Source organism: Oenanthe melanoleuca, chromosome 6 (genome assembly GCF_029582105.1).
Source record: "Oenanthe melanoleuca isolate GR-GAL-2019-014 chromosome 6, OMel1.0, whole genome shotgun sequence".
NCBI lineage: Eukaryota > Metazoa > Chordata > Aves > Passeriformes > Muscicapidae > Oenanthe > Oenanthe melanoleuca.
Genome location: NC_079340.1, coordinates 33,352,908 through 33,424,996, shown reverse-complemented (window position 1 = coordinate 33,424,996; position 72,089 = coordinate 33,352,908).

The following is a 72,089-nucleotide window of genomic DNA, read 5'->3' as shown; positions in this document are numbered from 1 at the left end:
AATTTTTCTTCATAGGCTCTCCAATTACAGAGTTTCTAGTTCTGTTCCTGTTGGCTTGGGAGATTTGTTACTTGAGCTGAGACCTTTTCCTTCCATGAAAACCGACTGGCACTGTGCCAGGGGGTTATGGAAGTGGGGCCTTCCACAGAAATAGGAATTCGCTGCAGGGAATGGCATTTGCTGGTCACTGGGTAACAGATTTTCCCAGTGACTTGGCTGTTGGGATGCCTGTTTTTCCCAGGAAATGTAAAACGTCACCATTTGTGCTCTCAGACAGGATCCAGTGAGAGTTTCAAAGTGTCTGGTCACATTTCAATGGGGCTAAGCTATAATTCACCAGTCTAAAATACATTAATCAAACTTCTGCACTCTGTTTCCTAACAGGGACTCACATATTTATTTTCTGTGCCAGCAGTGCTGTATTTCACAGGAATTCTAATATTGCAGCAGTGGTTAAAGAATCCTCATTTGTATGGATTTGAGCTGCACTTGGCTGAAAGGTGCTGTAAGAAGTGAGGGGCTGCATGGTTACACAATATTAACTAAAATTTTGGACTAATTTTTGCTGTGTTCCATGATGAGCAGATCTTGGCATGTCCATGAAACTGAGTTCCAGATGATCCTCTCACATGAGCCCCATTTTGGTGTCCAGGGCACCTGAACATCCAAGACAGGATTCGATTCTGTGTAAACAGGTGGTGAATCCATTATTATTTGGAATATCCTTTGGCAGTTTGTTTAAACACTTGAATTTAGAACACAGTGAAGTAATCCCTGAACTTGGAGGGTTTCTTGGTGGTGGGTTGAGGACCTCACCTGCAGCATCAGGGGTGGACAGGAGCAGGGGGATGCAGCAGCTGTCCTGGAATCAGGATGGGGATGGATTCCTGAGGATGGTGGCTAATTGCCTTGCCCCTCAAACAGCTGATTAGGGATTGATGAATTCATTCAAACAACACAAGCAACCTGGGCTGGTGGAAGATGTCCCTGCTCATCACAGAGGGGTTGGGCTGCATGACTTTAAAGGTCCCTTCCTACCCAAATCTTTTTTGATTTCCTGATAATTTGCGCTGATGCATTCCTTAAAATGAAAGAGAACTTATGAACATTTGTCTTGAGACACGTGAAATGTTTGACCCAGCCCCACTCTGGCCATGTAGGGTCTCAGGGCTGCCTTCCCCAAAGCTTTTGTGCTGTCTCTGTACCAGAGCCATGAAGGGAACTGGGTCAGTCTTTTGTTTTTGGAGGGAGAACTGAGCTTAGCAGCGCCTTTGGCATATCAATAAAGCCAGCAACAATAAAAAGGAACAGTGTTCATTATACTGCTGTGTGGGGAGTTTCTTTAAGAGTTGGGCCCTAAATGGTTTTTAATCCCAGGATGCACTGATTGTGATAATGTGGAGAGGCAAAGCAAGCATCAGTTATAAAATCATTGCAAATATGAGCGGAATAAAAAACGGTCAAAAGGATCTTGTTACAATTTCTGCTTATTCCACAAGGGTTTAAGGAAAGTAAAATAGGCAATGATTTTGTTTGGGACTTGTTTATGAAAGATTACTTTTTGTATAGGTAAGTCAAAAGGTTAAGGAAGTAAACAGAATTTAAATACAGTCAGTTTTAGTAATTTTTTCTGTTGTTTGCCTTAACTGCTTCCTAACATCATAAAAAAGCCTGCAGCACTCAGGTGGAAAGGAAAAAAAACCTCAAGCCAAGAAGAAAAACCCACACCAAGCCGGCTTAGAGAAGTAAAAGCTGTAAAATGTAAGATATGGCACACCTATAAACTATAATTTTGCTTTTCAGCCAGCAAAAGTGCTGTAGATCTAAAATTACAATAAATCTCCAAATGTCCAGCATTGATTACTTCAAGCTTGTGGCTTTAATGGACAACAGAGCAGCACATTATGATGCCATGATTAAGGAATTGTGGAAAAGAGGGAGAGTGATTTTGGACTTTATTTTGGCACCTAGCAGAGCTCAACGTTACCACAATTATTGGTTTTCTGAAATATGTCCCTATGCATTATTCTGATCAGATTACTTGCATTGCACAATCCTCTGGTGAATAACAGGACAATAGCACAAAATAAATCTCTCTCTGAAATTTAATCTCCATGTCTGTAGACTGGCAAGAAGAACATCCACATCCCTCTGATAAGAAGTTGTATATTTTCCTGAATGGTGGTATATTTTTGTTTTATAATTGTCCTTAATGTCAATTCTCCAGCAAGAAAGCAGTGATGTCAAAGATCTCAGAGGAAAGAAGGGTTGAAATATGGGTAAAGTGTTCCCAGAAGCTCAGCATGAAGAAACCCTAATTTTCATAGCAAACTACAGGGGCGGGTGAATTTGGTGGCTTACAGAAATCATTAACCTTTCCCCTATTATTGGCTCTCAGTGTAATTTGTTTGATAATCTTCTTCCTCAGTGAATAGCAGTCCAGCTTATCAGCTAATAAAATATCCTCTTGTGCTGCTGCAAGGTTTGGCACAGGGTGGGTATGATACAGATGGCAGCAGAGCAGAATTACCTGCTCTTTTTGAGGTCCACCTCTACTCCAGGGATTGGGAAGGAGCTGGTATTTATGGACTGGAGGGTGAGCCTGTGTTTATTATTGCTCCTCCTCTGAGCTCTGTGGACAAGCTGGAGAATAATTGTTATTTTAAGAAAGCAGAAAATATGCTGAGTTTTAAGGACTTGCACAGAGTAACAAAAAAAGTGCAGATGTTCCCTAATCCTTGAGGCACTGATCAAAGAGCCTCCAACCCACCCTGGGAGCAGCACATTTAGACAGGTCCATGCTGGGTTGTGTCTCTAAATCTGAGTTTCCAGAGGCTGGTGTCCCCCAAACACAGGTGGGAGTTTTAGGATGGGTTGGAAGTGGCACCTGGAAGCTGTGTGGGGTTTTTGGGAAGGGCTGAGCTCGGTGCCAGGCTGGGACATGGCTCCTCTTGGCTGTGCCTGTGCCCCCCAGGCAGCCCCAGCTCAGTCCCCTGCAGGGACAGGACAGTGCCAGGGGAGCTGCCCAGCCCTGGTGGCACCCGGGGCACTGTGTCATCCTCCACTTCTGCACGAGCCAGGGCTCAATTCACGGCTGAAAATTGGGTTTGGGACATTCCAGTGTCCCTGCCTTGCTTCCACAGGAGCCCCATGGCTGCCAGTGCTGCTCCAAGGGCTCCAGGCTGGCTGAGCTCTGCCTGTTGCCAGTTTGGGTGAAGATGTGCTGGCAAGGGGAGGGTGGAAGTTCCCCCACAATGCTGCCCCAGCCCTGCTCTGCTCCTGCTCTGCCATCCATGCCTGCACTGCTGCCACTTAAATCCAACTGGAAGAAAAGTTGGCTTTTTTTTTTTTTTTGGTGCTGTGTGCCTACTTCACCCAGAAATTGTGGAGATTGTTGCATTTGTGTGGTTCAGGACTCAGGAATGGAATATGAGTGATTAAGCTGAGATCTATGAAGTGGAACACAGTGCTGTGCTGGTTTGCACTGGTGAAGACCTGACCTTTCCATACTCTGTCCATGCAGAGTAGCCCCTTTTCCCACATATTTCTCATTGCTCCAAAATTATTTTTTCTCATCTGTCTTTGCTCTATTTTGCTTCCTACAATTGCATTTCCATCAGTTTTCACATTTCACTGCTCAGTAGAGTCCTGTAAAATATCTGTTTGGAATAGTTTTGCTTACACTTCCTTAAAATTTGCAATTAAAAACCTTAATAGTATTTTTTCAAATCTTGTTTATCAAAATTAATCATTAATTTTCACAGACTCTACACACAGCTGATTAGTAGTTTTTTTCTTCCCTTCTTCCCTCACCTCCCTTCCCTTCTCTCTCTTCTACTGCAGTGATTTAGGCTCTTTCCAGCCTTTCTTGTGGCAGCACAGGCAGTGGTGCTGCAGGGCTGTGCCTGTCCCTTGCTGTGTTTGCACGGTGCCACCTCTCCAGATGCACTGGTACCTCACACAAAATGAGTCACCACTGTCATTGCTCATTCTAGTGTGAATTAGGTGTATTCCAGACTGGGAAACTCAATCTGAGCTGTTTCCCTGGTGTCATTTTTTAGGTACAGCCTGTGAAGTGGCAGTGATGAAGCACAGGGGTGATGGTTCAATTTTAGCTCTTCCAGGAGTGCTCTGGTGCCATCCAGAGAAACCATCTCTTTATTCTCAGATTCTTCCAGCATAGGAAAATCCCAAAAAATGACATTTTTCCATGTGCACTGCCAGCAGCCTGGCATTTTTGTGGATGAAATGCTAAATCCTGCTCCTTTGGAAGATCAGGGTGGTTTTGGGCATGGAGTGCCGGGACAAGGGGGATGGCTTCAAGGGTTAGTGGGGTACTGAGGGGAAATTCTTCCCTCTGAAGGTGTGGTGCCACATCAGGGCAGGCTGGACAGGGCTGGGAGCAGCCTGGTCCTGTGGAATGGGGAGGAGTGAAATGGGATGGGTTTTAAAGTCCTTCCAACCCAAACCATCCTGTAATTCCATGATCCTGTGAAACCAAGGGGTGATGGTTTCCTTTGGGCCAGGTCAGGATGTTCAAACTCTTGGTGGGGCTGGGCAAGTGTCAGTGACCCCTGGATTTGTCCAGGACCCACATTCATGTTCTGTGTTCCAACATTTCATCATTTCCTGCTGCCTGCATGTGTGAAATCATCCAGGTGCCTCCCTGTCCTTGGAGAGGGGGAGCTCTGCCTCAGTTATCCCACAGAAGAACATTTACCCTGCAGAATAACATTTGTCTGCTGCCAACACAGGTTGGTTATCAAATATTTGTTTGAATTAAAAAAAAAAAAAAGCAAACTGAGGACTTTTGTAGCAGGAAAGTGCAACTTTGCTGTGTTAGGAAAGGTGATGCTTCAGGTGGTTGTAAATCATCCTTTCATCTCAAGGATTGAGTTTTAAGTGCTAAATTTCCAGGAAAAAAGACAAGTTATAAATAAATAAAAATATATTCAAATACAGATGGTTTGGCTGCTGCTTGTCTGGTTGTTTTAGGGTATTGCCTTGTCTATGGCACTGAAAAATCCTAAATAGATAGTATTTGTAATTATGTATTTGTTTATCATAGATGTGAATTTTCAATGAAGGAAGGTAATATATATTCCTTAAAATTATTTTAATATTTTATAATAATTGTTTACTGAACATTAAGGAAGAAACTGAAATTCAAAAACAGAGGGACAATGTCTAGAAAAAATATCAGTGTTGATTTCAGTACTTTGCAACACTCAACATTAATAACAGCTGGACTTGTGTGTCTATTTCACTGGCAAATACTCAAATCACAGAGAGCTAGGCTTAGTTCTGTCATAATTTCTGGTTAAATATGTTTTATAGCACTTAAATTGTTCAAGGTTCTTTACTAATCTAATTTTCCAAAATACCCAAAGTGGCCTGAAACTTAGAAATTCCCAGCAAACGTTTCAGTAGAAATATTTTATAAGTTCCCAAAATTAAATATACAACGCTGATGCTTAAAAAATAAATCAGCTCTGGGAAATTAAGTGGGTGTTTTCAAGATATTAATTTCCAAAGTCTTAGAAAGATTGTGTACTTTACTTAAGAATGAGATGATTCAATGGCAAAGAACACCTGGATTTTAGGCAAACAGCCTTGAGCAGAGCAAAAGTGAAGAAATGCCATTTAAATGCAGGCAATAGGATTGGTACATTGGGATGGGAAGAAGACCTTCAGAACTGGCATAAAAAGAAGGAAAAAATTTGATAATTTAAGAGCAGATCAGAAGTAGAAATTGTTTTATTTCTTGTTTTTGTTATGCAACATGCTGCAATAAGAGCATGTGGAATTTCTGTGCAGAAACAGCTGCAGAGAGGGAAAGAAGGAGAAGAAGCCAACAGGAAAGGGCTTTAGAGGCTGGACAGCAGGAAGGATTTCTCATGGCAAGGACTGCCAGAGCTGCCCAGGGAGGGTGGAGTGCCCACCCTGGGGGTGTCCCAGGAAGGATGGAGGTGGCACTGAGTGCTCTGGGCTGGGGACAAGGGGGTGATCAGGCACAGATGATCTTGGAGGTCTTTTCCAACCTCAGTGATTCTGGGATTCCTTCCTGCCTGACTCCTCTGGCATTTGAGGATCCATCCTTGTGACTCTGCCTCCTCCTCTAGGCTTTGTCTGCATCCATAAATTCACCAAGGCCAGCTGGGACAGGCTTCTTCAGGCTGCCTGGGGATGCATGTCCTTGTTATTGCTTCCGAGAGGGCTGGGGCGTCCATGCAGGCAGGAAGGGGACTCTGGCAGGAGCAGGAGGGACAGGAGAGCCCCCGTGGCCCTGGAGCTCCAAGGAGCTGCCTGGGGATGGCAGGTGCTGGCACACACTCCTCTGGAGCCAGAGGGGAGCCTGGAGATGAGGCTGCCTTGGCCACAGCCCAGCTGGAGCCCTGGGGATGGCTGAGTTCAGCAGCTGGGGATCAAACCTGCCGACGTGGAGCTGCTCTTGTGCCAAAACGCTTCACCTCAGCCCAGGATGGCTCGGAGCCCAGGTGGCTGTGTGTGACATGAGCACAGTGCCCGTGGAGCTGGTGCTGGCAGTGGCTCCCAGCCCTGCAAGGTCAGGCTGTCACCTGCATTCCTCCTCTGACCTTGTTTCTGTAAATCTCGGTGAAAATCTGAAATAAAGCCACCACACAAAGGGAAAGTCCCTCATAATTTGCTCATATTTTATTCTCTATTCAACCTCCAAGCAGAGAAAAATGAGGGGGGTGGTTTATCAAGAGTGAAGCATCAAACCAATGGCAAACCTTGCCCACGTTTGGGCTGCCCATTGAGTGCTCCGTTCCCTTGGCTGTGCTGATTTCTCCAGCCTTGCCTTGCCAGCCCATCACTCCCGTGCTCTGCTTTTGCCAAGGCAGGATACAAACCTCTATTTAAGAGAACCTGGGGTGCAAAACGAGCTCTTTCCATGTTTACCTTTGGCAGCTCGTTCCTGCCTTGTCCCTGAGTCCAGTTACTCATCCAGCCCATCAGAAGTGAGCAGGGCTCGTTCCTTGACTGCCCACCCAACATCCCTTTGTGCTGCCAAAGGTCCAAAATATTCCAGCAGGGTTTGGGTTTGGTTTTAGCTTTTTTTTTTTTCCTGTAAACACATCCGAAAAGGGGGGAAAAAAAAGGAAAATAAAAAGAACAATGCGGCACGGCTGCGTCCAGGCAGACAGTTTAACCCTCGGGTCAGCGTGTTTGTATTTCACTTATTGGATTGTTAATAGATTTTCTTCATTTGTGCGAGACATTGTGAATGATGTGCTGAGGCCTCTCCATTCCTTCACCGTGGTCCACCTGTAAGAAGATAGCGTTAAAAGCTGCTGGAGTTTCTACCTCTTGACAACATCCCAGCTGTGGGCTCGCAATAGCAATCCTCCCGTGGCAGTTTTAATTATCGGCCCCGGCGATACCATCAGTAAGTGTGTAATTACGTGTCACTTTCCTGGCTGTTGGGTATGAAAAGTGGAACCAGTGAGATGATGATCGTTGAAGCTGTAGACTCATATTTAAACAATTCAAAATGTGTAACTGGCAGTGTCATTAAACAGAGAGAGTCTGACCCCAGCTGTCAGTTACTTTTCCTTATGCAGATTTTTTTTCATGCTGTCTGTCAAAAGAGCTCCATGGGCTGAGATGGGACGGGAGAGGCAGCGGAATGCAGGAGAGCTGCTCTCCTCCTCTCCTGCCAAGGTGGTCTCTTACCCTAAATAAATATTGCTGGAGGGATTGTAAATAAACGTGGGACAGCGCAGGAAATGATACAGACTTTGGTGATGAATAAACAAAGGGAGACTATCAAACACAAAGTCCACCGTTCAAAAAATATGAATAAAATGGGACTCATTAGCCTGAACTTAAAGAACAAGGCTTATGGTAATTTGGGGGATTCATTACTGAAGGATAAAAATGGAATAATTTTCATTTCTTCTTTTCCTCCAAAAGTTTTTTGAAGCCGTGGCATATAAAGAAATGACCTGAAGGTTATTATTATTATTATTATTTAAATCCATATATGTACACACATATATATTTATATATATGAGAGTGACAAGCATGCACATGCATACATATCCTACCTATCTGCATGAGTAATAAAAAATTTTTGAATATTGCCCTCAAAAATAATAATTATAGTGTGTTTTCCTTTCACTTTCACTTCAAAGTCATCAATGTTTAAAGTGTGCAAAGTACCAGAAACTTGTCTCCTGGCCAATATATGCTAAACAGATGGAAAAAAATAAATATATGTGCATAGAAGTTGGCAAGTAAAGAATATTTTTCTCAGTGAATTGAGTCAGAAATTTCTAAAATGACAACTCTGCTGTCTGAAGACAAGCACAAGTGGTTTGACTGGGAATTTAGGGCTGGCATGCCAAGAGTTAATCTTGGAAAGACAGGGAAATAAATGGAACAGTATTTAAAAAAATAAAAATAAAAATAGTAAAAAAAAAAAAAAGATTGGAGGTTAAACAAACACTAATGTGTGAAGACAGAGAAAAATGTTCCTTTATTTTTAAAATGTTTACACTTCTCAGAATAAACTCATACAACACCTTAATTTAAAGCTGTGGAGTTCACATGGACTCCAGCAGCAGCAGTGGAACAAGAGAGGCAGGCTGGATGTTTAGCCTTTGAAAGAACACAGCACCAACACTTGCTTTTGCAGATTTTAAGGGGAAATAGATTCATTTTGTTAGAGTGTGTGTGTGTTTCTGTACATATCTGTGTATAAAAGCTTTGCATATATTTCTTGTTTCAAAGACAATGCCACAGAGCAGCACATACAGGAGTGCTGGCTATATTAATTGCAGCAGTACTTTCATACTTGAAAGTAATAAATAGGCACATATTAAATCCTCTAAGGATTAATTTGTATTTTATCAGCTGTGAAAAGGGCAATTTTTTACATATCCAGACTTAAGAGGTAGCCCTATTAGACCTTCATTGGAAAACAAATTCTGCATATATTTTGTACCAGGGCTTTTTATTTTCTTTCTTTTACTCCCTTCCCCTCTTCCCCCCTGGCTTTTTAAAAGCCTTCCTGGTAGTGAGTGGTTATGTAATGCCAGGCTGGGGAGGGAATGGGTTGTGCTGGTGTGGACAGACAAATCTGCCCCAACAAATTTGATAAATTTGGGTGAGTGGCCAACAGAAACCTCCACGTCCAGTGCCTCACTTTTCCTTGGCATTTAAAATATCCAGTGCTTCAGGTCATCCAGCTTTTGACCCATCCATATTTAAAACCTCACGAGCCTCTTCCAATCTCTATTTCCAATTTTTTGCTGCTGCCCCTAACGAGGAGGTGCCGGGAGCCCCCCCGGCAGGAGCCGGTTTTTGCATGCCAAACAACCACTCCTCTTTGTCTTTCATGGAGCCCTCTGTAGGGTGGAGCATTTTCAAGTTCTGTGTCTGTCCTACTTGCATGTTAGCTGCAGGCAATGTGCATCACAGGGAGGAGGCAGTCCCTTGGGGAGCCCCCACTTTTCTGCATTTAGTTGCTTGCTTTGAAAGCAAAGGATGCTAAAAAAATTAGCTCTTCTCCGAGTGTGGGATGACTCGTGCACAACAAACAGACTCAGAGTTGAAGGCTCCTGTGTTACTTTTTTTATTTTTTTTTTTTTGTGTGTGTATGTGTTTGAAGGCAAGTTAGGATTTTTAAAGGGGCACTGCACATTTTATTTATTCCCTAAGTCTTGGGGTGCTTCCAGCATATGTGGGGTGTGTGAGTCTCTGGAGCTTCCCTTGGTGGGGGTGAGAAGGGACTTGGGGGAAATCAGCAAAGCTGATTCTTTGCAGAATTAGAATCCTTAGAGAATCATTAAGGTTGGAATCGATCTCCAAGATCATCAAGTCCAGCCTCAGTTTTCTGTATCCTGAGCTCTGCCCTTTGAGCTGGGCTTTCCCCAGGCTTTCCCACCTGAGCTTTGTCAGGGCAGTTCAATTCAGCTGGGGAGCACTTGCTGCTTCCCAGTCTGGAAAGTGGGAGCCCAATGTCCTTAGGCTGCACCTCACTTCAAGGCATCTCTAGTCCAAAATTTTCACTATCCCCTTCTTTTATAAGGAGGAGCAATTAAAATGTTGACTCACAAGTGATTTTCTCTATGGAAGTTTTCCTAAGCAGGATAAGCTGGATGAAAGATCACCAAACATTTTTGTTCATTTGCTTTTCACAATGCCCTGCACATTTACATTCTTCTTTTATGAAATTGATGGCAGTTTGGGGTAAAAAAAAAATTGATTTCTAGGGGCTCTTGAAATAAATCTGCTGTTATCATCTGTGCTGGTTTTGCCTGGGTGCTCCAGGTTTATTTGAATAGTAAAGTGGTTGTAGACAAAGCCATGGCCACAGGAATGGGGACCCCAGAAATTGTTTGAGCACTGAGAGAGCTGAAGGGCTGCCCAGTGAAATCTCTGGGGTCCAGTTGTGACTTTTGGTTCTCTTCTCACTGTCAAACCACCCAAACTCAAAACTCACTGGTGGGACCCACTAAATAAGACAACAGCATCATTGTGACCCCCTTTACTGTTAACTGTGAACCCAAAATTCAGAGCAGTATCTTGCTAATCATAGCAGGCACTCCAGGATATTCTGCTTTTCTATTTTAAAGCAGAATCCAAGCCTGGTTATGGGAAAATATCTATTTTTGCCTTATGAGACCAGCACAACCACTTCTGTTTCGGTATCAAAATAATAAAACCAAGCTTTACTACAAAGATAGTAATTTTGGATATAGGGGAATAAAATCCAGTGGAGTGTGGGGCCAGGGGAGTATTTCCCATGGATGATTTCAATAAGGAAGTGGAGCTGCACTGAGGCAAGTTCTGCTGTGGAAGAGCAGCTGCTGCCTCCTGACTTCAGCACCACAGGAGGTTTAAGTTGGATAATTGGAAAATTCCTTCGTGGAAAGGGTTGCCCAGCCCTGGCACAGGCTGCCCAGTAGAGACACCATCCCTGGAGGGGTTTAAAAGCCTTGCAGATGTGGAAATTTGGGATATGGGTGGGAGGTGGCCTTGGGTTTCTGGAGAACGTTTGGACCTGATGGTGTTAGAGGGGCTTCTCCAGCCTCAGCTATTCTGTGATTCTCTGTTCTTTCTTCACAAACTTATTTTCTTTCTATTTAATTGGATTAAATTTGTGAGTGCTTTAAGACAAAATGTGCAACTTTTTGGCTTTATCAAAGAACAATATTCAGGTAGCCAGGACTGAGAGCTGTGCTGGGTAATTTCCAGCATCCCAGAGCTCCCTCAGTGTCTGCTCCTCAACAGGAGTTTTCCCTTTCTGCCTTTGCCTCCCTTCCCAAAGCCATGGCTTATTTCTCCCCCTGCTTTTACTCTGAGCAGAGTGAACCTGGATGACTCATGTTGCAAAGAACAGAAAAAAAAAATCTTCACTTAATATCAGAAACTATCTTGAAATTATGAAGCAGGAGATGTACTTTGCTTATCACAGTGGAAACCTATTAGACAAGTACCCTTGGTGCATGGAAAATATATGCTTTTAACAGTTTTAATCCTTTATCAATTATTCATATGGGAAGGTTTTCCTGTATTTGTTCAGGATGTTGGATGGAATAGCAAGCACGACTTTATTTGTCTAACAGTTTTGTTCCAACTGTATCCGATAAGATATTTAACACCCCCAAACATATTTAATTTAAGAAATAAAGAGCCATTCTTTCTGTGGGGTTTTCCACATCATTCTTCTTTATTACACCAGGTTTTGCTCATCATACCATGCTCCTCCTCAGAGGACAGAGACAAATAACCGTTCCCCACAAGGACAATGTGTGTGTTGAATGCATTTTAAATGCTGCACTTTGTTATGATTGCAACCAACATTTTAAATATGCTGCAATCAAATTCCAAAATGACACGAGAAAAATGACATCAGAGAATAAATCTATTTGGCTGTGCAGGCAACAGGAATGTTGGGGCTGGATCATGCTTAGCTTGAAAGTTAAAGATTGAGTAGAATGTTTATTTTATTTGCTTAAGAGAGGCAAGGCTAATTCATCCCTGTTGTGGAAATCAATGGATTGCAGTATAAATATACTCCTCAAATATATTTGTCATATTACATGAGTTAAATAGCATTACCTAAATATAGTTTAGCTTTTAAATATCACATGAGATTACTGATTTGCTTTTACATTGTGCTGGGTTTGTTTAAGCTATTCCAGGGTCTCACCCATGGCATGCATAGTAATTCTGCCTATGGAATTCTAGGCTGGAAGAGGGAAATCAAAGTCAAATGAGCTTCCTGGTGGAAGCTGGGAAGTTGTACAACTGGCAAGGCCTGGGATAGCTGATGTAGGAACATTTTGTTTCTCCTGAATGGGGTTCCAGCTAGGCTGGAAAGTCCCTGGAGTGGTCATTTACTGTATCATGGGCTCTTTCCTTGTGTTTCTTGCAGGTTTAGAGGCACATGAACCACTGGATGAAAGATCTTGGAGGCAAAAAAGTCCCATGCAGCTTCTTGCTAGGAATGGTTCAGGTTTTGAGAAGGAAACATTTTTATCCTGGTAGGATCATCTATCCCTGGAGTCTACTAAATACTTCAGGAGTTTCTGGGCTGAGCCATGCAGTTTTCTGGCTGTGTTTTAAGGTATTGGCTCCTGTTAATATTGGTATGAATATTCCTTATCTGCCTTCCTGAAAAATTCCCCATAAAGAAAATAAATGATGTCTTACATACAAAGTTTTAAAGTGACTGTGGTTGAGGTGATGGATTTAGCTTGGCTTATGTGAAAAACAAAACAAAAAGGTAGGAAATAAAGTGGTATTTAAAAATGGGATTTGCTTGCCTTCAAAATTGTAGCTGTAGTTTTCTCCAAAGGATTGGAGCTGAGCAGGTGTTGCCTAGGTAGGAAAATTTCACTTAAAGGTCTCTGAACTGTCCCAAACTGAAGTCCATTCTCATCCATAACGTAATTTAGCCCTTGACAGATATATAGAGCTCTTGGAGCTTTCTGTTCTTCACAAAGTCTCCTGAGCTTCAAGTCTCACTGACCAGATGGGTTGTAATTTGGCCTCTGACATGGCACAGTCCTGCTGGAGGGTGAAAATTACCTGAACTGGCCAACGCCGAGGTCACACTCTCGTCTCCTTAAAGTCATTTTCTTTTCTCAGGCTCCTGCCTCCCATTTCCCAGCACACAGAGCTCTCTTTTCTGCATTTTGAGCAGTGCACAGGAGCGAGACGTGGAATATTTATCCCCTGGAAGTCAGATATTATCCTTAAATGTCTGAAGCCTCTGCCTCACGTCAGTCACAGGATTGATTCAGCCTTAGTGATATCTGACTCCACGAGCAGGAAGCTGAGATTGCCCCGTGTAGGGTAGATTGGAACACTTTGTACTCTGTCAGGTGTCAGAAACTGCATAGAAATGTGCTTAATTAATGAGAGCCTTGAGTGCTTTTCCAGGCTGAGGGTTTGTGGCACAGCAAAAGGGACAGGTGACATTACAGAGGGGATCAGCTGCAGGCTGCCCAGCCAGGAGGGGGACGAGACCCTCCACAGGCAGGAGCAGCATCACAGTCACAGCTCCTGGTGCTCAGGAGGGGCTTCACCCACCCCCATTTCTGCTGGAGGGACAGCACAGCACGTCAGGGAGGGGATTGTCCCCTCCTGCTCCTCCCTGGTGCCCCTGGAGCGTGCAGCCAGCTCGGGGCTGAGCAGCACAGGAGGGATGTGGAGCTGCTGGGAAGAGTCCAGAGGAGGCAGAGGAGATGCTGCAGGGCTGGAGCCCCTCTGGAGCCAGGCTGGGAGAGCTGGGGGTGCTCACTGGGGAGGAGAAGGATCCAGGAGAGCTCAGAGCCCTTCCAGAGCCTAAAGGGGCTCCAGGAGAGCTGGAGAGGGACTGGGGACAAGGGATGGAGGGACAGGACACAGGGAATGGCTCCCACTGCCAGGGAACAGGGATGGATGGGATTTGGGGAGGAATTCCTGGCTGGGATGGAATTCCCAGATTTGCTGTGGCTGCCCCTGGATCCCTGGCAGTGCCCAAGGGCATTGGGGCTGGAGCACCTGGGACAGTGGGAGGTGTCCCTGCCATGGCAGGGGTGGCACTGGGGGGATTTGGGATCCCTTCCAACCCAAACCACTCTAGAATTCAGTGATTCTATACACAAACATCCATGCCTATTTTCCATGCCTTTTTTCCCCCTTTAAATAAAAACAGAATAAAGATATTTTAGAAGAATCCCAACCACCTGTCATGTTCCATTAAACTGTTCCTTCCTCAGGCCCTTATGCCTGAGCAGGTGGTGTGAATAAACTGTACTTAGAATGAAGTGAGGGACATTTTTCTCTTGTAAATAACAAAAGCCACAGATATTTTTGTGTTAACATTTTCCCCTCCTCCTCTCTCTGGATTGGACTGAGCTCTCCTTGCTGCTTGGACATCTATCCCAGCTCCAAAACAAAAGGAAGGGAAAAGATATAAGGAGTGCATCTAATTCTGGGATTTACTGCCTTTCCTTCAGTTAGCTGAGAACGAGGGCTTGCTCCTGACTGTTTTTGTCTCCAGGAGAAGTTTTCTTTGCTGGGTCACCCGTGCAGCCCTGGCACGGTGTCCCTGTGGTGTGGTTGTACCAACAACCTCCAGGTCAGCAGCATGTCTTGCAATGAACAGAATTTACCCTTTCACCTTCACATCCCCCTCCACTCTTGTATACAGCTTTTTTTTTTTTCCCCACAGCAGAAATCTTATTTTTTTTTCTGCAGGTGCAAAAAGGAGCCTTTCATTTTCCCCATCTTAGGGAAAAAGTTAGAAAAAAATCCTCTTTCCTTACTGAAAGGCAATATTTTGCTTTTAGCACTACTTTATGTGCTGCGTTTTTTAGCTCCTCTAATCTTAAATTCAGTACATGAATGGATGGATAATTTCCTCCCTGTCAGTTTTTTCATGCCTCTGAATTATTTACTACCCCCACAACTTGTAGCTGCGAGTCCACTTATTCCTCATTGAGCCGTGGCCGTGCAAGGAGCTCCTGTTCTCCTGCTGTCCTGGGGGAAACATCCTCAGAGGGGTGCCCAAGCAGGACCCCCCACCACCCCCCAGAACCCAGTCCTTAAGCAGCACAGCCTGGATCCAGCTAATTTGTCTTCATCATTCATATCTCCCAAATCCTGAATCATTTTGGTTGCCCTCCACTGCACCTTTTCAATCTCTGCAATGTCCTGCCTGTAATATAGTGACCAGAATTGCACACAATATTTCAAATATACTCCCACTAATGTCTTATATAAAGTAGTGCCTGAATAACTTGTGCTGATTTATAATCCTTACAAATATATATATTTGTTTAGCTGCTGTTGTTGGGGTTTTTTTATTGCTGCCAAACATTGAACATATGTCTGGTGGTCTGAAGGCCTGTTAAAGACAACGAATGAATCACATTTTCTACATGACAAAAGAAAACACCTTTATTTTTTATCATTGTCGAGCTTGAGTGGTGATATAAGATAAATTGAAACAACAAAAGGAAAAGAGAGTTTAGAAAAGTCAAGTAATAAGATATCGGGTTATAAATGAAGTCTTCCAGTGCCTGAAGTTAAAAAGGATCCACAGGCACTTCACACTTCTTAAAAAACAAATAAATCGCCCAACAGGGTGGTGCTAACGTGGTCCTGCTTAGAGAACAGAAGCCTCTCCCACCCCTTGGGTGTGGAGAATCTGACAGAACATAAATGGGAATTTTTCACTGGCTTTAGCTGTGGGAATATGCAGTGCCACGTGTGGTGCTAATGCACAGAGCTGCCCAGTTTGGGGTGTGGGTGATGCTCCATTCCTGATGGTGTCAGGAGTTACGGTTTCTACATGTAAATGAATTTCCAGCAGTTGCTTTGGATCTGCTGGGTAAGGTCCTGGCCTTGGTTTTGGAGATGTATGATTAATATTCTGAAGTAAAGCACTTTGATATTGTTATTTACAGTGAAAGAGAATTGTGTGCACGAGAAGAAAGCAATACATTGCCAGAAGATCTTATTTTAAAATCTACTAAAACATCTCCCATTCCCAAACAAGCCAAACCAAGGATTATAATTTTGTATAAGACCTGAAAAAAACACTTGAAAAAACCGAATACAAGTGTGGGCAAGGTGAAATGACCCTGGGAGGATGCTGGGAATGGCAGGCCACTGAAGACCAACAAGAATTTCCTCTTTAATTGATGCAGCAAGGCTTGGATTCTGTTTTTTTCCAGTTTGAGAAGAAGTTTTTGATGGCTTCCACCGGATCCAGTCTCCCCTCTGCAGTGCAGGTGACCTGCATTAATGGCCTCCTTTTCCCAAGACATCACGCTGCTGTTAATGTATTGTGCCAGGTTCTAGCCTGGCTGGTGGCCATTACTGCCAATAAATAATGGCTCTTGTTCCATCGACTCCTGTGAAGGTCTGGGGACATGAAATTCATGTGTGCTACCAATGTAGATCGAATGTAACCTTGACATTAATCAGACAGGTGGAATTTAAGGCTTCCCCAGTTTTTCCAGTGCTGCTCTCCTAACAAATTGTGGAGTCCTTCTGCAGTTTTCTGGCCAGCTAGTATTTATATAAAAAAAACCAAACACACCTTCTTTTCCCCCTTATTGCTTGGGGTCTATATCTATTTTTATTTTTAATCACATTTCCTTTCTAATACGATCATTCCCATGTTTACAAACACCTCTGCCTTCCCAGCGCCCTCTCTCATCCTGAACGGGCTCCCGTTTTCCAAGAGCAAACAACAAATGGAGCAGACCTTTGAAGAAACCCACCCCTGATTAATAGTTAATGATGGCTCGGGAGCAGGAACAAAGCCCGTGCGGTGCGAACACGGATTATCCCTTTACAAGCGCGGCCGAGCGGTTTGTCGGCGCGCCGATGCCCGGGAGCAGCCTGCTGCGCCCACCTGCCGGGACCAAGGCTGGGTCTGGGGGGTCCCCAGCTGCCCCCCTCTGCCAGAGAACAGCCAGCTGGTTGATGCAGGAGCAGCCCCTGCCGACCAGAGCCTGGCAACCATCGCCTCTTGCCAAGGCCTCATCCCTCCGTCCTCCGCTGGCTCTGCCGCTGTGGAGCTTGGCCAAGGTTGATGCCCGGCACGAGGCTCTGGTAATTTGGGTTACACAACCATTGGCTGCTGAGTCAGAACACTCTGAGACCATCTTCAGCTGGTGCTGGTGGGGCTCAAAGCCGAGGCAGCGCTCTGAAGGTGAAATTCTTTGCATCTCTCAACCCTCTTCCAAAGCCCTCCTTCCCCGCGCGGAATATTTCAAGTTTAGGGCTTCAAATATTTCTATTAATAAATTACTATGCATCATGTCAAATTAGCATTGCCATTACTAAAAGATTAATAGCGACAATGCGTTGTGGCACTCCATTGCTTCAGGGTAATTTTCTTTTGTTCATGCTTTGGCATAATATCGTAGAGCAGAGCAGAACTACGGAGCATAAATTCAGGCACAGCCCCTCAGCAGAAGAGGCAATCCTAATCACAGCAGAGGGCTGGCAATTAGCTCCCAACCTTCTGGGAGCATCCTGGGATGAGAGCTGCCCGACACCCTCACACCTCTCACACGACAAGACAGATCCCGACGTTTACGTGGTTTTATTTATATTTTTATTTACTAAGTGCTCGGGAGGAATAAGCAAGGACGATTTGCATCCTGAGCCTTTTTATTTGAGCCCTTGAGTAATTGGCGGGTTAGCAGTGGTGTGTGCACTTAAGTGTACATCACGCCGGCAGCAATCTTCCCTTCCATAAATTCTCCACCCTAACTGGAGTTTACAGGGGGAGAAATCACTCTGGTGCTCGGGTCCCTTTCCATGGTGCTTGTAAAAAAGGAGTAACTTTTTTTTTTTTTTTTCCCTCTCAGCCTCCTCGGGCAGGGCCACGACAACAAAGCAATTGGACAAGGTGGCTGTGGTTGGAAATAAAGGGTGGGAGGTGTGGTGTGGCACTGGAGGATGCACACAAGGATTTCATACCTGCACTTTAATGATGGGCAGGGAGGGGAAAAGCATCTAAATCTCATTTTGAGACGCTGCTTTTTTATTTTTTACTGGTTTAACAAATGGCTTTCATGAGTGAAATTATTGCGTTATCATCTCTTTGGCTTCATGCTGGATACATCCAGGAAAATATCTTCATGATGCCTCTGTTTCTTGCTTAAATATCAAGTATTGGTATTTTTAATGTTTTTGTAAACATTATATATTTTAATACTTGAGAAAATGTATCTCATAAATAAGCTTTATTATCTGTCAAAAAGGATGAAAATATAACTTTACATTTCTGTTTTAAAGTAATTTTAGTGCCTATTAGCTATAAAGTAACAGTTATATATAATTTAGAGTATGTAGTCACTCGAAACAACTTGACATTTTCACACAAACACAGAACCTTAATAATAGTCTTGGGATTTCATTGGAAGTATACACCACTACAGGATATTAAAATAACTTATGGTGCACTGTAATTCTTGTTTTGTATTTGTCCAAGTAGTTTTGAAGCATGCTATAAAGCAGAAAAATAAAAACCTAAGCTCCAAAGTCAGCTAAGCTGCATTCTTAAAGTTATAGCAGTCTTTTCATATTAAGTATGATTAAACCAGCTGACATTTCTCGTTGTCATCTTTCTCTTCTCCCTTCCTATTAATATGCTGTGCTTAAAATGTAAATGCTGTGCACACGGCATTTTTTATTTAAAGCCCTTGCAATTGTTTGCTTAAAATAATGATGCTGATTGTATGCATTCAGGGATGGGAATGAGAGCCTGAAAACAGTAATTTACTTGTTGATCTCAGGGTAAACTCCAGATTTGTGCAATGGAATACTTTCAGCTGAATGCTGAACTCAGTGATGCTTCTCCCTATTGTTCTGCATCCAAGTAAAAATCAGAACCATGAGGACAACACTGGAAGTTCACCAGTCTGACCAGTTTCTTCTTGAAATGAAGTGGAAATTAAAAAAAAAATAAAATAAAACATCCATAGATTTTATTTTTAAAATAACCCGGCAGAACTCATTGTGATTAAAATTTGCCCAATTTCCAACTTGTTCTTTTAATTGTAATTGGAGTGGCCTGTGGGTAGGGATTAGGTGAGTGTACAGATGTGCACAAAAATTAATATGGACTTGGAGGAATGGCCTCATCGCCATAAAAGGGCCGACCAAATGTTCACAGATGGAATTTGAGTGGACCCTTATTGAATAAGCTCGTAGGGCCCACTTGGGTCATTTCTGCATCAATCTTTTTTGGTCTGTTTGGAAAAGGCACAGTTCAGGCCTTTTCCACAATAATTATTCTCATGCTTGATCCATTAATTTTTTAATTTGCTTTAGGGTTGACTTGTGGCAGAACAACCACTATAACAGGAAAAAATATTAAAATGCCGTCTGGAGAAGGTTGTGTGTGGCTATGTTGATTTTTAAATCTTCCTTAGTATTATATGGTCAAACAAAATAATTACACGTCAGTATTATATCCACATGGAATGCAAAAATCTTGCATATAATTAAAGGTCTTGCTCTGTCAAAAAGCTTTCAAAACCTGGCAATAATTGGGGAGTTTAAAATAAAGAAAGAATTTGGTGGTACTAAAGGAAATAACTTTAAAATATTACAGGTTTTTTTCTTCCTTTCCCTTCTTTCCTGTACCAGTGTTTATTTTCAAGGCCAGGCTGGATGGGGCTTGGAGCAAACTCAGACAGTGGAAGGTGTCCCTGCCCATGGCAGGGGTGAAACTGGAGGAATTTTTTTGCCCCTTCCAACCCAAACCATTCCATGAGTCTCTGATCTCTTTATTATTTAGATACTGCTTTGAAACAGCTTGATTTATAAACATGCATATGAAAAACCAAACCCAGAAGTTTTTTCTTTTTATACCTTTCTTCCCAGGAGTGCCACTCAATTTGTACACAGCAGAGGAGAGCAGGAAAGAAATGGAATCATTAAACTGTGAAAAATGGAAATAATTGTAACAACAAAATAAAGCTGACAGAAGACTGATTTCAGCAAAACTGGTTTTAAAAAATTTGTTGGGGTTTAGAAGGACATGTTCCATGGAGTGGGGCTGGATCATGGAATGGTTTGGGTTGGAAGGGACCCCAAATCCCACCCAGTGCCATGGCAGGGACACCTTCACTGTCCAACCCCAGTGTCCAGCCTGGCCTTGGCCAGGGATCCAGGGGCAGCCACAGTTTCTGGGCAAACATCCATTATCCTGGGAAACAGGGCAGTGGATGAATTAAGCAACTCAGGTTATGATTTTGAGGGGTTAAAAGCACACACATGATCAAAAAGGTGGTGGAAAAGAGAAGAAATGGACAGCAGCTGCCTAAAGAAATGGCTAAAAATCCTTTGCTTTGTTTTGGTTTGTTTCACTTCTGTTTAGTTTGGTTTTGCTTGTTTTGTCTTGTTTTAGGTTTGGTTTTGTTTGTTTTGGTTTGCTTTGCTTTGGTTTGTTTTGGTTTGCTTTGGTTTGCTTTGGTTTGGTTTATTATATTTTGTTATTATTATCCAGAGATGTGGAGGTAGAAAAAGATTTATTTAAGAAGAAGACATCTGATGTTGACATTTCCAGCCAGCTGTTTTCTCCAGACTGGGAGATTCACTTAACCAGGGGAATTTGAGAACACCAGATAAATCTAGAACAGAAAAAATACTCTGTACAACATTCCAACAATACCCTTCCTGAAAATCAGAAATTGCCCACTTCAGGTAGAAAAGAGATAGCTACTTTTCTTTCTTACTCCCTAGAATATTTCTTTTTCCAGCAAATCTTTTACTGCCAAGCAGGAGGAAGGAGAATTATCTGTGTTATCAAGAGTTGGGTTGGGTTTTGGAAGCTCCAGGTGGTTGGTGCAGCCCACCAAACTGTGTGGGAGCTGCAGGTCCCTGGAGTGTCTGGAAAAGCAGCTCCTGGTTGGTTTTTATGGGGAATGTGTAAAAATATTATCCATTAAAGTTGATTCTGGTGCCATTTCACAGAGGTGGTGTCATAAATAGAAATCTGGCTGCTGGAATTTGGGTGCAGCTCCGAACAGAATTTTCCTTTTGCTTTGCTTTGCTCCTTTTCTCTCCTTATTTTATAGCTTCTAGTTGAGGTTTTACAGCATTGTTGGGCATTTTTACATGCTCAGATAGGTGGAAATTTATAAATAAATAAAGCAATTCTGGAATTGAAAAGCACAATAATATGAATCACCTGGCTGTGGAAAAGCTATGTAAACAAAAACTTGTTTTGCCTCTCTCTGTCTGGGGTAGAATTTCAAAATGTTTAAAAAACATTTACCAATAATAATAATAATAATAATAATAATAATAATAATAATTGTTTGTTTGTTTGTTTGTTTGTTTGTTTGTTTGTTTGTTTGTTTGTTTGTTTGTTTTTAACTGGGGCTCATCTAAGTAGCTGAGCAGGAGAGAGAAGCATTAGAATATTGATCAAATAAATAGGGAGAAGGAATGGAAATGAAAGTGCTGGATGCCAGCAGGAGTGGGATGGAGCCCACATCTCTGTAGTTGGAGTTTGTAGCTCCTAAAGGCAGCAGGTAGATAAAGGAGCACATGGAACAGGAGCAGCTCCCCGTGGGACTGCAGATGACATTGTAACAGATGACTCCAGATGACAATGTAAGAGGAGGAATGGGGAGAAATTATATTAACAAACTGTAGTCGATGGTTATAATAAGATTTGAGCTGCTGAATAACCGAACCTGAAAGACCAACATATTTTTCAAGATGGTTTAGAAGGATCCCACGATTGAGTGTGTCAAAAGCTGCAATTATGTCAAGAAGTATTACAAAGGATGGATTCCCAACATCAGCTACAATAAGTGTATTATTACAAATCCTGATCAGCAGAGATGGGAAAAAAAAAAACAACCCAAAAACAAAACTGCAGTGAAACTTTTGTAATAAATTACATCCTTAAAATATGGGCTTTATGGCTCTTCTTCTCTCCTAATAGTGATAGAAAAAAGCAGATTTAAATCTGCTTTACTGATTACTGGAACATACAGGGATTTAAAAAATCCATTTAATACAGTTACTCTTTTGGAGTTTCAGATAGTCATAGGGGATGATAATACCTTTATGATATTTTCAATATGGGAACTTAGCAGAGAAAAGATTTTTTTTTTTTCCTCAGATATTGGCTCCAAGGGCTGTGCTGTTGGATAAAGATTTTGCTTCCCAAATTGTAAGACTGAGAGTGAATCACATGAAACTATGGATTATTTTTTTGTTGTTGTTGTGGGAAGAGGTTCTATAATAAGTCTATCAGTTTTCTGGCATAAATTTGTCAGGGGAATAAATGTGTCTAATACATATTTTTGATGATTGATAATGGTTTTCCAAGTCTGCTAAATAAGGAAGTAAGACATTTTCTTTCTGTGTTTAAATGATGGGGAAAATAGACTGGGTGTTATAAAACAGCAAAAATATTATTAATTCAGAGGGTTTGGAAGTTGTGAAAATTTTAGCTGCATTTAGTGGAATTTCTAGTTTGTGCACAAGGCAACAATATGCTGAATATCAGTAATTTTTTTTCTTTTTCTGACTCACACTTGCCATATGCAAATATTCAGTTTTTCAAGCACAAAGTCTCCCTAACTCTACTCCCAAATGAAAATAGAAAGCCAATTCCAGAACATCATAAATCCAAGATTCAGATCCTCATTTTTTTTTAGCCAAGTCTATCAGGGACTTGCAAATCCTGTTGTCCACATTATTGGTTTTGATGTTTCTCCCCCACACCTTCCAGTGGGGAGTGAGGGAAAAGTCCATCGAGTGTCTAAATGAGTGAATAATGATAGAAATAAAGAATGGTTTTGGTTTGGAACTCTTTGATGGGATATCCAGACAGAATTTGACACCAGGCTGATGAAATGGCAGGTGAAAGGTGGGAATGTGATCACAGAATCACAAAAAAAAATAAAAATATTATAGTTGGGAAAGACCTTCAAGATCATCAAGCCCAACGTTCAACCAGCACCACCGTGTTCACCATCACCATATCCCCAAAGTGCCAAACACCTGCACCTAAAGATGCAATGTGCATCTTTAAATACCATCAGAATTCTTGCTTTATTTGAGCCCAAATTTATCTTTTGTCTTGGATCCCCTTCCACCCCTTTTGCCTGAAAATTTCTTTCTGCTGAACTTGCAGTTTTGACAGCCTGCAGTATGTGAGGCAGCTAAATAAATAGAATTTGCAAGAGCATTGGATGAAAAAAAATCTATCTTAATTAGATGCTTATTGAAATCGAGCACAAACTGCATATGAAACATGATTTCAAAACAGAAACAAATATTTTTTATATTTATAGATACTCAGTAATACATATATCTATTGCCAATATCATGCACAGCTTTTGGGGAACAAATGGGAAAATGGAGATTGCTGCTGACCTTGGAGCTTTTCTGAAATAAATGTCTCAGATGATTGTAAAAATCTATAGTAGAATCATTTTGCAGCAGTACAAACTTTTTTGTTCATTGAAGTTTGTGTGCGAAGAATGATGGTGAACAGGAAGGGGGAACATCTGCACAGATTCAGGGTTGTGTTCTTTCCAGCCCTTTATTTTTGGCTTTTGTGTCCTTTTTTATGAAGAAAGAATCTTTTACTTTCTGTCTGATATGATGGGATACACAATAAAATATTCAGTGTTGGATTCTAAGACTTGGTGTTCGTATTATTTTTCAAGCATGGTATCAACCTTGTGAAGAGTCTTAGAGGGGGGAAAAGCCTGAAAACTCAATATTTTATATTTTAGAAAGGTCCATTGCTGATGTGGGAGAAGAGAAACTGAGTCAAAATAAAAAAATTGTTGTCTGAAAAATGGCAGAAAGTTTTAAAGGAAAAATGGAGATGTTAATTTTGAGAAGTTTTATCTTCATGGATTTGACAGGTGGACCACTTGGTGGATATGGGATTGGCTGGATGGCCACACTCAAAGGGTTGTGGTGCCAAGTGGAAACCAAGTGGTGTCCTTGGGGGTCAGGAGTGGGGCCAGTGCTGTTTGTCACCTCTGCTGGTGGCACTGGCAGAGGGATTGATGCACCTCCAAGTGTGCCAATGTCACTGAGCTGTGGATGGGGCACCCAGAGGGACCTGGGCAGGCTGGACCTCATGGAGGTCAACAGGGCAAAGTCCAAGTTCCCGAGCCCAAACACAGGCTGGGGGGAGACTGGACAGAGAGCAGCCCTGAGGAGAAGGACTTTGGGGTGTTGGAGGATGAGAAATTCAACGTGACCCAATATTATGCACTTGCAAAAAGCCAAACATGCCCTGGGCTGCAGCAGAATGAGTGTGACCAGCAGCTCAGGAGTGATTCTTCTCCTCTAGTCTGTTCCCAGAGATCCCACCTGGATCTCTGCAGCCAGCTCTGGACACCAAGAGCAGGAAGGACCTTTGGAGGAGGGCAGGGGAGCCAAGAAGATGATCAGGGTGTGGAAGACAGGCTGGGTACTCCAGCACCACTTTGCTCCCCCCCAGCTGGAGAACTGTCCCTCATCCCAAAATGCATCTACTGGGAATGCTGAAATAAAGCTGTGGAATTGCTTCTGGAGTCAGATATCAGACAGAGCCAAGCAGAGCTATAACCCTGGGTGGGGAAACTCCCCAAATCCCTCCTGAGGGCTCCTTCCATGGGTTGTCTCTGGGTGTTTGGGCTCCCCTTCTCCTCTGCTCCATGCTCTCATGCCCATGGAATACACCAGAGACACAAAGAGCCTTTCATGAATGCAAATTTCAGGACAAGTTATTATTTTTTACTTTCATGGAATTAAAACCAAAAAAAAAAAATTTGCTAGAACAGCTTGGCTTCCCCACAAATCTCCAACTAACCCTTGCACTCAATTATTCTTTGTGACCTTCTGGTGCCCCATGCCATGAATTGTACCTTGAGGTTCTGAAATAGGTCTGGGAGTAGTTCTGAGCCACTCCTATACAGCTTTTGTGTTCTGAGCCTTCAGACCTTGTTGATTTGAATTTGAAATTTCTTTCCTGCATTAATGCCTCGATCTGATAGAGCTTTTACTTTTAAGGCTGAGCTTTAATTTGTTTAATCTGGCATATTCTTAATTATACGAGCTGTAAATTTTATTGTACTGTAAAGGCCTGAAACACACACATAAAGCTGCAGTGCCAAGTACAATTGATTAATGGGACCATCCTGCTTTGGGGTGTGACACCAGCCTACACTGGGGAACATGGGGGTGGCTGGGCAGAAAATCTGACCCACTGTGCTGGAGAATTTTGGGAACCTGTGGAGTTCATTTGTGAATCCATGCAATGAAATTTGTGATTCCATGGTTGGGTTAAATGGGGCTTCTCTTGTTCTTGCCAAGAAGGTTTAAGAAGCATAAGTGGGACAGGGTGAGCTAAATTAAAAAAAAAAAAAAAAAAAAAAAAAAAAAAAGAAGGAAATGGATGAAATGTCTTCCTGAGGTCTCACTGGGAGATAAACTTCAGCCCCCTGGTCAGCTCTGATTACAGGGCTGCCCTTGCCAGGGCTGGGCTGGGGCAGGACTCACCCTTCAGTGTGCCCGTGGAAACGGGAGCAGCCAGAGAGGACACACAATTATTTCATCATTCATGCCTGGGATCTCAGGAGACTGGCCATGAAATTTCAGCTTCAGAAACACCAGCTCTTTTTTTTTTTTTTTTTTCTGGTGAGCCAAGGAAATTGCTCTGCTGGCTTAGCCAGTGGAAGTAATCCAGCCAGGCTTGGTGTTGGACACGGTTAGGTCAGGAGAAGGCAACCACATGAAAGGATTTTTATTTCAAAGCAGGGCATGGGGCCATGCTTTGCACCCCAAGAGATGTTGTGGCACTGAGGTGGAGCTCTGGGCAGTTATCCTTGTTCTCTGCATTATCCACACAGCCTGCTCTTATCCTTGTTCTCTGCATTATCCACACAGCCTGCTCTTCCCTTCATCCATAGAATCACTTTGGGATCATTTAGGTTGGAAAATCCTGAGTCCAACAATTCACCTAATGCTGACAACTCCACCAGTAAACCATGTCCCCAAGAGCCACACCTACATATATTTTAATTTTTAAAAATTCCCTTCATGAATGGTCACTCCATCAGTGCTGTGGGCAGCCTGTGCCAGGGCTGGACAATGCTTTCCAGGAAGGAATTTTTCCTAATCTTTAACCTAAATCTCCCCTGGTCTAAACTGAGGCAGTTTCCTCTCATCCCTGGGAGCTCACCCTGACCCCCCCAGCTGTCCCCTCCTGTCAGGGAGAGCCACAAGTCCCCTGACCCTCCTTTTGTCCAGGCTGAGCCCCTTCCCAGCTCCAGGGGCTCCAGCCCCTTCCAGGCTCCACTCCCTTCCTTGGACACGCTCCAGCAACTCATTCCAGGCAGGAATCACCAGTGCCTGAAGTTTCCAAAGGGCTGATCATTGTTAGAGGTCCCTGGGGGGATGCAGAGGAGGGGGAATATCTGTGCAGTTTCCATCTCCCCATCTCTTCCTGTATGTTTGTTGCAGGGGGCTGCGGGAAGCAGTGCCAGGTCCCTCTTGCTGTGTGTGTAACTTTGGTCACACTCTGCCTTTCATCAGGAGCCCAGATAGCCAGCAGTCATCTGTTACCCCCAGATAAACCTGGGACAGTTTGTGAAGTGGCTGATGCCTTTTGCTAAGTCTTCTAAGCATGATTAATGTGCAGAAATGTCTGGTGGGGCGATAGGCAAACAGGGAGAGCAGAGGCGCTGTGCCCCAGCCTGTTTGTGCTGTCCATCCGTGTGCTTTGATCAGGGGAAAAGCCACAGGAGCTGCTGATAGCCCAAACCACTGCCTAAGGAAACCAGGCACACTCAGGGCATATCAGAGCCCCAGATCTGAGACTTGTACCAGAACCCCAAACTTCCCTCTTAGAGAAAGTAAAACTCCAGACTTGGAGACTGAAAAATGTAATTAATTCTGTAAAAACTTGTTCAGTCCAAAGCAGGTACCTTCATATCTCCTGCAATGGCACAGTTTAGGGAATTTGATCTGTGACTTTTTAGTGGTAAGAGATGAGAATTCTGTAGCAGCTGTGAGCAAAAAATACGTGTTTTTTTTTTGCTGTAAAGGCTAATTTTTTGTATTATAGATGGAGGTCTTCAACATATCCTGCTGATTTTAATGGTGTGGGGTAGAAGACCCCATCTGTCTGCCTGGACCATTTTTTGGGGAATAGAATTGCATGAATGAAGATAATTGCTCTGCACTCAGCCCAGAGCTCAACACACACACAGTGACTTGAAGACAACTGATATCTCAATACTCACATTGCCTTGGCATTTCTGAGTACTTTGCTCTTTAAATGTGTGTGGGCAGGTTCAGGTTACCTGTCTCTGAAGGTTCCCTGTGCTCCTCTGGGCTAATTTAGCTCACCAATGGCAAATTAATCACTCTCCAGCCTGCTATTTATTTTCCTGTGCACAGGAGAGAAGTATCACAGAGATGGGGCAGATCTACAACTTGCCAGCTGACTTTATTGCTGACCTGACAGGCAGGGGCTCAGCTCCTGGGTGTCCTGGGTGTCCACAACTCACCTCACAGTTCTCTGAGGACTTGCTGCTTCCAGCAGCTGCTGACCACAGAGCTGAGCCCATCCCACACCAAAAGCTGGAAAAATCCTGTGGATGCTTTCCTGAAATACATCTTGCTTCTGTCTGAAGGGTTTGAGTCACTTGTGGTCTCACCCTGCATGTTTGAGTCACCAGGGGACACATCTGGGACTTAAAAAAATGAGTGACACACGTGTCAGACAGAAACTCCAGCTCAGCAATTCCCCCAAATAATCACAGGATGTAAAATTGTTTGGGCCAGTTATGGTTTTCCAGATAACCCTTCAATTTTACCTCCTATATAAAGGCTAATTCACTGCTGGCTGCTGCTGCTGGAGGTCTGTTCCAAAACCAGCCATCATTTTTGTAGTTTCATGCATATATTTGGAAAATGATGAAAATATTTCACTGCAAAGCAGAAATAAAAAAAAAAAAACAACAACAAACAAACCAGTGAACTTGTGTACAGTGAGATAAAAATCAGTGTTTCATTACTTATTTATCTATTCATTTATTTAAAAAATCTTTAACCAGAAAAATTCATTAAGATGCAATATCTCATGTACAATGATGGCCTAGGGACGGGAGATGGATTAAAAAATGTAAATAATATTGGGCCTAATGTGGGTACTATTAACTCAAATATGAATTTAATGTAAAAGTTTCTGACAGTACAAACTTTGCTTTAACTCTTTAAACATATGTTTAAAATAGTGCAGAATGGGGGTAAGATTTGGCAGATGAGAGATGCAGTAAACAAGTGTGTCTCAAAAGAGACAAAATGTCAGCAAAATAATTGCCTAGCAGTACTTCATATCAATTAATTCATTTGTATTTAATTAAAAGGAGTCATAACAATTGGCTGCTGTATAAAAGCCCCTTAGCTCTGGATTATTCTATGCCTTCCCTTAGTTTTCTGGGGCTGGATATTGTTAGCCTTTTTGAATAATTCAAGCCAGATCTATTTCCTAAACAGAAAATCTATCTTGGAGTTATTCCCTTTTCTGCAGGGAAGTAGCAATAAACAGTAGCTTTGTGTGCCTTATAAATGACAATGAAGGAGACAAGGGCTGGGATTTCAAAAAGCACTTGAAACCAAAAATGTTGGGTGTTCCTAAATCAGGGAGGTGCTTCTAGAGATGGATTTTATCCAAGATGACTCTGTTGAATCCATGTGGAGGGTGAGCAGTGCTGGCCTGGCCGCTGCTGTCAAGCCCTGGCAGAAGTGCAGCCAGGACATCCAAGCTCCTCTAACCTTCCCTCTGTGGCAGTGAGGGTCATTTAATGTTGGATCATGAAAATGGCAGCTTTGGATTTATCCAATTTTCCCTGTCTGGAGTCAGAACAAGCTCCTGGTTTAAAGTAAATGATGCTGAGTCAGGTGGCCAAATTACTTTGTTCAATGATTATCTGTGATTATTTTGATTGTTTGTTGTTTTGTTGTATAATTTCCTAGTTGACTGAGAAAATCTGATAACCTAAGGTGCCCTTTGCACTCCTCAGTGTAAATTAAAAAAATTTTGTTATTAAACAATGAGCAAATAACATATTAAATTACAGCAGGTGTGCCACGAGATTTTTGGTGTTTCCAAACCCCTGGAGACATTCAGGACTGTGGTGTAGGATGGCTGACCTGGAGGCCAAGTGTGATTTTAAGAGTAAAACATGAAGAATATGGAGCCATTCCTAGGTAGATATCACCAACTGTGCAAACACACATTTAGCCTTAGAATTTTTACTGGGAAATCATCATGACCAGGAAAATACTCATCATTTGAATGCAAATACCAAGGGGGCAGAAATGTTAGTGCAGCAAAGAGTTATTGTGGGTCAGGCCTTCCAAAGTGTAGGCTAACTTTCCATCATAGATGTTAAAAATAAGATATTTTGAGGGGCACACAGCCATGATTTCTGCTGTTAATTAAAGATCTTCCAATGGTTTGGTTGCTGCTGTCCATAAGTCTATTGGTTCCCACAGGTAAGGTTTGCCAAGGGAGTGGGCTTAGAGGCATCTGAACATCACCCAGAGGAGGGTGGGAGTGGCAGAGTTTGTCCTTGGGGTATCCACTCTGTGAGATGCCTGTGCTGAGGTGCCCCCGCTCTGGAAGGAATTCCCCATGTGGATTTAGGATTGCCATACATTCTCCCTGTTTTTGGCCTCCCCAAAGAGGGAAGCTCGCTCTTGTCCTGCCTGGTGGTGGGGAAGGGTTAAGCCCTGTCAGCCCCTCCCCTGCCTGCTGAAGTGCCTTGTTTGCAAAGGATTGATAGAGCACCCTTGAGAGAAAGATTCGCATTTTCACTGTTCCGTGTCAGGGAATGAGGCTGTGTGATTTTTGTGTCATTTTGCACTGCCATATTTCTTCCATTAGGAATTCTAATATTTCACAACCTCTGTCAAGGAAACTGCTACTCCTAATTCAGACAGCCAATGCATTCCAGATGGCCTCATAATCCAGTTCAGGTTTTTCACATACATTATTTCGGTTCCAGCGTGGGTCCAGGCTCAGCTTTGCCAAAGTTGGTTTCATGATTCATTTGCAACTGCAACAAGTTAATCCCAGAGAGAAAAGCTGTGTCCACTTCAGGTGAATTCTTCTTGCCTGCTGGCTCCAGACATTGCCTGGTAAGAGTTCCTTCCAAAAGAGCAATTTATATTCAGCATCCCCGTGCCAAATTCTTCCTCTCCATATCCATGGCCCATGGATCAAGGAGATGTTTCTGAAACAAGAGTTCCTTAATTTATGAACTGTATTAGCTCGCCAGCAAAACGGGCCCAGATCAATGAATGCACTTTAAAGCATCAAGGAAAATATGTAAAAGGGGAAAGCCCAATGAGCTATGCACATGGAATATTAAAATTTAAAATAATTCCATGGGTTGAATCGTGATTAGTGCTCAGCTTCATTAATTCTCAGCCCAACAGCATAAACAGTAACAAACAAGCAAAGAGTGACTTTATGCAGGTTGGTCGGGGTCAGCCTTGTTCTCTGTTTGTTTCCTTCTATATTTGTTTTGGTTTTCTTTTTATAGATCCTCTGCACTGCTTTGCTTTACGCCGTTGTTTGTTTGGGAATTTCCATGAGGCTGTGCTGAATATTAAACACAATTCTCTATTTACATTTTGGTACTGAAACGTTTTCCTAGACATCGCCCTAGTTCCGCCCATCTGTTGTCCCCTTGTCACAGCCGTGGAGGAGCCCAGAGCTGTCTCCATCCCTTTTGGTCTCCTTTTGTCTCTGGCACGTTTGGCTCCATCACAGCTGGACTGAAATGATATTTCCTGAGCACTGGCCTCTTCGACACTTACGTGGACTCAAAGTCTTAATTACTGTTAGCGTGAATCATCTGAAGCTGGTGCATAATTTCTTGAGACATTTATAGGAGATCTACAGTAGACATTTACTCGAAATAACGAAAATAAAGAAATCCATAAATCCCATGAAACTTTCCCCTACTTCATTTTAAGTTGTTTATACAAGGAACTTCATGTTGTAATAACACTTTTTGGCCTTTGTTTGATTGGAAATTTCTATTAAACTGTTATGAGAAAATAACTTTATGCTTGGGGTTTTATGTTTCAATTTGATTAACAACAGGCTTTTACAAGGACTTGAGCGCTGCTGCCTACACCGAACGCATCCAGCGTTATTGCACTGCCTGCTTGGCTGTATGGAGTGGACTCTATCAAGAAAATTATATTTCCTGCCTGTGACATTTTGGAAACGTATTGTATGTCATATCCCTGTCTTAAACGCTGTTAGTGCGAATCATCTGACTCTGGTTTATAATCTTTGGACTGTATTTATAGCAGACCGTTGCTCTGTAGTGTTCTAAATTTCCTGCTTATGATGCAATGGCAAAAGTCATTAAACATTAGCAGTAATAGTATTTTCACTGTAATAAAGTGTTAATTACTTCCACATGTTAATCGAGTTGGGGGGGTAGAGAGATTTTTGCTATTGTTACTGCGCCTAAAATAATTTCCATGTGATAATTTTCCAGGATATCAAAAACTGAATAATTATGCACTAATTAAGAAAGTAGAGCCTGCTCTGGAGTTAAGACTGCATTAATTTTAATGTTTTTACAGTCCTTTAATTGGGGAGAGGGCTGTAAATTGCGAGCTGACGCGGTCCCGCCGTACGCGGGCCTGCCTGCGCAATCTGCCGCCTCTGCACCGCAACCCAAGGTCAACACAAGTTTGCAAAATCCCTCTGCTCTTCCTACGAAATGTATTGGTGCTGAAGCGTGCATCTATCACTCTGACAAGCATTTAACTCTCCAAGAGCACATGCTCTCACTTCTTAAATTATTAATTGCATTAAATACATTTTCATATCGCGGGCTGTTTGCTACAAACTGTTCCCAAGCACGGAGAGGTGCCCTCCCCCCAGAACGAGACACTTGGCTGTTGTTCCAGCTGGGAAGGGCTTGGTTTTGGGAGCTGCAATTCCAAAAATCGCTGAAAAAGTCACCCTTGCAAAGTCTTTTATTTTTTTAATGTTGATCAGTTGGCTTTGCTTTTCCTCCTCTCCTTTGTTCCGCGCTAATGTCTGTAAGTCCATATTGTTTGGGTTTGTTTATACCTTTGCACTTATCAGCTCGTGCAGTTTTCCAGGGTATTCTCCCTGTCACACCATTATCACAGGCAATGGCATCATCATCCGCTTCATTATCATCTCTGGGTCATTCCAGCCCAGAATGGCTTCGTGTTACAACTAAAAGGAGGAATCTGGCAAATGGATCATATTATCTCCCTCTCTCACTCCGGCATTTGAATGCATTATACACCACGCACTCTTTACATTAACAGGCATCATGACCTTTGCCTGTAACGTGTTTATTTTAGCAGGACTTGCTGGTGCTGCTGGAGTTCTGCTCCTGCCAGTTCCCGGTGTTATTGTGTTTATACCTGCCTGGTGCCAAGGCAGCTCCCAGAGGGAATGGAAAGGTCCAGGTGGGAGAGTGGAGCTGGGGAGGCAACTCCTGCTCCTGCCTGGGACAGAGGGAACCCCTGGGGCACCATCCCCTGGGATGCTCCCAGGCCTGCCCTGGGCACTGCTGGGACCCTTCTGCAGGATCAGACCTGGAGGTGTCAAGGGCTTGTTGGTGGCAGAACATAAATGTTCCCTGCATCAGTGTTTGCTGTTAACTCTTGGAATATCGTGGCTTTATTCTAGTGAGGGCAAGAAGGTTGCTCCAGGATACTTCAAGTAATGGATGAGAAAAGGATTCACATTGTTTTAAAGCAAAAACTGCTTTTATGAAGAAAAAATCAGGGCAAAGTCTTCCAGGGATGTTTAGGGGGTGGCTCCCCAGATTTGGATGTGGTCAGACACTGGGAAGCATTTTTACCCACTGCAAGGCTGAACCTCCAGCAGACTTTGGCATTTCCCTGTGACCCTGAGCTCACATTTAGTGGAGTTTTATATTTCTGACCTTGCTCTCATTTTCCTTCTTCTTTATTTCCATTTAGTACTTAAGGAAAGCACCCCAGGCATTAAGAGAAAAATTGGAATAATTTACTAGCACATGTCAATGTTTACTTGGTTTGCTTGCACTTCACTCGCAGTTTAATTACAGCTGTACTTGAATATACTTGCAAAGCAATAGGAAACTTCACCTCTTTAACTTTTGGAAGTATGAGCACAGGTAGATCTGAGCATGGCTAGGATTGGGATCCCATCTCCATCTGACCTTTCCTTGAGTTCTCATTGGATAAACTCTCTCTGAGGCCCTTTTAAAATTTTCCCAATTTTCTGCTTTTGTGCATTTCCTTTTAACAGCATTTTAATGACATTAGTGGTGCCAAGATCAAGGTGTGGCATCCCTTCAAAGGAGTGGGTGTAAATTCTTTGGAGATGGGTATAAATGCATCACCTTGAGCGTCCTCCATGTCACTCCAACAATAAATATCGAGGAGATGGTGGACACTTGCCAGTGCTGCAGGACAAAGTGATTTCCAGACACTTTCAGAGGCATTTCTAAGGTGTGTTTATGCATTTTGATGCATTTCTCTTCATCCTGCATCCTAATGAGGGCATGCACCAGCCAGGATTTGCTTTGCAGGATGAGCTGGACATCAGGGCACAGAAGCAATGGAAAACCTGTGGATGGAATTGCAGCCCCAAGTGCAGATTTTTTTAGCTGCTTTTGAAGAACATTTCTAACATCATTTTAATGGCACATTCCTTCGAGGCAACATAAAGGACATTGTGCTGCAGTTGGTGTTTTTATCACGTCTGTTCAATAGCTCAGGTGGAAGAAATCATATTTTTCAATGCCCAGCATGCCTCCATCCAGTTGGAAAACTCTGGAAGATCTCTGCAGAGATCACTCTACCTGCTGTTAAAGAGGGAAAGACCATAGGAAAGTTAACAAAGACAAATTGTAGAAAGGCCAAGAGAAACATTTTTCACCCAACTTACTTTTTTTTTTACCGCACTTTCTTCTGCTCCAGTTTCTCTATTACCATTGCATTAATTAGAAATTTAGGTAAATGACATAAGTGCCCTAATTTTTTATTTCTGCCAGGAGAACAATTAGGCCATCAGAAGTAACAAATGGTCTGGGCTCATGTTGCCTGTTGAAAATTTCAAGCTGCATTATTTCTGACATGAAAAAAACCCCAACAAATAATAGTTGTTTTGGCCAATTTTTACCATAAGCAATGTCAGCTTTAGCAGAATCACTGTACCATTGGCTGGGGTTTTTTTTTCCCTATTGTCATGGCTCATTAAAGTGTGCTGACTCTTGTGGATTCCCATTTCCTTTAGGTAAATAGTTATTTACATGAACTGCGACATTTTTCTTTGGTGACAATTTCTAATTGTTCAGGCAACCAAGGGTGATATATTAACCACTCTGAAGAAAGCTTCATCTACGAAATAAATTACTCGGAATTAACTATCCTTTCAAAAGAGGCAAAATTTCCAAATGGACAAATTAGACCCTTCTTAGCCACATATGGTAAGTGTTTTAAGCATCTCCCCACTGGTGGTTACTCTGGAGAACAATTCTTCATGATGGAGTGGAAGAGTTCTGAACTCATTTGGGGTCCCTGGCTTGCCAGCGGCGGCTCTGACGGAATCGTTCTGGGGCTGAGCTCTGTGAGGCTTTGGGAACTTTTTGCTCCCACAATTTTAACTCTTGCTGTGCTACGTTGGAGGCCAGGGACAGACAAGCCCCCATCCTGGTGTGTGTTTTAGTTATTCTTCTTCCTAAGTGAAAATCGGGTTCCCAGCTTTAGTCTTTCCAAGTGGATTGAGAGCAGCCTTAGGAGAAGGGTTTGGGGGTTGGACAGGAAACCCCCTTGAACTGGGGCTGATCCCCAGAATGGACACAGGGCAGGGGGATCCTGCCCCTCTATTTGACCCCTGTGGGATCTCACCTGGAGCACTGCAGCCAGCTCTGGGCTCCCAGCACAGGAAGGTCATGGATCTGTTGGAATGAGTCCAGAGGAGTGCATGGAGATGCTCTGAGCTCCTCTGGAGCCAGGCTGGGAGAGCTGGGACTGGACAGGAAAAGGATCTAGGGAGAGCTCAGAGCCCCTGGCAGAGCCTAAAGGGCTCCAGGAGAGCTGGAGAGGGACTGGGACAAGGGATGGGGGGACAGGACACAGGGAATGGCTCCCACTGCCAGAGGGATGGATGGGATTTCGGCAGGAATTGTTCCCTGGCTGGGTGGGGATGGATGGGATGGAATTCCCAGATTTGCTGTGGCTGCCCCTGGATCCCTGGCAGTGCCCAAGGCCAGGCTGGACACTGGGGCTGGGACAGTGAAGGTGTCCCTGCCATGGCAGGGGTGGCACTGGGTGGGATTTAGAGTCTCTTCCAACCCAAACCATTCTGGGATTCTGTGTCTCTGTGAAATACATTTCAAGTACACCAGGACACAGCAGTTTTTCTTCTAATCACAAGTTCCAGGAGGACCCACAGGCCTCCAGTGTGGAATCCTTACCTAAAACTTCTGTTTACAGACCTGGTTCTGTTTTACTTATGCAAAAAAAAATCCAAACAATCTCACCCAAGGTATCAGGAGTGAAACCGATCACCTGCGTGGGTTTAGGTTTATTCCAATGATTTGGAATACTTTTAAAAATATCCCTAGTCTTCAATGTAGAGTAAAACTGTATAATCAGAGAACCATTAAGGCTGGGAAAGTCTTCCAAGTTCACCAAGTCCAATCTTCTACTAGACATGGATGGGATGCCATCTCCTCCAGGTCATTAATTTAAAAAGCACTTAAATAATTTTAAAATGCCCATATATTGTTCTTTTGGACACCTAGACAGCTTTAAGCATTTGTAAGTCCTTACAAACTCATGTCCTCTGGACTTCTGAGTGCCTAAGTCCCATTTCAGTGTTACTCCAGGCAAAGCCACTTAGACACTTTTGGAAATGTTACTGACATAACTCTTTCCCCAGTGTCTGAGTTGTGCCAAATATTGCAAGATAGAAACCTAAGAAAACATGTTTTTCTAATTTAAGTCATAACTTGACCACATTTCAATGTCCACATTTTGTATTTAGAAACTAAGAACCTCTTGCAAGGAAGCATCCAATCAGTTTAAATTATGCTTAGTTTGTTTTTATGGTTTCCCATGACTTTTTTGGGCCAGTGTAGTTTCCCGTTTCCCACACATTTGAAGCCAGTATGTCAATACTTTGGAATGCATTAGGCTGTTTAGCATAATTTGAGCACACTTTTGAAATGGTTTCTCCTACAAAAAGATCTGGATATTGTACATTCATTCGACAAAAATAGCAAATTAAAAGAAGACTGTGTTTTCTGTTTGTATGGAAAAATTTAATTAGGAGTTATTTTGGTCCTAATATTTACTCTGCAAGAGTAATTAAAATAGAGAGATCAGTAAAATAGGTGTAGCTCTAAACACATGTTCTTGCTTTGTTTAATTATGTTGATTAGGTTTAAACCCCAATTTGGCATCACCTCCCTTGTCTTAATATGTTGTTGATGAAACCATGTGGAGACCTGACCTTAATATAATCGTGACAAAGCTCATTTGATTACCTTTAGCTAATTAAAACATACGTTATATGTACCATAATATTATTGTTATTCATCTTGCACCTCTCTCCCTCTCCATCGTTCTGCTGGAAGTAAATCTGATTGTGAGATTTCTGTCTCTGAAGGACCTGGTGCCTTTGGCATAATTGGGAGAGGTGTTTATTTCATGGGCCAGTTATAATAACAGTAATTATCATATAAAAACTCGCTGAGTTTTTAAACTGAGGCTTGGTGCTAAGTTTACTGTGGCTCTGTGCTGGTGCAGCCTGGGGTGAGCCCTGGGCAGCTGTGGGATTTCCCATGTCCCACTTCCCACCCTTCTTTCCCACTCCTTCTCCCATTTTGGGGCTCCTTTCCCCAGTCCTGGCTGTGGTTTCCAGCCCCATTTTCTGGCTGTCCTGCCCAACATCAACACCCAAGATTTGGCCCCAGGCTTTGGAGACCCTTTATTTAGAGTGCTGAATCCTTTCCCAGAATGGTTTCTTTGGGGGAGAGCTGGAATCTGTTTTTGGTGGGTGTTTATGCACCACAAAGCTAATTATGACTTAGGAATGCCTTTGGGACTTCCCCTGCCCTCCACCATCACAGGTGTTCTCTTTCCTAACAAAGTCATTCTGTAGAAGTGCCATAGAAGGGCAACCAGTGGTCACACTGAGCAAATTTAATTATTTCTGGGGCTCTGAGCAACCTGGTCTAGTGGAAAGTGTCCCTGATCATGGCAGGGGTTGGAGCTGGGGGGTCTTTAAGGTCTCTTACAACCCAAACCAGTCTGGGATTCAGTTTGACTAAAATATTTTTATAGAATCTGTTCCAGGGACATCATCATAGCCTTTAATGTCACACTGGTCTTCAGTGCCAGCATCCCCAGTTTGTACCTGCAAGAAAGTACAACACAAATAAAGCAAGAAAAAAAAAAATTGAAGATTTTTCGGTGGAATTTCATGAATATTTCAGAAGGTATCAAATAGAACACTCTCCATGGGCATGTAAATAATAAAGACATTTGAACCTTAGCCATGACAGTCCTAGGCTGGTGCCTGTCCCACTGGAACATTCTTCTAAGGTGGTTTGAAGAAATCAGAGCTGCTGCAAATATTGAACTGATGCTGAAAATTGCCTTCCAAAATGTAGCCAGAATTATTCTGGCTTTCAGCACAAGTGTGATACAGGAATGGAGTTGTTTTACAAGCCAGGGAATGACTTGGATTCCTCCTGACTTGATTTTCCTTCAAAGCATGTTCCCTCATCTTCAAAACATTGCCTAGGAAAGGCTTTCTTAAAATAAAATAAAATAAAATAAAATAAAATAAAATAAAATAAAATAAAATAAAATAAAATAAAATAAAAATAAAAATAAAATAAAATAAAATAAAATAAAATAAAATAAAATAAAATAAAATAAAATAAAGTTGGCCTAAATAACAATAAAAATAACAATAAAAATTGGAAGTTATGGCCATTTCACCAGTCCTGAGTGCCATAAAGGCAGGACAAGGAGGGTGGGGAGCAATCCAGGTACATCCAAGCCAGGAGCAGCCATTCCAGCTGCCAGCAAGGCACAGGGAAGGGCACACAGCAAGGTTCAACACCAGTTTGTGCCCATCCACTGGGCACAAGCAATGGAATTCCTCCTCTGGAAGGAGGGCTGGGGTGACCAGTGTGGCAGTGTAGGGTCAGGGGATGGTGGTCCTGCCATCTGTGTTCCAGCTCCTGCCTGCAGACTCTTCTCACCCTCACAAAAGTGGGGACAGGGCTGAGTGACTCCCCATCTCCTGGAAAATCTCTTGGCTCTTGCCACTGTTCCCTTATTTCTGAATCCACTGGAAAAATACCAATATTTCACCACTAGTGGGTTGAGGAGGTTAAACTTCAATGTTTCCCTCTTCCCACCAATGCACCTCACGGAAAAAAAAAAAAAAATAAATAATGGTTTCAAAAATGTACAAAATCCAATTTAAAATGACATTGGGGTTTTATTTAAAGTCATGGAAGCTGGTTAATTCCAAAATGCTCTCATTAACTCACATCATTTAACAAGTTTCTATTCATTTAGCTCTCTCTCTCCAGAGCCTCTCAGCTGCTCTACCTCAACACATTGACAGCCTTCTGTGCTCCTGCTTCCCAGGGGGACCTAAGGTGACTTTAAAGTACCTTTCCCTTTTCCTGGAGTCAGGGTGCACAAAGGAGCTGCCTCTGGAAGCCTGTCTGCATCAGGGCAGGCTCCCCAGGCTGCCCATGGATGTCCTCCCAACTCCTGCATCCTCCCAGCCCCTTCCCAGATATTCTGAGCATCCCCAGCTCCTGCCTGGGGGATTCCCAGGGCTGGGCTGTAATTACAGAGCCATCACAGAGGGCTTGGGGTGTGTGAGATGTCACCCCACTGCTTCCTGATGGGCTCAGAGCCCCTCTGTGCCTGCTTTGCTGTCCTTTATATTGCAGCCCCAGCTCTCTTGCAGGCTGATTATCTTCCCACTTTCAGGATATTTAGGGTTTTTGGGGTTTTTGTTCTTTTTTGTCTTCACCAATAGCATCAGCTTGTTCCACACTCCCTCCAAAATGACTCCCTAAAACTCATTTGATGTGCTTTTGCTTTGGTTTTTTTTTCTTTTCAAGGCAGAAAAGGGAAATAAAGAATCCCTTTTATCTCTTCTCTTCTCTTCTCTTCTCTTCTCTTCTCTTCTCTTCTCTTCTCTTCTCTTCTCTTCTCTTCTCTTCTCTTCTCTTCTCTTCTCTTCTCTTCTCTTCTCTTCTCTTCTCTTCTCTTCTCTTCTCTTCTCTTCTCTTCTCTTCTCTTCTCTTCTCGTTTTTTTTCTCTTTTCTCTTTTTCTTTTCATGTTTATGTTGTGGATGATGCCCAGCTGTGGCTGCCCCATCCCTGGCAGTGCCCAAGGCCAGGTTGGAAAAGCCTTGGAGCAGTGGGACCGTGGGAGGAGTCCCTGCCCATGGATGGGATTTAAGATCCCTTCCAACCCAAACCTGGGATTTCATGATTCTTTCATGAGTACTTATTTAATCAGTAATTGCATTTTGCAGGAAAAAAAAAATTCCCCCACTTATTCTAAAGAAAAATAATTAAAAACATCAGTTTACACGTGATCAGGTGGGGATTAAAAACTATATTTAATCATGCAATGGGTTTTTATTATTTTTATTCTTGTGTTATAGCCAGTGTACAGTGGTTTTATCTCCTCTTTGTACTTGCAATAACATATTATTTGACCATGAATCACTTTAATGGATTGAAACATAAGCATGTGAATTGAAAAATAGATACATTAGTCAAATCAATAAATAAATATGAAAATATATTTCCACTATGAAAAACCATCTTGGCTACTGTGTCCTCCAACTTGGACAGAGAAAGCTGAAATATATAGCTGTAAAATATGGCTTGCCGTGTCAACTAGCCAGTGCCTGCAGCCTAAAAGGAATTTTGAGCACTGGGTAAGTAGTATTTCATCAACAAAATCATAAAATAAAGACATTAAAATGAAGGAATGATTGAGTGCTGCAGGACGTTTGTAAAATCACCCTTCAGTCTGGGGCTGGAGTAGTTTAGTATTAGACATTGCATACTTTTCATATAAATTTGCTTACAAATAGCATGTCTTAACAAGCAATATTGCCAGACTGCCCCTGTAGCAAATATTTTTTCACTCTGTTGCTAAACAAACTCTCCTCGTGTGTTCTGTGGCGTGGCTGCAGCTGGTATAAATAATCCATCCTTAATATTAGGGGAAAAATACAGTATAAACCTTCACAGGCTATTCAAGCCTGTGATGAACTAAGATTTTGAGCTGCTAAAAACCTTTTTTCACATATTTTCCAGCAGGAAAGTCCATCCTTGTTGTTTTTTTGGTTCTGCTCTGGGGCAAATCCAAGGTTTCATTTATTGCCAGGAATTTTGCTTGGATTTACACCACTCTGATAGCAGAATTTGGCCTTTTGCATTTCCATTTGTGTTCCAAGAGGGCTGTGTGTCCATATCCAACCTGGGGAGCTGATAAACAACATTTGTGGCTATGGATCAGTGTAAGCAGTTCAATAAAAGGGAAATGTTAATTGCTCATCTTACATGGTCTAGAAATAAGCAGAGCTTGGTGCCTTTTTTAGCTGACATGGAGTTCAGAAAAGAGAAGCTTTCAATTTCCTTTCAAGTTGCTAATTAGCTATATGAGAGAATGACAAAAATACAGACTTTTCCAAAGTTTATTTGCATTTTTCTACCTTGACATATTATGCAAATATTAAGTTGTCATTTGCATATGACAAGAATATCTGATCTTATTTTGCTTCAAGTCCCTTCAAATGCTGATATGAAGTTAAAACGTGAATCAATGTATGTTTTATGTGGTTTATGGGCTGCATTGTCACTTTTTGACTGATACATTTTGCATGTGAACTCCACTTTGTAGGCAGCCATCCCAGATATCCTTGCTGGAATGGCTTTGATATGGAATTGGAGTGATGAATATCCTCAGCATCATCAGGAAGCTGAACCTGAGTTTTAACAACAAACCAAGCAGTGATTTTGAGCTAAAGAGCAACAGTTTTTTTGTTTTTTGGTTTTTTTTTTTTCTGTTGGGTTATCCATAACAACACAAAATATTCATTAAAACAGCAGTGAGAACGCATCAGAGCAAGGCAAAATACTGTTAAAATTAACACTTTCTATTTCTGGGTCAAGACTGGACCTGTCTGCAATTAATTTGCCCTGGTGCTGCCACATCTAGAGACCTTCAGAGGCTCTTTGTGGTGCAGCAGGTCCCTGGGGAAGGGCTGGGCATCCATCTCTGCGAGGGAGGAAGGGCTGGAGACCCTCCCAGGCTCGGGCCCCAAACACAAATGTCTCCTGAATCTCTGCAAACAATCCCACTCGAAATTATTGTGCAGCTTTATTGTATTTTCAGCAATGGCAATAGAGAGACAACTTCAGAGGTAATACCCTGGAATCTCTTCCTGTTATAGATGGCTGTAGCTCATATCTATAATGTGATTATTTCTTTCATTAAAGGAACTAAGTAATGTTATTAGATTTGGCTTTTTTTAGTGCATCAAATGGTTTATTTTACCCAGGCTGGAATTATTCTTTTCCAGAAATCCAGAGGTCATTTATTACACAAAGCACCTTGCATTTACAGAAAAGAGACACAGCAGCTTTAGCTGTATTTCTTGTGTCTGCTTCCTCATTGCCTGAGTGTGAAAACTTTATTGCTCATTATCTACTGGGCTGTGATGAAGTGACAGATGATTTATTGGGAGCCAAAAACTGTGTTTCAATGGTGAACATTTTTATCCTTTTGTGTTGCAGCCTGCCAACCCCTCTAACTGCTGAGGCAACAAATAAAGAAAACTCACTGCTGGAGGGCCCTGTGACTATCACTCATAAATGTCCACATTTCAGATCCCACTCTGGTTCTAATTTGATTCAATTCCCTTTTGTTGCTTAAAAATTCAATTTGTTTAATTGAGCTGTTTGACAGTAAAATCTGAATTCCATGCATTTTAACCATTCATATTAAATTTCCCTCCACATAGTACTTTTAGTAATGTGCTTTAAAAGAGGTCACTTTAATTTAAATTTGGTGACCTTACAAGCTTATAAAAAGATCTATATGCTATCCTTCTCAAACTGAAATGAAATTGAATAAATGTAAGATAATGTTGCAGTGGATATTTTTGGCTGAGGTTTTGGGGTCCTGCACCAGGAAACCTCTGTGCCCTTCCCAGCCTGTTTTCCACAAAAAAACAACAAAGATGGTGCAAGGAACGTCCCATGGCACGTCAAACCAACCATTAAAATTCATCTGCAGCTTAATACTGGAGTTGGGGTAGTTGTATTGTCTTGTGTCTTTGATAAGTTCTCTGCCCCTGGCTTGGGTTATCTCATTTATTTTTAGATAGGCTCACACAGTTGTTTTTTTTTTTTTTTTTTTTTTTTTGCCTTTCCATAGCAGAATATCTTTTCCTTTAGGATTAATAAGAAATACTGGAACGGGTGCAAGACTTTTAAGATTTAGTAAACTTTAATCTGTAAAATTTAATGGCAATCTCCAAGTCATTATGAGTATATAGGATGCAGTCTGGCTTTACAAACACTTTTAAGCAGTGAGTTATGTTCCAAGAATGGCTTTGCTGTGTATCATTACGTCCAGGTAAATGCCAGGATGATGACATAATTGGTAGTTGGGAGTAAAATACAACCTCTGTAAAATGTTACTAAGGTAAACGTGGCTGGGCTGTAATTCATTATACATAAACATGACTAGGAGTTATTTATCATTTTATGAAATACAGAATAACCTGAGCCGTGTTCCGGCTCTTCACGACTTTATGGCAATTGTTACCCCTCGCTCCTTTATTTCCCTTTAATGATTTCCCAACGTTGCCCCCCAAACCCACCTGAGCTCCCTTCCCAGCCACTCCTGGCCCACCAAGTCCTAAAAACTGGCCTCATTAGGAATGATATCCTGCCACTTTCAGACACTGACAAATTTACAGCTCTGGATTAAAGGTCATATGGGCATTCCAGCCATTAAACCAACCCCATTCCCCAGTACCTGCCACCGCCAGGAAATACATTTTTGCACGCAGATGCCCGTTCCCTTATTTTCTGCTAAAGACATACAGTAATAGTTTGAAAGCAACAAAAGCCTATTTTGTACCTGTTCAGCTTGCAAGTGTGTTAGCCCTAGGCTACTGTTTAACTTTTAACCCTCTTGTTCACACAGCGTACATGCATAAAACTACAATGTACCACATAATGAAGCGGAGCTGGCAACATTTGTTTTAGACTGTTTGCTATAGGACACGCTTCTCTCTGGTTTGAAAATCGGTTTGGAAAACAAAACAGAAAGGAAAAAAAAAACCCAGAAGGTGCCTTGCTAGGAATTGAGGTATTATGCTGGGGTTTTGCCCACATTTAACAGCAGCCCTGCTATGCTTGCTGTGTATTAACAGGGCTTTCAAGTAAAAAAGAAATAATTCAGCACCAAATGATTTTTGAAGAAGAATTTCTTTTGCAATTCTTTCCTGGTGTCTGATTTTAAAACATTTTATCAAGCTTCCACTATATGTGCCAAACACTCTCTTGTCAGGTGTAGGATGAACTACAGTATAACTGTGAGATATTTCTTTCCCTCATAACAATCTCCAGCCATAGCCAGTGATGAATTATTTGTACCATCACAAGGAAATTCCCCTCTTCTGCACTTAAACCCAGCAGAATTACACACCAATTGTGGCAGAGCAAACATCTGATGTGACAGCTGTATAGCACACGGAGATCCATTGGTCCATTGGTTAATCAGCAGATTTTAATGGTGCTGGGGAATATGTGGTGCCCTGAATCAGAAATGGGGATGTGTTCTTCATTAATAGGACAAATTGTCTACCTGTGGGTGTATTTTCCTCCTGGTTGAAGGCTTCAAATGTTTGAAATTAAAAAGAAAAAAAAAAAAAAAAAAAAAAAAGAAAAGAAGAATGTGGAAAATCTGCCATAATTCAGAACACAAAAAGGAAATCCTGTGGATGAGTCAATTATATGGTTCCTAATGATGGCTCAGCCTGGAGGCCTTGAGTGAGGAGGGGAGGAAATGGGGGAAGATTAACTTGGTTAACCTTCTTCCATTTCCCTGTGCCAGGCAAGCACTTTACTTACTGCCCTCCCTCCTCTCTCATCCACACTGTTATTCCCCACTGTGGTTGGGGACAGCTTGAATTCCACAAATTTCATGAGTATTTGCTCTTTGCTTTTTACACCAATAATTAAAATGGTAAAAAGGGCCCAATGCTGTGTTGGAAAGTGGGATTCAGGGGGTTGGGTTGTTTCTACCTGTTACCATTAATGTGTCTCATCAGATGCTCAGAAAAATTAAGATCACAGTTTTCCTGGGCTGCTCATTATTAGGAATATATCCTAGAAATTAGAAATACCCCCAAGATTAAAAGCAAAATCTCAGAGGTCTCTGAAGACAGCAGTATCTTTAGTGAGATAAAGGCCTGGCCAAGTGCAAAAATGATAATGATAAATAACCATTATTTATTTTTATACATGCCCATATCATTTAGGACCTCATAGTGCTTCACAATAAAATCAAAGAAACATTAACTTGAAGTAAACAAATGACAAAACCAACATCAGCAGATGGGCAAATCAACAACAAAAATAAACAAATCAGCAGGTCAGAGGCTTCATTGCAGGGATGAACAAACGAGTTTGGAGGGGAAATTTGGGTGGAAAATGCAGGAAAGACCAAATGAAGAATGAAAGGCTGCTCATCCTCCAACCCCCTGGTGAGCACAGCACCCTCAGACACCTTTGGGTGATGTTTCACTGCCATTAGTGGCTTCCTGAATTCTCAATTTCCAATTAAATCTCATGTCTGCCTTTCCTTTTTTGTTTTTCTCCCAATCCTGAAGTCCCCAAACACCTCCTGGAACCCTGGTCCTGGATGGGAATGCTGGACTCAGATGGGCAGTGGTGAAGTGCAAAAATCCAGATCTGAATATATTTATTTTTTACTATCTGATTTGAAGAAAATATTAAATAAAAAGGTAAAACTTATGACTTTGTTTTGAACCTTGGTGTGGTGAACATGACTTGCACATCCTCATGCACCAGGGTATGTAAAACTCCCCTGTGCCAAATTCCCAATAAATTCATGATCCATAGGTAAGCTGTGGTCAGCACAAGCATTTTTTCTAGGAAGTAGGATCTTGCTGGAAATATTATTATTATTATTATTATTATTATTATTATTATTATTATTATTATTATTATTATTATTATTATTATTATTATTATTATTATTAATATTAATTTCTGGTATTAATTATTATTATTTATAGTAGAATTGAACCCAAAACCTTATTACACTGAGCATCAAATAAATGCTTACTGAGAAATTCCCTTCTGTGAAATTGTGGAAAATAATTCTTTATAACCCACTTAATAACAGGAATTAATTGTGATTCATTCTTCTGAGTGGATGGGAGCAGCCCCTGCAGCTAGAGAAGAGGCACTGTACAGATCAGGATGTCCAGAGACACCAAACCCATTCACCTGTGATAGATGATTTTCAGCCAAACATAACTTTTTCCTTTTGTTTTTGTTTCAAACCTATGAGGCTGTAAGGCAGGGAGGTGCCTTCACCTAAACCTTGTTTAGTCTGGAATTACTAAGCAGCAGGAGTGCTCCTGGAGCACTGGGATTTGCCATCCTCCCTGGGCTCATTTGTGTTTAAGAACAACTCTCTCTTGCCATGTGATCATCATCTGCTGATGTTTTAGCCAGACTCCAAATAAGGATTTTGTTTCCTTTTAAAAATAAATCTGCAGCCTCTCTAAGGACAGATTTTAGGTGAGGTTTTGGATTGGGATATGCAAGGCCAGTACTTCAAACTCATTCTGGATCGAGAGACACTTAAAACATGAATTGTGTGATTGGAAGAAATTGAAAACTTGGTTAAAAATTAACTCTGTGCACCAGAAATGCATAATTTAAATTACCATCTCCAAATACTGCTGCAGTTCCTTCCTTGCTGAAGATTTGTTCTTGCAGTTCTTGTTTTAACAAGTTTTTATCTATATGGGAAAGAAAAAGGTGAGAAAAGCACCTGCATCCTGGCTTGCCTTTGGGTGTTATTTGTGCCTTGGCAGGGAGGACTTGTCCCCACACTCGTGACAGGAACTTCCCTTTGCCACTTTGGAGGTTGTAAGACGAAGAATCTCTGTTGACAGACACGTTCCAGGTCACAGAACAAGATCTCCTGATCGATTCTGCTCCAAGCAAACTTCAGGGCCAGAAATGCAATTCCTGACATGGACAGGACCAGGGTTGTGGTGCTGTGGGGGCTCTGTGTGACACCACCAATGCCATGGAATGGTTTCTGCAGGCTGTGCCAGTGCAGGGACTCCTGCCTCTGTCCTGCCCCAATTCCAGCCTGGCCTTGGGCACTGCCAGGGATCCAGGGGCAGCCACAGCAAATCTGGGAATTCCATCCCAGCCCTGCCCACCCTCACAACCAAGAATTCCTTCTCAATATTCAAATTAAACCTGCCTTGTGGAACTGCTTGATTCCACATGAGCACAGTGAGCTGGTGTTAGATGTACCAGCACCATCAGTTGGTATAACCTTACCCAAGAAAACACTGTGCCCAAGAAGGGAACAGCTGAAAATTGGGAATTTAGCTTGGGAAAAGCAGGACCTGCCTGGAGGATGCTGTTCCAGCAGCCCCATCCATGCAGCAGCTCCTGGAAGTACTTCTGCCACAAAGGTTTATTGTTCACAGTGCATAACTTGGCAGAAATGGTTCAATCCACACTCAGGCTTGGCATTCCAGATCTCACTCCATATGGAAATGCTGGTAGGTTTAAAAGATAAAAAATAAAGGGACAAAAGATTGTTTTCTCCTTGCCTTTTGGTGCTTCTTGTCCTTCTCTCCCTGAGACTTTAATTTGCAGGGAGCTCTGTACAGGTTCTTCACTGTTTAAACCTAATTGAAACTTGGGTGTCCAATTTTTAAACTTTGCTCAGTGTTAACACAAAAACCAGGAGCAAAATTTAGCTTTAGCTCTAAATACAGATTCTTGCACTTTTTGTGAGTTTGGGGTGGTCACACCTGAGGTTTTGGGTTGAATCCAACTCAATTAAAAATGTTATGTTTTATTTTTAAATTGGGAAGCTGCTGTACATGTTTAATCTTTTTAGTATCTTCAGATCTAACAAATTATAAAATCCTTCCCATTGCTTGATTTTGAAATTAGTTTTTCCTAAAAAAACACACAGGATTTTAGGCTGTTATTTTCAAAAAGAACCACAAAAACTGTGTGAGTGTTATTTTGCCTGTAAAATGTGATTGCACTGGAATAGTTCAGATGTGTAAACTCACACAAGTGTCCCTGTGGGCAGGTGACAATGCACAGCCCCCTGCTACCACCCCACTGAATTTTAGCTTTCTCAATGCCATTTTCGCAGCAGAACAAACCTGTGAGCTCTGAAATCTCCTTCAGTCCCTTGTGAAAGCTTAGGCAGGTGCTTGGTCACCCTGGAGAAGTTGTGGTTGTGCCACAGAATCACTGAAGGGTTGAGGTTGGAAAATTCCTCTCAGACCACGGAGTCCAACCCTTCCCAGCACTGCCAAGGCCACCACTGCCCCTTGTCCCCAGGTGCCACCTCCACAGGGCTTTAAATCCCTCCTGGTGAGGGGTGAGGGCTCCACCACTGCCCTGGGCAGCCTGTTCAGATGCTTTAAAATCCTTTCCACAAAGTTTTTCCCTCCAAGTGTGAGGGCTGGTGATGGCAGTGAACATCCATCTGCCAGGAGTGTGCAAAGGACACGTGAGCTGCAAAGACCTGCCCTGCCTGTCCCTGGTAGCACAGCTGCTCAGAAATGCCTCCTGTGCTGGCCTGACCTCCAAAAAGGAGCAAACCCCTTTGTTTTCACTTTTTGCAATCTCTTTTCTCATTTGTGCCATCTAAACAAGGGCTGGTTTTGGAGAGCAGGGGAGAAGAAACTCCCAGCTCATCCTAAGGGTGAAGATATTGCAGCAGGGACAGTTGTCAGATGAAACCATCTGAGGTCCTGAAAAAAGGTCCTGAAAGGTTTGAAATCACATCAATGGGGTGGCAAAATATTTCCCATGTGCCTGCACAGCTCAATGTTCATGGAATCACAGAAGAGCCTGAGTGGGAAGGGATCCTCAAGGATGGTCCAGTCCAGCTCCTGGCCCTGCACAGACACCCCAAAATCCCACTGAGAGCTTTGTCCAAACTCCTGGAGCTCTGGCAGCCTCGGGACTGTGCCCATAGCCTGGGCAGTGCCAGAATCCTCTGGGGATGAACCTTTCCCTGATCTCCAGCCGAAACTCCCCCTGGCACAGCCTGACCACACTCCTGATACTGCTCATATCATTTAAGCATTTTTGGGCGCCTAAAATCTTAACATCCTCTTCTTGTAAGGGCAGCCTGGGCGAGCCCGTGGTCTCATTCCCAGGCAGCACTCTGGGGCTGCAGCTTTTATTGAGGCATCATCATCTCGTGGACAGAAAAGCCAAGGTAAAGGAGGGGAAGCCAGCCCCGCACGGGGTTAATCCAGGATTAACCAGGATTGCTCCCGTGCCCGCACGGCAAGGCAGGTTTGGCTCTCTGGGACACTGGACAGCGAGCCAGGGTCCGAGCGTCCCCGGCACCGCCGGGAGCGGCTCCTCTCCCTCCCCGCAGCCGCCTTTATGTCCCCGGCATAAATCCTCTTTACTCGGGCTTTGTGTCTGGGGCCGGCAGCGCGTTTGTTCCCAGGCGAGGAGCGGTGCCGAGGCTGAGGGAAACCACGGGAGGGGGAATACATGCATATCTGGATATTTATCCAGGTATAAATACATCCACGCTAAATATACCCGCCCCTCCCCTAACCGCGAGCAGACACTGAGGGAGGTTTGAACTCCAAATTCTCAGGCTTTAATAGATTTAAATCAGGCTCTTAACGCTATTTCAACATATTTTGTGTGTGTGTGTGTGTGTGCGCGCGTGTTTAGTAACAACAGTCATCTTAAATTGTAGTGGCACATGGCCAGAGGGAAGAGAGGTGTTAATGAGACTCACTAGAAATGGAAGGAGCTCGGGAGTGACAGTTTCGCGGAGCACTGTTGGCATCGGATCGAAGAGACAGGTGGTGGCACAGGGCTGACCGATCACCTCAGATAATGATGAAAGAGGAGTGACAGGGGTGAAAGATTCAAGGACCACTGAAGAATGGCGAGGGGGAAGGCAGGGGCCATCAGCCAGCCCCGACAGCCCGGCCCGCTCCCCTCGCGCCGTGAAATATGAGAGGGGCTGATCAGGGGAGAGCAGGGTGTTATCGATATCAGATGTGGAAATGAGTGGGCTTAGTAACCTATCTACCATTTGGAGTAAGTATTTACGGTTTCCATGACCAGAATCAATCAGGTTTGAAATTCATTCTTATTTGGAGGAGGAAATGTGCACTTAACCTTTACATTCGGGGTCTCCTGATGAATATTGACCTAGAAAAATATCCCAAAGGTGTTGGGTCCGGCGAAAAGTTATTTAATAATTTCGTAAATGATTGCTGTACCGCGGGGACTAAATATTTAGATCGGAAATCCTAACTTTAGATGGGTGCTGGGCCAGGGTGCAGATTATTGCTACACTGAGAGCCCTCCAACCTCTCATCAAGCAGCCATAAATCAGGGGGATGGAGGAGTTCAGACAGAGCAAATTCTGGTGACAGCCACGTGATGGACTCACGGGGGAGAAAATGAAAATTCATTCCCTGACAACCTGCTACAGGCTGCAGGTATGGCAAGGGGGAGAAGCTAAATAGATCTGTATCAGCTGCGAGGATGGCAGACCCCCAGCGCACGGAAATGCTCCGGGAGGGGAGGTGAAACCCGCAGCCGCACACAAAATGTTAAAGCCTCAGAGCGGCTGAATCACCTGAGCAAAGATTATATAAAAATGTAAATTGCCTGCTCCTGACCCAATCGCGTTTAAAAATGAAGGGACAAAGAGTGACAGGAAAGGTGCTATTATTACAGATTCAGGGTGATGCACAGTCACTGCTCAGATTCCTCTTCGGCAGTGGCTGCGAGGCAGCTCAGGCACCGCGAATAATTTCCCTGCAACTGCCCTCTCCTATTTATACCCCGGCTCCCGAGGCCTTGGGGATGAAGGGAAACCATCCAGTGGATTTGAACGGGGCTCCATGCAAATCAGCTCCGTGCGGGGATTTCGATCCCCGTTTTTTTTTTTTAATCTAAGAGAACTTACCCAAGATTTTCAGTGTGCAGCTAAATATTAAATTCATTTTAAGAAAGATTATTTTACAAAGCTGCCCTCGCTTATGTGAGAGTAATGAACTCAGGGATGAGCAGGAATGGCTCTGAAAGGCACAGGCTGCTTGGCTTTACAAAAGATCTCACTAATGGCCCAGATCAAGTATTGCTATCCCTAAAATTAAATGCCAGTGTTTAAAACTCCATTTGTATCAGAAGAACTTGCTATTAATAATTTTTAAGGCCCTTGATTAAATAACTACAAATGCATTATTATTGGGTTCATAATTACTTTAAAAGTGTTCAGGTTTTGGTCATTTTCCCTGCATTATTATGGCACAGAGGCAAAATTTCACTCATATATTTGACTTAAATGACAGTCTTTTGGGATTTGCAACAGAAATTATAACTTCTGCTGCAATTTACATGTTAAGTTCTGTAACCCCGTGATAGTTCAACCATTTGTAAAAGAACAGTAGGTGGCCTAGTGGTCTAATATTCAATGAATAATTTTAACTTACATCAAGCACGAGGTCCAGTTTAATGTTTCATTACATTAAAATTGCACTGGGTGACATAAACTTTGTAATTAAAAGAGCATAACTTTTCCAAAATGCTACAGATGACTCTGCTGCAAAACCAGCGTGTTTGATCAAGCTGTGAACCCGGTCTGGTGTCGTGTGAGCAAGGTGCTACCTGTTGAAAATGAGTTTATTGTCACCGCTTGTCCGCTGTGCTGGGGAATTTAATTCCTTGATGTTCTGCAGCCGGGGAGCCGCACTGTGCACGGGGCTGGGTGGATAAATAAAGAAAACGGAGCAAACGAGGTGTTGTGGGTGCTGCCGGGTGTTTGGGGTCCGGGCCGGGGTGGCCCGGCCGTGCTGGCACAGCTGGCACAGCTGGCACAGCTGGCAGGGGCCGGGCTCGCCCCCTGCGCAGCCCCGGGGCTTTGGAGATGCGCCGCATCCCTGGGAGCAACCCCCAGGGCACATCAATCTCCTCTTCCAATTGCTTCCTAATGGCCCGGGAGCTTTCCAAAGGGAGCCGCGCCACGGCCCGGCTCTGCATTAGCTTTTATTTGTCTTTCTGGGTATTACCATTAGTCATCATTAGTTATGAGGCAATGGCAGGTATCAATTAGAAGATGAAGTATGACCCGAGACACGCGCAGGGGGATGGAGCTGCTGCGGGATCGGCTGCTGGCAGCGCTGGGTGCTGGGGCTCCGTGCTCCCCCTTCTGCTGGGGGTTTTTGGGGTGTGCTGGGCCGGAGCAGCACACTTTGGCTTTGTTTCCTTTCTCTTCCTTCTGTTTGTTCACTCGAGTGAGCTGAATCGATGAACTCATCCTTGCTGAGCTGGAACACCTTGGGGTTTAATAGACTAAACTCACGAGCTTCGTGTGCTCTTTCACCCCAGATTAATTTTCTTTCCCGTTTAAAATTAAAATACTTAATTGGCTCACAGGTATAAGCAAGAGCAGGAGAAGAGCCTTCAATATCTCAGGATTGCTCCAGTTGTTGCTTCCCAAATTGTGGGCTCTGAGATGATGCTCAGAGAGCACTTTGAAGGGCAGGTAGGTAATGGGAGTTGCATTGCACAGTACACTCATTGTCATAATAGCAAAAGCAATTGTGAGGGGTGCAGGAGAGCTGATCTATCCCAGTTCTGGTGTCAGATGCAGTTTCATAAATGCAGCATTAATTGATGCATTATGTAGCATTTGTTAAGATACATCACCCAGCCAGCTTTTATTGTTCTGTGAGATAAAGTGTTATATTAACCCCAGATTTCCTGTTGATTTGTTTTGTTTTATTTTGTTTTGTTTTGTTTTTTCCTGAGAGGTCTTACGATAGGAAGGCACGAGATGGAAGGAAGGACTAAAAATGGATTTTAAAGGTGTGGATCAAACATCTAAAGATGCAGATAAGACACAGATGCCTACAGAAAAAAAAAAAAAAAAAAGTAATTTTTTGAAAATGCCACAACACTCACCTCTACTGCACCTACCTCAATTTCCAGGCACCCAAACAGCTTCCCAAACCCCTCCTCTCTGGCTGGCCCTGGCTTTGCAGAGGTGCTGGAGCCCAGTGTGGATCTGGGGCTGTCCCCTCTCTCCCTCCTGCTCGGCGCCGCAAACGCGCTGCGGGCTCTAAAAATAAAACCCCGATTCACACATGATGTATCTCCTTTGATTTCCACGCAGATACACGAGCAATGAATGTATCTATTATGTTTGGGGTCTGCTGGAATGTTAATTTTGAAAGTCAATTTCTCTCAATCTATAATTATATCTTCTTTGTCAGAAAGTAGGAATTTCTTAGAGCGAGAGGGATTAATCTCAGTCACTGTTTTCAAACAGTTTGAGTTGGGTAGTTTCTGTAAGACTATCATTTCTTTTCTTTTAAGCCAGTTAAATTTTGCCTGAGGCTAATATTTTATACCCAGAGTAAATCTTACTAAAATTAAGAAACAGAACATACAGCTGCCCTTATTCCTGGCCCACAGATGTTACCAAAATCTGATTAAAAACCCCTCAATCTTCTGCTGCACCTTTTCATTAGTGCAATAATCATTTTTTTGCCAAATATCTGGCAGAAAAGGGTGGAAAAAAAGTGAAAAATATGAGGGCTTGATGATCAGCATGTTTGAAAAGAGTCGTTGAACCTAGTGGGAGAAATGAGGACTTGGGGTAATCCATGTGCTGAAATATTTTTGCTTCTTTTTCTAGAAAATGTGCAATTTGGTCAGGCAGAAAAAATTGAACAGAGCCTTCCAAGCAATAAATCACTGGATTGCTGGTGACATTCATACAATGCGGATATAGTGTTAACTGCATGAGTCAGACAGCCCTTACTGCACTCAGCCTGTTCCTAGGAGGTGACCTTGCCACGGTGTAGTAATCAATCATTCTGGCACAGGACACACTGTTTTTGTTTAATATTACACTATTGGAATATATAGTAAACAAAGTGCAAAGGAAATTTCGAAAGCAAGCACTATATAAGGTGTGCTGTAATATTTTGCAGCCTGAGGAGTGCCACCAGCATCCCTGGCCCTGTTTGTGCCTCAGGATTACCAACTTTAGGGCTGTTAGCAGCACCAAAGCATATGTGACTACACTCAAATACTTCAACTGTCTGCACAGCTCGAGAGGAACAATTCAATGGAAATATGAAGTTAGGATTACAAAAAAGATTTACTACCAGAGACGCTGCAGTCTACACATTTCTTATTTTGGCACTTTTATACAGTGTATACATCACGATTTTCCCAGCCAAATGACAGAGGAGCAACATCCCCAACTGCCTGAAAAAAATTAAGCAAACAAATCTTAATTAACTAGTAAAAATTCTTTTAGTTCACGATAAGCGAAGTGTTGCTGCTCATAGCCAAGAGGTTATATTGGATTTCCATGCATGAGTTATACCATGAGCCAGTTAATTCATGAAGTTTGCTGTCAGTGCATAGGGTAAAGGAAGACAAAGGCAAAGTCTTTGGAATGAAGGAGCCCTAAGTGAAATATATTTGGTTCTTATTGTTTTCACACACAGTCGAGATGAAAGATAATGCAGTGGTAATTGAGTATATAAAACCACCTTGTCAGAGAGGCAGCATTAATGTCGCGTTTGTTCTGATTTTTCCAAGTGCAAACCACTCTGTACGTGCTGCAAAGAGGTGAGGAATCCAATCTGTTATGGCTGAGATTTCGTCAGGGATAAATGTGGACATACATAATTTTCTCAATGCTGCAGCCTACTGTTATTTCCTTGTGGTCCTGGAGCCACTGGTGAGCCATGTGACACTGAGGAGTGACCTGGGCCATCGTTTGGGGTGGCCACATGTCCCCATGTGCTCTCAGGAGCACAAAAAGCTGAGCAGGGAGCAGAGGAAACAGCGAGCACACAGCGCCTTGGCCCTGCTTGCCAAGGGAAGCAGCTGTGGTGACACTTCCCAAGGTGATCTGTAGGTTTTCTTCAAAAGGGTTGGATGCTCTTTCAACTTTAAGCAGCTGAGAGAGGCTGCTCTAAAGTGTCCATCACGGGGAGATGAATGGTGCTTTCATGGCAGCGTGTCCTGCCAGAGCGGGGTCGGGCTGCACCCACCCCTCCCCAGCCATCCTGGCTGAGCAGAGACACTCCCACCACAACCTTCACATTTTCCTATTTTTCCATAGGATTTGGGAGGTGGAAGGCACTTTTATAATGTTTGGTTTTTAAGCAGCTCCGAGGGGAATGTGGGGAGTCGCTGCCAGCAGAACCACAGCCCTTGGAAGTGCTGACCCAGTGCCATAAAGAACCAGGGTTGAGAACCAGCCATGAAAAGCTGTGAGCTGTTGGACTTTGAGCCTCAGAAGCAGTTCCAGCACCTGCAGGTCTGGTAGGCTCCATATCCTCACTTCTTGCCCCCAAATACCTCTGGAGTGATCCTGGGTTGCACAGCCTGGGAATTATCAACACCACACATGCACAGGAGGTCAGGGTTTCACATAGTTGTGGTTATTTCATACCTGGGCAAAAATAGAGTTGGAACCTGATATTCCAGTGTGCACCATGGATTTATGTTGTATTTACTTGAGCACTGGAGCCAAATCCATTTCTCCCCAGACTGTCTCACCATGGGCAGGTTGCAGCTGCTTGCAATGAATTTGGTGACCAGCCCTATCAGTTGACCCACAGAACATGAATGTGCCTTTATTATAGGTCTATGTATTTCACATCCTAATTATTTATTGTCTATCTGAAGGAGTCAGAGGATCTTGGTGTCACAAGCTGCTGGCTGTTTTCATGGAAAAATGAGCGTTGTGCCAAGCAGATAAATGTGGGATGCATGAAGCGGGCTCGAATTCTGAATTCTGCCTTTTCATCCAGTGTTCATATTTCAGAATTTCAGCCAAGGAGGGGAAGAAAGGGGAAAGAAGTATCTAAGTGCTCTCTCAATTTGTCCATGACCTCATAGGTTTCTTTAGTTTCAATATGTGTGCAACAGAAAGTAAGGAAACCCTGCCTTCCAGTAAAACCTCAAGTCAGGGTAGGTTTACATGGGTGTACCTGAAAGGAGAGCTTGGCATAGTATTAGGGAAAGCAGCAAATTAAATACATTTCCCAGGACATTTAATTTTGCAATAAAGTCCTTGGCAACAACATTTTTGTTTATCTGCCATCAATGCTAAAAACGGAGCGGGTGTTATTTTCCTGGAAGGAACTCTCTCAGAAAGAGATGTCAGTTATATTAAAAAATGTATTTTGAAACTTCCAGTTTCAAATAGGTGTAACAGCTCCTCACAGTAAATATTAAATTACTGCAAAGATTCTTAGGGTTATATGGCTGCTAGTGTTGATTTTATCTTAGTTGTTTAATCATTCTACAAATAAATGTATCCAGCCAAGACAGGAATGTTCCATGTTCTGTGAGTGTTAGCTGTACATTATTGGGCTTTGCATGAATAATGAGAAATTATTATCTAACTTTTATTTAAAATAATAAACTTCTGCTTCAACTTGGAACTTGAAACCCACTTTCTGGGTTAATCAAAACAAGGAAGCCCAAGAACACACCATGGCAGGTTGACCTGGATTCTGTGTACAAACACCATAAACCCCTGCACAGGTTCTCTCCCAGAATCCATTCCATACCTATTTCAATGCCCCAAACCCTCTGGGAATGATCATTTTCACTCCAGTACCACCACGGTGTCCCAGCTCCTGTGGCAGTGATGGGTGTCAGGTACTGCTTGGACCAGAAGGGATTAAGCCATCCCTCCCCTGCTGTGTGTTAATTTATTGCCTCAGACATTTTCATATCTGATTTTGGTAAAGTTGGGTGCCTCGGTGCTCGGGAGTGGCTTTGGCTGGGGATGGAGCAGCCACGGAGCCAGGCAATCTGCAGAGGTGTGACACAGGGACACAGCGAGATGGAGATGCCACCCGGGATCCCAGCGCTAGACACCTCCCCGTAATAGCGTTATTTCCCTAGAAAATAAAGGGTCAGCCCCGTGCGCAAACGACATGAAAAACGCCGTGTTGTGGGTGTTTTTTTTTTTTTTTTTTTTGTCTCCCCTGGTTTTGTTTAGTGATTATGTAGAACCTGCCGAAAAGGTGTTTATTTCTGTTTGTAAATTGAATGCGCTGGGTGTTTTGCTCCAGCTTTGCCCCAGGCTCTGTTGGATGTGATGATGGAGCTGGAAGCCGCGGCAGACACCGGCGGAGCGCAGGCGGAGGGAATCTGGCTGGAAAACAAAGCCCTGTTTTGTCATTTCATGCCTCTTAAAAGTCTCACTAAATGCGAGTTAATATACATTAAACAGGACGAGTGGAGTGAAAAATAAGCATGCAAAAATAAATAGCGGCTCACTGGAAGCTCTGGGGCTGCTCCCAGCGTGAGGGTGCAATGGGGCCACCAACCACGGAATTGTCCCCAAAAAAACCCACCCCCACCCTGCCATCCCTCTGTCCTCAAGTCAGGCATTCAGGATAGTTTTCCCAAATCGCATTTCTTCCCCATTTGTGGTAAGAGGGTGATGGGCAACCTCACCCTGTCACGAGTGTGTTGCACACTGACACCTCCGTGGGTTTAATTTCACACGGATCCATTGCACATACACAAATAAATTCTCCCATACCATTTTATTGAATTTCTAGTAAGTTGGCAGACTAAAGTGATTTTTAACACTTCTCGATTGGATTTATGATTTCTGTGTCATCCACCCTGCTTCTGACATTAGGAAATGTTCAACATGAGGGAATCATTCACTGGTTCTTTTTAACTACACTATAAAACATTTTAGTCTCCTTTCTCTCAGAAATCCATAAATGGCTAATTTAATCACAGCCTTACAGCAGAAACCCTCAGTTTCTTCTGCTAATTATGTGGCTGAGTTTTGGAGCTTAAATCATTGTGAGAGGCTGGGGACAGGTAGGGAGTGGGGCTGGGTCACCAAAGGCCAGACCATGGCTTGGTTTCCAAAGAGTTGAGGGTCACCTGGGCTTGGCTCCTCATGGTGAATGGCTTCTCCAAATGGTGTTTTCAGGAGAACAGAGAATCACAGAATTCCAGGCTGGAAGAGAGCTCAGGAATCATCCAGTCTGACCTGTCCTAGGAAAGCATGGTCTAGACAAGACAGCCCAGCTGAATCTCACCAGCAGATGAGCCTGGCCCAGAGAAGCACTCCAGGATCATCGACTCCAAGCACTGCCAAGCCCACCACGTCCCCACACACCTTTCTGAACACTTCCAGGGACACTAATTCCACCTTGGACACTCTGTTCCAATCTTTACCACAGGCCAACTTTACTCTTCCCTTGTCAAATCAGAGCTCCAGCTGCTGTCCTTGCCATTCCACAACTGGGTGGTTTGAAACAAGCTGAACTTTTCTGAGGGTCCCTTTTGAAGCTGGTATTCCTCTTGTGGCAGGGACAGCCTGGATTCAGAGTCACTCTTGAATTAGGCTGTGGCTCAAAACCCTCTATGACCTCACACTGAAAGAAATTTCAAAATTCCAAAAGGAATAGGTGAGATTCTTGGAATTCAGAGAACTGCTGGGTCTTCTAGTTGTTCTGCATACAGGTTATTGGATTTGAGTTATTGTTATTTACAGGTTATTGGATTTATTCCATAAACAAGGGAAAAAAGAAGAAATTGATATCAGTATAAAAATTAATACCAAGAGGAAAAGAATTCTGAACTGCTTAAGCAGTTTTATGTATGTAGAGAAAGGCCTAAACCTTTGCACTCTGTCTATGGTTTTATTGGAACTCATTTAATGTGGTAATTGCCAAGATCCACTGTCCTTGCAATTTTTTTTTTCATGTTTTGTGGTTTATGCACTGAGTAATTTATAACACAAATACAACTTCTATATTCTGTCCAAATCTAGGAAATAAAATCAAATTTCTCTCAAAACTGAGATATTTAACTTTGCCTTAATAATCTTTAACTCTTTCTAGGAAAAATATAAATATAAGAAAGGAACAAAATGTGATATTGTGGGTTATAACAGAGAGGGGGAGAAAATATCTTGGAGCTGGGCTTGTAATCCTGAAGAGCACTGAGTTTTTGGTCCCCTCAAACTTATTAACCTGCCTGTGCAGATGTTGCAGGCTCATGCCCTCCTCTCATTCTTCTCTGGGACATCCCAAGGTCTGGTGATCTCTGGAGTGTGCCCTGCCTGAAAAACACTCTGCTGCTGATGATTTTAAATATATTTTTCACTTCATAAAGAGAGCAACATCTGAAAGAGCAGCTCTCCCAGGCACGTTCTCAGCCCACCTCTGCACTTTTTGGTCCCTTTGCCCTGTCACCTCCCTTATTTGTTTCTCTGTCCCCTTCCATCCTCATTCCCTTCTCCTTCCCCCCCTGCTCTGCCCATTCCTTCTGCACTGGTTCCCATTTTCATCCTGGTGTTTCTTGCACACATCCCAGCACTTTTGGTGCTGTGCTGACACTGCACCTGATGCACAGCCCCAGTTTGCCCATGTCACCTCATACTCAGCTATATTCCACCCCAAAACTCCTCTTAATCCTCAATAATCAATACCAGCATGTCAACCATATGCACCATTAGCTACAATTTGCATTTGATAAAATACTGCTTTTCTTCATGATGAGACTGGTCCTGTCACAATGTGCTCATTTGGGGAAACACTTGGGGGTGGAAGGTGATTGTCCATCTTGTTTCTCCTGGAGTCCAAAGCCCAGATTGTGTCCTCTGGCCTGGGCTTGGACTGATTTTCATTGTGAATGACCAGAAGTCATTTTTCAGACAATTTACTGATTCATCTGGGGGTGAGACTCATGGGTTCTCAGAGAAGATGAGAAAGGAGCAGTCATGGCCAACTTCAAGAAGCAATGGGTGTTTGGGGAGCAAAGGTTAAGTGAGGATGGAGAAAACACAGTGGGATTAACACAAGTTAATAAAACACGCTAAGATGTGCTATTCCTTAACTGGTTTTAATTCTCAGGGGTTACAAAAAAGTATGGCTGTGTAATGGTGTGGAAATGCAAGCAACTGTCAGAGCCAGGTGCTCAAGTATTTCCAGACATCGTTTCCTATTTCAAACTCAAGGACTTTTGGAAGAGACACACCAAAAATATTCTGCAAGAGCAAGGGGTAAGCCCAAGTCTGGTGTGTGGTTACAGTTTACCAAAACCTGATTGCAAATATGTGGATTTTGGTGCATTTTCCCCTTAGAAAAGTGGTTACAGCAAACTTGCTCTTCCACTCCTGTGTTAATATCCTGAAATGTTCCTGGCAGCTGAGCCAAACTTGCTACATTTATTTGTAGAATGATTAAACAACTAAGATAAATTCCACATTAGCAGTCAGCATCCCACAGTAAGTATCTTTGTAGTAATTTAATTTTGGACCCATGGCTCATCCTAAGGCTGATTTTACTGAAGCGGGGGGACACTGTGGTGGCTGCAGAGACCCCACAGCACTGGTGACTTTGAGGCACTGTCCCAGCCCCAGGTCCTGGTTTAGATCTCATGGACCCCTCCATTTGGAACAGAGCAGCAAAAATCCTCCAAATCATGGAATAGAATTCCAGAATGGCTTGGGATGGAAAGGAGCCCAGTGCCACCCCTGCCATGGCAGGGACACCTCCCACTGTCCCAATGTCCAGCTCCAATGTCCAGCCTGGCCTTGGGCACTGCCAGGGATCCAGGGGCAGCCACAGCAAATCTGGGAATTCCATCCCAGCCCTCCCAGAGAGGAATTTATCCCTAACATCTGATCTACTCTCTGGTATTTTGGTTCAAACTCATTTCCCCTTATCCTACCTGTGTCTGCCCATGTAAAAATTCATTCTCCCTCCTTATAGTGAGCCCCCTTTAAACACTGGAATGTCACAATGAGGCCTCTCTGGAGCTTTCTCTTCTCCAAATTCCTGTTGTGAGAGTGGGGAGCGTGGAGGGTGCAGAGTCCCAGAGCATCCACAGCCTTCAAGAGCAGGGAAAGGACATCCTTGATCCTTCATTTGGGGAACACTTTTCCTCTAGTAGCTGGAAATTTTTAATAAGGAGGTTTTATATCACCGTGCAAGGCGCACTTAAGGGAATGTGACACGGTGTGACAGCGCTGAGATGCTGCAAAGATTTTGGACAGAATTACAAATTCTGCTGGTGTGGCAGCGGCTGGGCACAGCAGAGCATAAATTAACATATAACTAATAACTATACTGGCATTATAGTGAGTATCTCATGGTGATAAGCTTCATGATTCTCTTCAACCCACTGAAGTTGAAGGAAGAGCAAAGGCCTTTTCAAGCTTACTTTATCTTCTTGCTTCTTAAGTGAGACTAATCAAGTTTATATCCTTTTAGCTTATTATTAGCCCAGCAGAGCTTCTGGCACTCTTTACAGCTTTTTTGACATGAAAGTTAGTTACACCTACTGTACTTAGTATGACTTCACTTTTCTTGTGATAAATCCTGAAAATTAATATACTGTATCCTCCAGATTACAAAATGAAAGTGTCCTAGACATTGTGAATACTCTGGCTGTGGAATGCTGCCAGTAAAAGAAAAAACTGATGTCTTAATGACCTTTGTTAATAAAAAGAAGAAACTGAGTAGTAAATTTCCTTGGTTAACATGTCAGGCTTTTTTTTTTTTTTTTTTTTTTTTTTTTTTTTTTTTTTTTTTCTCTTTCTTATTCTAAACTTGAACTGGCACATATTAAGTAGAAGAATCTTTGAGAATAAAATGCCTGGGATGTAAAGAAATAATGATGAGAATCCTAGAGTGACTGAGTCCTGCTCCCACTGTCTCTCATAGGAAGCTGGGCTGCAGGAGGAATGCAAGCCTGGGCCCTGAGCGCTGAACACAGGTTAAATTCTTTCTTAAATTAAATGAAGGATAATAATGAAATCTTTTGTTATACTATTTGCTGACTGGGCCTCCTGATTTGGTAAATTAAGAGAAAGGCAAGCCCTGAAACAAGCGCCCATTCTTGTTCCAGGGGTAGCACTGGTGGCACCGGTGTCTTATTGAACACAGATCTGCTTAATTACAGTTCCCAGTGTTTGCTGAGATAACGAGTGCCAGCTGTGTGGTACCAGAGGCAGGGCTGGCCATCTCTGTCCTTTCCAGGCGGGCCCTGGATCAGAGCAGCCGTGCAGGGAGCAGGAGGAGCGGGGAGCGCTCGCCGCGCGTTCCGCGGGGTCGGGCACACGGAGCTCTGCCATCTAGAGCTACAGCCACCCACCACTGGGAATATAAAGTCAAAGCAGAAAAATTGAGCATTTAATGGTCTACCATTATTGCCCAAATCACAATGACAGGCCGTGATCTTCAAGTACAATTTTGATCCTTATGTAGTAACTGAAATTACAGCATTTCATACTCTGACTATATTATAGGGAATAAAACATCTGTCTAAATATTGGAGATATAAAACCCTCAAAATAAAGATATTTGAGAATATCTTGCACAGAGCACCTTTCCACCTGCTTGCTTAGTATAATGCAGTCATTATGGCAATAAATGTTTCTAATAAAGTATGAAAATGGATTGTTTGCTTTGCTGCTTGTATGAACTCTCATTTCTCTTTTTATTATATTGAATCTGACATTTGCTTACCCTTTATCAGTAGAATATTTAATCAACTCCAATCTGTAAGAAGCAAGAGGAATTTCTATTTTATTTAAAACCTGTCCCACATGAAAAAGGACTGGGAAAATAGGCCATGCAGTGTATGGGAAGTGTGGGAAGTGTTAGAGTTGCAATGGTGAATATTTATCCAGCCTACAAAAGAGATGGATCTAAACTTGTGCAGTAACAGGCGAGTCTGCTGCTATTGTTTAAAGTCCTGCTGAAATGATTTAATGGCTTAATGTTTCTAATTTTTATCCGCAGTACAGGATCTAGAGAATTAAGCCTCTGTCAGCTTTATTTATTTTCTCTGTCAGAGTATTTTCTTGCACTTTTTGCTACATAACTCTTCAGAAATGCTATATCCATATCGATTGTAATTTCCTTGGGCTCTTGGCCAAAATACTCAACGTAAACAGTCTGTGTTTCCTCTCCATCTGTATTTTGGCTAATCCTCTGGTTTAGACAATCCACTGACAAGTGCTGGTTATCTGGAGGTGCGCGCGTTTCAAACCGGCGCGCTGTGATTTATGGTTCTTGTTTTACAGAAAGTATCACGAGCTCACAGAAGTGAAAGCTTCCAAATAAGCACCTAACTTTTGTAAATGCAGCTAACAACATGTCTGCAAATATATAGCAAACACAGTGAGTGATGTCTTATTATGCAGGCCACAGTTTGACTCGGTCTGGTTTTATTTATGAATATGTCCTGCATCTGTTTCAAATTTCAGACCCGCTCCGTTTCTCCAATGCTCTCCCAAATAAGCTTGTGCTGAAGGTTGTTAATTATCCTAATAAAATATTTGTATCAATTTGACTAAAGATCCGCAATGCTTCTGCCACGAGCAGACATTTTTTAATAACTGAATTAAGAGAAATAATTGCAGCTAGCACTGGAATGGTCGGAGATGTCCAGATTGTATAAAAAAAACAAAGGAGGGGAGGGGGAGTGGGCAGAGTACAGAGAACTGTACAAGAGCAAAGGGACATATGATTAAATTAAAGGGCAATGCTTTGTGAACAAACAAAAGGAAATCCTTCTTCATACAATCCATAGTCAATCTGCCGAATTCACAACCGCAGGGGGTCGTTGAAACAAATGCTGCGGCGGGGTTTCAGAGCAGACCGGATAATTTTATGTCTCTTATTAAAATACGTAGCCCTGGAAGCTCAGATAATGATAAGGGTAATCAAACCCCGAGCTGCAGCCCGTGGCATGGGAAAGGAGCCTGGCTGCCCCCAGCCAGCGGGATGGGGCCTTCTGGGGGCTCCCCTCCCTTTGAAGAGGCGAGCGCTGCCCACCAGCTCCATCACTGATCTCCTCTGGTGCCACGACTCCTCCCTCCTCTGGAGAAATAAAACATGAGACCCCAGTGTGAATTTCTAAGCATTCCCCTCTCCCTGCCGGTTCCTCGGCCCTGAGTGATCTTTGAGGTTCGGGGCTCCCTTGGCTTATCCTTGTTGTGTGATTAAAGGGTTGGTGCTGTAGGGACCACCCTGAGCATCACTCCTGGGTGTGAAAGGGGCAGGGTTTGCCCACTGCTCTGTGGAGAAACTCAGCTCCAGCACGGCAGGTATTTAACCCTCTGCCAGAGAGTAAAACTTTAAATATATTTTTCTGCCATGAAATCTTTTTAGTTGCTCTTGGTGAGCCTATGTTGAACCATGAGACCTTGTCCCTTGCTTTAGCTGAGCACTGAGAATTTCACTGTCTGTGTTCCACACGTGTTACAATATCTGTATGCTTTTCTTGAGATCCTACAAGAAAACAGGACACACTGCAGGCTCCTCAGTGAATACATCCTGCAACATCCTGAGTGCTATTTTCCGTATAACATTGCTATCTGTGCAAAAAAACAGAATAAATAAAATTATTTTTTAAAAAATGTAAATAGGAATGTATTTTAAAACATTAAATTTTTAAAACCATGGAAGCAGCAGACCAGTGAGCTGATCTGGGGGATCTGAGGAGCGCTGAGCTGAGGGGAGATATTGCCAAAGGGGTGCCCAGCCTGTTCCCATGGGAGCGGCTCCAGCTGAGCTTCAACCACCACTCAGGGGTCCCTGGGTGCTCCTGGAGAAGCAGGGGACTCACCCCCTGCCAGCCAGGCTGCACTGATGCAATGGAAGCCAGGGTGACAGGTGGCATTTCCTGGTGCCCCTCGCTATGGCCGGGCAGCGGCTCCTCCATGGAACTCTGATTTATTATTGCACTCCTGGGCAGCAGAAACAGTGACAGCTCTGCCTCTCAGCACTGTCAGGGTAATGCTTTTCCCAGGCTGCTCACGTGGCAGGGAGGGAGGGAGCCTGAACATCTGCATCCCTTGGCCAAGGACCACGAGGAGATGTTTAATTGGCATTTAGAGTTAAGCTCTGCGGCAGGATGGGGAAGCCAGGCTCTACTTCATCCCGTGGAGACTTCACCCCAAGATTCCCTTCAATATTTGGAGTCCTCTCCCCCAAATCCATGAGCACAGTGTGGTATTCTCAGCTTGGCTGTTTCTCACTGACAGCTCTGTCCATCATTCATTTTTTGCTGGAATTCATTGAGTTAGAACCTGATTTTAGGGTGCTAAAACTAATGAAATGAGCACACTCCCCTTGCCAGCTATTTTAGATGTTGCCCTAAACTTTGTTTCTTGGATTGCTGCTGCTAACACATAATAAAAACTCTGTCATCTGCAAAAAATTTGCCACTCTCCAAAGTTTTCTTTTCCAGTTGAAATAAGCCCAGGCTGGTGTGCTGCTCCCAGGGACAAGCCACTGTCACCAGCATGTGGGACACCACTGCCAGGATTAACTGCACTGATTTTCTAGGACAGCATGGTTATGAAGAATTAATAAATAAGTAAAGGAACAAATTTGGTCAGTCCAATAAATCAAAGACTGGATTCTTCACTGGGAAGTCCTTGCAACCTGGCCTAACCTTCAAGATAAAACATTTTGTCTCATTTCCACCAGGAATTATTTCCTTCTGGTTTTGTGACAATGGTGAGATCTTGCTGGGGTTTTTTTTCTACTTTAATCCTTGGGGAAAAATGGGTAAAATTGCAGGACTTGCTTTCAAAAAGGAGCAGTGAACTGCAGCTGCACCCTGACCAAAGCAGCGGCCTCTGCTTGCCAGCTCCTTCTTTTCCTTGGGAAGAAATTGTCAGTATGCTGGTGAAACCCTGCAGAAGAATTAATGAGATTGTTCAGAAAATAAACCAGCTTTTATTTTTCTACATAAAATTTTGTGTTGAGCTTGACAGGCTAAAATGACTCTGGGAGAGAAGCAGGTGATGCTCTCCTTCTTCCCAGAGTGAGGGCAGCAAGCTGGGCTGCATTTTGTGTTTGTTAAATGCCATTTGTGTTGTGATCACACCCCTAAATCACCAACATGAAATAATGATTCTCCTGACTGTATTTCTTGATCTCAAGGAAGCACCAGGTAATTGTACAACCTCTTTGTATACCTGTGGAAGGATCAGTGTTTCCAAAGTGTTTCTGGTGTTTTCCCTTAAAAGGGTGCCTAAAAATCTGCATGTTCTTATCTCCTCACGTCTCCATGTGCACATTCCTGCTGGATTATTGCACATCCTGCCCATCCTGCCTGGGCTGCTGTTGGGTATAGGCACAAAGGACACAGTACAGCAGCAGACAGGCAGCTCCAGTTTTTCCTCCTTGGTTCTCCCCATGATCACAGCAGCTGGAGATGAACAAGACCTACTCTGTTCCCTATCCCTCACCTTCCCAGGAGTGTTCCCTGGGCAATAATTACCACTGGATTGTCTCTGTCCCAAGCAGTGGCTCCTCCACCATGTCCTTATAGAGACTCTTCCACTCCTGAGGCCACTTTTGACAATTTGGCCTCACCAGAGCATTAGAGCTGAGAAATCCACAATGACACAAAGAGCTGAAACATCTGGAGAAAAATGATTTACAGGAGCCTGGAGTGACAGGGCTTGGAGCAGCCTGGGACAGTGCAAGGTGCCCCTGGCCATGGCAGGGGTGGCACTGGATGGGTTTTAAGGTCCCTTCCAACTTCAACCTTTCTACAATTCTACCATTTGCTGAATAAATAATTAAATCATTGACTGAATTCATCAGGAGAAGAGCCAGGGATTGCCCAGCTCTGCTGAACTTGGTACATTCCTGGATCGTTGGGAATGGTTCCACTGAAAGAAGCCACGTGCTGCCTGCTCTGGTTGTGTAAAGAAGAGAAACCTGAGAGCTAAATTTATTTTCCTGGACCTAAGCAAGTGAAGAAGACTGAATTTAAAAACACTCTTCAGCTGTGATTACTGTCTGCTCCTGGAGCTGGGAAACTGCCTGTGAACACAATGGGAAACTTGGGTGGGAAGGACATAAATGGCACAATTTCCTTTTTCCACCCCCTCCATCAATCCCTGAATTCTCTTATAGGGTCAAAGGGAAACTGCCAGTGAAAAAAAAGAAGCAAAATTCAGATAGAAAATAATTGCAAACCCTTTTCCAGTTTTAAGTCATCTTGAAGAAGTAATTTAACTATACCGTGCTGTCTGCCATTTGTAAATCGTTAATTAACGAGAGACCAAATAATAATTACTGCTGGAGCCATTCAATTAAAAGATGTTGCCTTCCAAACTTTGTTCACACGGTCTATATTACCCACATCATGTCTAGAAATATGCCACAAATGCTGGCAAAAGAGCAAACCCCAAGTTTTTTCCCATCATAACAGAGCAGCAATTTTTATTATTTGGATTGTTAAAGCTTGTGGTCTCCTACTTCAAGTGGCTCAGGAAAATGTCTCTTTGTGGTTTTGCTAAGAGAGCATTTTTGAGAATAAGAGATTGAAAAAACAGCAAACAAACATTCCTTACAAGAAAATGCTGCCCCTCCATGTAGCATGCCCAGGAAAGGTTCCTGCTTGGACTTGCTGTGAGACAGAAGAGAAAATGGAGAACAAATGCCTGTGCCTGGTCTGGATAACCTAAAGTTAACTCCACATGTCAAACTGATTGCCTGACACAAGGCAGGCATATTCTGTGATGACAAACAAATAGCACCTCCATCCTGCAGACATCCCCTAATTATAAAAGAGAAATTATTTCCCATTTTCATTGCCAGCAAATGTATGTTACTCTGGTGCACCATAATTTCTGTCTAAGTACTGTATCAAAGTTTGCTGAATGTGAAGCACAAAGTATGTTAGACATTAAACTGTAATTACAGAAGGGAGTGGATTTCTAGAGTATTATGTTTTTTGGTAATATTTTATTTTATTGGTTTTCAAATATACTTAGACTGCCAGACTAAGCAGGCAGAATAACAGCAACACAGAATTCCAGAATAACATATGACTTTAATAAAATAAAGCAGGATGGTTTCCTTTACTTGTATGGCTGGAAAGAATGGAAAGCATTACTGTGCCCTCAGCCACGGTGCCATCCAGACCTGTGCCAAGGCACAGATGTCACTTGAGGCAACTTGCCCCCATCCCCACACTTCACCCCAAATCCCTGGTTTTGGTTCTCTGTCAGGCAGCAATCAGCTCCTGTGAATGGCACAGAGGAGCTTTGATCTCAGTGTTGAGCTCTCGTGCTATGGAAATATAGATAATAACCCACGAAATAAAAGGAGGTGATGGCAGGGGAAAGTGAACACGGATACAGGAAACACAGAGGGGATTATTCAATCCATATGTGGCTTTTTGTTGCTTTACACTTTCACCTCATCCCCTGAAATTTCGAGGAATGTCACAGGTGGTGAGCCTGAAAGGTAGCAGGGGTTCCAGGGTGGGATCAGGAGTGGGACTGATGATGGATTAGCAGAGGAGTGGTGTCTGTGGGATCGTCCTGCTGTCACACTCCCAGCTTTCCATTACAGTGCCATCACTCACAGCTGTGCCCTTTGAGGTTCTGTAATGATCTGCTCTCGTTCTGTGTCCACCTTCCTGCACGTCAGGCTCCGAGGACAGCCAGGAATGGGGTGTTTGAAACGTGACCAGCTTTGCTGGGGATAATTTTCTACATGGCTGAGAATGTGCACGAGGGGTCTTTGGGGCTGAGGCTCGACCAGGTGCATTCTTGACATGGTTCCTCGGGAAGGCATTCCCTCCTGGAGGAGACATTAACACTATTTCATTAGGATTCCTCTTGCTCTGATTTGCCATTCTCATTTTTTGGTGGAAGATGGGCGTCCTCCAAAAGAGCTGGAACTGCCAGGGGAAAGTACAAGGGTTGTTAGAGTTCAGATGGGAATCCCAAACTGGTTTGGGTTGGGTTGGTTCTTTTAGGGATCTTAAGCCCCATCCAGTTCCACCCCTTGCCATGGGCAGTGACACCTTCACCTATCCCAGTTGCTCCAAGCCCTGTCCAAGCTGTGCCTTCCCCTGACTTTGTGCCAAACCCTGACCCTGAGGTGACACAACCTCTGTCCAAACCCCCTCTAGGGGTTCCCTCTGCTCCCCCCTGGCAGGGCAGGAGCTGCTCCTGGAGCCAGCCTGAGCTGAGCATCCTCACCCCGAGCTGGGGCCCTCTGCACTGACCCCGCTCTGGTGATGCAGCCTGTCAATACTCGTGGTTTATTAATTAGTCTGGAGGAAGAGAGGCACTTCCCACACAAATGGGAGTCCTGGCCAGGAAGAGCTGGGAGCAATCCTTTTGCCCACGAGTTGCCTAATGCAGCTACTGAAACCCTGCCAAAGGTTTGCTTTCAGAGCATTCCTGTGGGCAATATTTTTACAATATCTTACATCCCAAATGAGCTTTCTACGTTTCCTAGAAGCCTGATTTTTTGGAAAGAGCAAACACCCCCAAACTCCACACACTTCCCGCTCCCGCCAGGTTATTTTCCATTTGCTACCTGGTCCCTGGTGCGCCAGGCTGAGGAGAGCTGATTTTTGGAAGGGAGAGCGTGGCAGCACGAGGCAGGCTGTCCATCTAGTGCTGTCACAGGCTGGCACTCCTGACCCAGGGAAGCTGGCACGGCGACCTGCCCGGGCACGGCGCCACCGCGGCAGATGGGCACCAGCCTGGACAGCGTGTAGCAGCATTTAGTCTGCAAGCAAAGGGCAGAATTCCTGGACAGGCATTTCAAGCTCTTATTTAGGGATTATGCCCCTGAATGCACAAATTTGGTTCGTTGTTTTGTTGTTTGGTTTTTTTTTTTTTTTTTTTGGAGGTTTAAAAGGGGTAACGCTAAATTATTATAAAATATAATTATAGAAAACGGAGGGAATATTTGAAAATTTCTATTTCCTTACGGCATCCTGCCAAGGAATCCCACAGGGATTGCTTAGCAGGGATTTTGCTGGATGTCTGTGGGAGCTGTAGGTACCCAGGTACAGCTGCCATGACAAAACCCGTTTTATTTTCAGGCACAGAACCACTTTTGGTTTTTTACACACTTATTTTTAATTATTTGCTGAATATTATGCAAACGGCAGAGATTGAACTTAGAAGTCTTTGTTTATAAACTGCAAATATCTATTTTAAACGGCAACTATTTATTTTAATCTGTAACTCTTTATTTTAAACTCTAAGCCTTGATTTTAGACTGTAATTCTTTATTTTGACTGCACTGCCTTGAGACCTGTGTTTTTGGGTGCAGAAGTGATCCATTCAGATAAAGGGATATATGCAAAAATAAATCCATATATCCTGGATGTCCGTTTTCCTCTCTGTGTTGGGAATTGATTCCCACTCAGGAAATTTGATTCAATATATCGAGAAGCCCTGAGAAGCTGGTGGGGTGGAGGGGGTGTTAAGCTGGATTCCAGGCTGGAATATGCCCATCTCCAGATTGATTCCAGCTGACTCCAGCACGTGGATGAGGAATGCAGTCACCTCTGGCTCTCCAATACACAGAATTTAACACCTCTGCCCTTCCAATGGCCCATCAGAGGCTCCCAGGACGGCCAGTTCCCAGAGTTTGGTGTCTCTCCCATCAGGCAAGATGGATCCAGGCCCTTTTCCTTCTGTGCCCTGGACCAGGACCAACTAAAATTACACGAGTGTTGGCAGATGTATGTCTAATCTGTTCTTCAAAATTGCCAGTGAGTTTCACAATCTCCCCTGGTAATTTGCTCCAGTGCCTAATTATCCTTTCAGATAGAAAAACTCCCTTCCTGCGAGCTAAAACCTGTTACTTCTTGTCCAGCACTCTTTGGACATGGAAAAGAGTGTTTGTCACCTTATTTAAAATATTTACATATATTTGCTTTCATGTGCATGGCCATAAATATATTTTAAATTGAAATAGTATTGAGGGTCTCTTTCCTCTTTCTTGACTAAGCAAAGTCACCACAGCTTTTCTCATATCTTTATAATTTCCTATTATTTTCCTCTGCACTTTTCCCCAGCACATCTTATTTTTAAAGGCTAATGCCAGGAAACAGCCACTTTATTTTTGTTAAGGTTCTAATGATGCTGTGCAGAGATCCCAGAAAGTTCTTTGCCTTTTTGTAACACCACTTCCACTGTTGTATTTGTGTGGATTGGATTTTTCTTGCTATACATTGTGCCTCACACTCATCTTTATTAAATGTCACCATTAGGATGCTGCTCCAAAATAATTTGGAATTTTAATACTCGAGATCTTTCCCACTTTGGTGTCATCCAAAGTCTGCTCTCTCTTCTGTCATCCAAGTTGTTAATGAAATATTGAATAGCATTGGATCCAGGACAGATCCAGCTGGGACCTTGTGTGGAATGTTCTCCAGCACTGACAAAGAAAGGAATTTCTGGGTTTCATTTAGAGCCCTGGGTGATCTAATCCATTGGATTAGACAGCAGCTACAAGAAACAATGAAAAACCAAAAAAAAAAATTAAAAAATCCTCAGACTGTTTTATATAAGTTCTCATTTTTGGAATAATACATGGAATACTTTTCCATTTCACATCATCTCAACATATCTGTGCTATATTTTATATCCTTGGTTTTTTTTTTGAAGGAACAGAATCCAAACTGCATTCTATAAATAGTCCAGCAAGGTTTTGAAGTTCAACTCAGAATTAGGGAAATGGAGAAACAGAACAGTTAAATGCAACTTTTTGGGGTGGTATTTGGCAGATTTATAATTATTTCTTTCAAGTAACAGCCTAAAAGTCATCAGCACATCTTTACTGTGACAGCTCTGGTTTTGCAATGGAGAGAAGGTAAAATCAACACAGAAAAAGGCAAGGAATCAACTTTTTGTATAAAACTCCACTGTTTTCTAGGCTAAACTAGGGATTTTTAATGATGAAGTTTTCTAAACTCACAAATTTCTACTTTCCCTAATGCTGGGTGCATTGCTTAGGAGAAGCTGCTTGGATTTGGTTGAAACATCCTTATCCCAACTATGGAAATTGTCTGTGAAGAAACAGGAGCCCCCTGGCCCAGGCCTGAAGGAATGTGCATTAAATCAGAGAAATGACAAGGTATCATTAGGCTTTGAGAAGCACTTTAAAGGCTGTGGAGGTTAAAGAATAATTTCAGCCTTGATGGCTTTTTTATATATTTCATTTCCCTCTCCCTTCAATCCATGCAAGACACACTCTGGAGTGATTTATCAGCCAAGTTCAGGCTTCAGCCATGTTTAACAGGTTTAATAGATCCAAAGTGCTCAATCATCCCTGGTTACCTGTTCTCTCCTGTGCCACAGGTCAAGGAGCCTCACCTGGTTGTTTCTGCACCTTGCTCCTACCCACCTCAGCCTTGTTCTCACCACCAGCAGGCAGGCACGTGGAATAAAATCTGATTGATTCACAGAATCCCAGAATTAGGTTGGAAAAGCCCTCCCAGCCCATTAAATCCAACCTGTAACTGATTCCTGCCTTATCCCCAGCCCAGAGCTCTGAGTGCCACCTCCAGGGATTCCTTGGACACCTCCAGGTATGAGCACTCCAAACCTCCCTGGTTGTCTCTTTCAGTGCTTAAAAGATCAAAAAAAAAAAAAAAAAAGAATTGGTTAAATATTTTTGCAATGAGATAGGGTGGATTTATTCTCTAACAACTCCTTTTCTCCTTAGTTTGACAAAATGACTGATTTTTCAGAGTTTGGAAAACAAAAATCCTGGAAAGATCTGGAACAAGTGAATAATGGACAGTACAACCAAGGGAGGATTAATTATGTGACTGATTAGATATAATTTTGGATCAGAACCTCGTAGGACCCTGGGACA